Below are 72,089 nucleotides of genomic sequence, written 5' to 3'. Positions count from 1 at the left end.
AATTAGAAATCCTATTCCGAATTGGATTGCTATTAAGTAACCTAATCCTATCTAACTAGGGTTTAGAGACAAGATAATATATATACCCCTTACCTAGTGAATTTTGACACACACTCTAGCCCCACCGCTTGTGATTTTCGAAATCTACTAGCTAGAGAGAGAAAGTGAATTCCATCCCCAAGTTCGTGGACAAGAATTCATTCGGCATTCCATCGATTGATTAATCTAATTCATCCATCTTTCTCCTTGATCTTGTGTTGGTTAATTAGAGGTAATCTATTTTGGTTACATCTCATAAGGGTTGATTCTAATTTAACCTCACCGTGTTCACGAAAGAAGAAAAACAATCAAAAGGGAGAAATTCGTTTTTTCTTCGCCTACATCAGGTCAGTTCACTATTTCGAGGATTCCCGGAGATTGAACCGTCGGATCGTCGCGATTTTTGGACAGTAGCTTCTAGACATATTCTTCTACGTTTCCACCGAAGGGATTGTTGTTCGGAGGTCTGAAAGGTCTGTTTCGAATAGGGGCAGATTGGTAAACAGTTTACATCTCCTTTGAAGTTGTGGGCACTTCGTTTGCAACGGTAGATTGATCATCGAAAGGTATATCTTCTTATCCCTCTTTATATGAAATAACGATTAACGGATCCTATGGTTAAAAGGAAGTAGGCTAAAAATTTTATATTTCCGCTGCTATACCTTAGCCCTATTTCCAACATGATTGGCCAGAAATTCTGCTACGGCTCTCCCCTTAATAACCTTCTTTGTTACATATTCGATGTCAAATTCGGACAAGAGCAACAACCATCGGGCTAGCTTCCCTGTTAGAGACGGAGTTCGGTACAGATACTTCACGGGATCCATTCGGGAAATAATGATCACCTTGTAGGATTGAAAATAGTGCCGTAGTTTCTTTGTTAGCCATACTACTGCCACGCACGTCTTTTTGATCATGTTATACTTAAGCTCGTATTCCAGGAACTTCTTACTCAGATAATACACCGCATGCTCCACATCGGTGTCCCCTTCCTGGGTCAGCATTACCCCAATAGATCGCTCCTCGATCGCTACATAGAGGAGAAGCGGTTTTCCCAGTTTAGGCGGTCTCAGAACCGGTGGATTAGACAAATAGTTCCGGACAGTCTCCAATGCTTGCTGGCACTTATCATTCCAAATCGTGAGTTGATCTTTTCGTAGCAGCTTACAGATCGGCTCGCAGATTGCAGTGAGTCGTGCTATGAACCGACTGATATACTGAACCTGCCCCAAGAATCCTCTCACTTCTTTCTCATTCTTTGGCGCCGGCATTTCCTGTATGGCCTTTACCTTGTCGGGATCCACCTCAATCCCCTTGTTACTGATCACATAGCCTAAGATCTTCCCTAATGAAACGCCAAAGAAGCACTTCTTCGGGTTCAACCTTAGCTTGAATTCTGCAATTCGGGCCAAAAACTTCTCAAGTGCAGCGAAATGCCCCTCTCTCGTCTCCGACTTGACCATCATGTCGTCCACATAAACTTCTACCTCTTTGTGTATCATATCATGGAACAGTGCCGTAGCCATTCGTTGATAAGTTGCCCCGACATTCTTTAAACCAAACGACATTACCCTATAGCAGTATGTTCCCCACTCAGTTGTGAACGAGGTCTTTGCCTTGTGCTTTTCTGCCATCTGAACTTGCATGTAGCCCATGAAGCCGTCCATATTTGTGTGCAAGACGCTCGATGCTGCACTGTCGATTAATACGTCGATGTGAGACAATGCGAATTCATCTTTGGGGCACGCCTTGTTAAGATCTCTATAATCGACGCACATTCTCACTTTGTCATCCTTCTTCGCGATTGGCACTACATTTGCGACCTAAGGGGGATAGTCTATTACTTCGATGAACCCTGCTTCTAACTGTTTCTTCACTTCTTTTCTGATCTTATCTGCCCATTCCGGCCTCATGCATCGGAGTTTCTGTTTCACGGGCTTAGCATCGGGGTATGTTGGAATACGGTGAGTTACGATTGATTGATCGATTCCTGGCATGTCTTCGTATGTCCAAGCAAACACTATTTCGTATTTTTTAATTATTCTCTCAAATTCTTTCCTCTCTTCAGTAGTTAATTTTTGAGCAATTTGTATAAGTTTAGGATTTTCATCCGTGCCAAGATTGAAAGTTGACATTTCTATTGTATTGATTTCAAATGTAGGCATGTTATATGAATGAGAATGCATGGAATGATCAGAATCAACATCAAGCAAGTAAGCAAAATCAGAATTCATTTCATTGATAGTGTTGGCGAGTACATCATCGGATTCAAATAAAGCAGTAATACAATTGTCATCAACGGGGTTCTCGGGTTTCTCATAAGGCTCGGGGGTGTTGGGCTCATCCACCGCTCCCACAGTTGCTTCCATTGTGATCACCTGCTCCTCGGAATTTAGATCTAACATCATGATCTCCTCGATGAAATAGCTTGCCTTTCCTTTGCCCCAGTCGGTAACATCATTGAAGATCTCAAAACCTGGCAGAATCTTTCCTTCGGTGCTAGTCCATGACTCATGAGCCCCCGAATAAACCTTCCCGTGGCCTTCATTCACAAAATACTTTTTTAGGCCCACCTGTCCCTCACCACCTGTGTTGGACGGACCTCCCAACTCATATCCCAAACCCCTCCGGGTTTTCTGACTCTTGAAGTCCGGAAATTCTGGCAACCCTTGATGGTGTGCTCCTAAGCCCATACCGGGGATGAAACCCCCTTTCATCATCTTCACCACATCGGCAGTCATGCTAGACTCGTAGATCCTAGAAACTTGGAATCCGGAGAAAAGCTGAGGCTCAATTCCCAACGCCGCCACTAAACTCAATTTCTCATCTCTGATCGTCAATATCTCCTCCCCGAAGGGGAATTTGATGATTTGGTGGAGCGTGGAGGGCACACCTCCTAGCTTATGGAACCATGGGCGTCCCAACAACACAGCAAAGGTCACTGGTATATCCAGCATAGTGAACTCAGTTTCTTCCTCATGCGGCCCTACCTTCAGCTTGGCTTTAAAAACTCCTTCGATGTGCCTACGACTATCATCATAAGCCCTGATCATGGTTTCCGAGGCCGTCAGATCTCCTCTTTCTACTCCCAATTTGGACAAGAGTTTCAGCGGGCAAACATTAATGGCCGATCCATCATCAACCATTACACAGCTGGTTTTCTTCCCATTAATTTCAGCTCGGATGTATAAAGGCTTGTTGTGCGCCTTCCCTTCTTCTGGGAGATCCTCATCGGTGAAGGTGATTTCAGTTCTCTTTCGGGCCATGATTGCCCCTACTAGTGCCGTCGGCTCAGTATCGATAGAGATGACCAAATTCTGCAACTCTTTTATCAAATTCTCGCGGTGGTACTTAGAATGGCACAAGACCTCCCACACAGTAGACTTAGCTTGTGTTTTCTTCAACTGCTCGAGGACTTGATCATCGGGCTTGGGAGCCGATCCTTCTTCCGCCTCAGTTTCCACCATTGGTGCCTTCCCCTCGGCCACTCGACCTGATCTTGTCATAACGGCAATCTCCGGCTCGTCATCAGATTCATCCCAGATATTGATAGGAATTCTCCAATCGGCATCCTCCTCCTCCGAGGAACTCTCCCAAATGTCCACAACCATCAGATCCATTACATGAGGGACGTTTGAGTTCAAATAAAAAGGATCCGCCGATCCATACATGGCCCAGCCTATCAACTCCTCATAATTCCTGAGGGACACTCTGCTCATCCTTCTTGCCGTCATCGAAATAGCGCCTCTCTGTATGCACATGAGCTGCACCTTATCACTCATCATTTCATGACACTGCTCGTAGCGATACCTCCACCTCCTAGCATAATCCACAAATGGTTCCTCTGGGAATTGCCTGATCCTATCCAGATCTTCCATGGATCCCGTCCATGGAACATACATCTCATACCTCGACACAAAAGCATCCAATGACCCATTTCTTCCTCTGATAGGCCTTGGTGCCACAACAAGGCTTCTCCCATGAGAGTTTCCGGGAAATGTTCATGTAATTCACATTGAGGGAACCCAGTGTCATACATATGGTTGCGGAACAGCCTTGCATGCTCAATGAGATCCCGATATCCGCCATACTTGGGCATTGCTAACATCACTTCAGGTGTTTCATAAGAGGGTGAGTCCGGGGTTTGCTCTGCAAGCATCCATACTGTATATTCCTTAATGAACCTCTTGGTCATCGCGGCCCAATCGCACTTGATATGCATCGGGAGAGACATATACCACATCAGCGGCTCCCCCATCAGTGAATTGCAAAACAGACTGGTGATCTCTTCTTCTTTAAAACCCAACGTCCCCATGGCTGATAAGTAGAAGTGAAGGTGCTCCATTGGATCTTTGTTGCCGTTGTATTTACTGACAGCTGGCAACAGACGCTTAATAGGCCCAATTTGGAGCGCAAAACACTCTGCAGTCTTATCTTTAGCTTTCTTGTACTTCTCTAGGAATAAATCGGACTGTTCCCAATCATGCTTGCAGGAGTCAGGCAACGAGTGGAACCATCCCAAAGGCTCGCCAATTAACGAATGGTGGAACTACTGAGCGATCTCGTCCACCCCAAAGGATTCAACAAACATATCATGCATATACTCATGCAAGTGCACATCGAGATTCTCTCCTCCACTGAATAGACTCAATTCTGGCACAATAGTTCGAGACGACCCTTCCCCGGTCTCTTCAGCACTATCTTCATCATACGGTGCTCCACCGTCTAACCCTTCATCCATCGGTTCACCCTCTTGCTCCTTGCCAAGGAAGGACACATATAAACCATTTCCAACATTACTCTTCTCATCGGAGTCCAACAACTCCTCTTCATTTTCCTCGAAGGATTCCATGACTAATCTTGCTCCGAGCCCAGACCCGATCATGCTTACCCTATGGTTAGGCAATGGATTACGCCTAGTGGAAGGGTTCGCTGACGAAGGATCAGCTATTTTCTTTTCCTCAATCAAATCCTGAATCTCGTGCTTCAACCTCTCACAGTTCTCAATAGTGTGCCCATAATTACTGTGGAACTCGCAGTATCCCCTAGCTTGTATCTACGGAGCAGGCGGTGCCTTATTATAATGAGTGAGGGCTTTCAACAACCCTTTTTTCTGCAATCGTTCGAAAACTTTTGCGTAGGTCTGTTCGAACTTGGCAAACTGCCTCTTCTCGATAGCGTTAAGATCAAACACTTTCACTGCGGCAGATTCTGCACTCGCACTTGGCCCTCCGGCACTATATCCAGACTTCATCCACTTGGTATAAGCTTTCTTCGGCTCTCCGTCCCCCTCAACTATCAAGGCGCAGCTATACATCTGATTGAAATCAGTAAAAGGCATATACCACAGCTCACTCTTAATATACGGTAATGTGTTGCTAATTACCATTCGGATCTGATCCTGCTCAAGCGGCTTCTGTTTCATAACTGCGGCCTTGGCCCTCCATCTCCTCACAAAATCGGAAAAAGATTCCCCAGTCTGTTGCTTAGTGCTCTCTAGCTCCTTCAGAGTAACCTCAAGCATGGTGTTGAAGCTATATTGGGCGATGAATGACTTTGCCAACTCCTTCCAATCTCTCTTCGTCACTAGTGGCAACGCATGAAACCATATGAGGGCAGCTCCCTCCAGATAGGTATTGAATAGTCCCAGGACTTGATCCTCAGTTAGGATCGTGTGCTTCATTACTGCGACATACTGATTCATGTGAGCCGTGGGATCCCCGGTTCCATCGAACTTCTTCATGTCCGGGAGCCGGAATTTCAATGGCAAAGCCATTGCCGACAAGCAGTTCTTCAAATTATAAAAGTCTTGACTCCCGGAACTTCCCCCACGCAGATCCTGCACTTCCTGAGTGATGTGCTGCTTCCACTCCTCTTCCTTAGCCTTCTCTTTCTCAAGCTGTTTCTGGATATAATCCTGATAGTCATCCTCGTTCCCAAAGCGGGGGCCAGTGTTTACTTCATTCTCAGCGCGCTTACTACCACTCTTGTTATCCTTCAATGCCAGCTCAGCTAGCTGGGCCAGAATTGCGGCCAACTGATCATTAATGTTGTTCATAGAATTTTCTAATTCGGCCACTTTTTCATCGGTCGCAGACATACTGGCAGAAGACTGAGTATACTCGGACGAAGATGATTCAGAAGCCACAACTGCCGATTCGGAATTGTCAATCTGTAGCTGATCAAACTGCCTGACTAGCCGGTTACTCTCGCGAAACCACAACCGCTTAATGATGAAGTCTGCACGAACGGCATCCATTAGTATGTATGCATGATTTTATATGCATGATTCGTGGTGTGTGCGTTTATTTATTTACGGATATATAAGATAAGAAGAACAAACGTCAGTCTAATTACACGTATCACATCATCTCTCTTCCACCCTTATTCATCCACACACTCGATGGTCCAAGTCTCTTTTCTAGGATTTTGGTTTGGGGCTCACATTGCGGTCCAGGGGACGCGTGATGCCATCGATTATTGCGGAAAAGTAAATCATCAATCAGGCAATACAGTTCGTTTTGACGCATCAAAGTTCAGTGACTAAGATATCGACCAAATTGGATTGTCCTTTCGGAGTAACTCGTGCCTCATTATTTTACGAGATGCATCAGTTCTGGTTTTGACACCCTTTAAAGGCATCTCGGTTTTTAGACGTGGTACGAGTTATTCTTCTGGTTCCATCATTCGTTATTGACAATGACTCGTTCCCTTTTATTCGCTTGGGTTCGTGTCTCGATTTTAGATTACGACGGGATCTTTTGGATCTATCGAGAGACGTAACCGCGTGTTTGTTTAGTGATGATATCACTTTATTTTAGGGAACGGACTCATCGCGTAACGTGTTTGTCTTTTAGCGTCAGGAATCCGTTTGCTCATTTTTGCTATGTGAAAAGACGGCGAGTCTTTATTTGAGCGCACGGTAATCTTTCGGCTAGCAACAAGTTTTCATTTCTTCCAATTTACGGGATATATCATCCTAGCGTGGTTATAGAAAATCAAAGTCTCGTTAAATTGCATGCTTATTCGAAGCAAGGATATTACCGTTCTTTTTCAGTTAGGCACGAGTCAAGCAAACACGCAGATCGGGCCATACTTCTTGTAGTTTTGGTAACAGTCGAAATGATCGAGCCATTAATCAAACCCACAGTCTCGTCCATATGGCGCAATTATGTGGTTTTAGCTTAATTCGGCTTTATGATTTTAAACGGCGTATATACCGGCTCGAGGCACGTATTTAACGGCATTGGTTCATTTTCTTTAACTACCCTCGGGATGGATATACATCGTAGATACAGAATGACTTTGGTCGTTTGTTTATTTTTGCTTTTCTTTTATTTTCTTAGTCACTTTTTGTGGATACGTCCATTTCTCTTTAGAACAACGCAAGGCATTACGTAAGAGCTCGTCTTTTATTCGGAAGGGACGGGCCATGTTTGCAAAACTCTTTACTTTACAACGGGGTCGTTCAAAACAGAAATGTTCTTCGTTTTCATTTCGTCATAATTTCACTTTATCCCAATGTATTTAAAGAATGTGAATAACGGCTATCGTTAATATAGTCGTTTGAATCGAGCTATAACTATCCTTAATATCAAACCGACTTGAACTAATACGTTCTTACGTCACAACGTATTTCCTGAACATGTGCCTTCTTCGGGATACGGAAAGGGACCAGGCGGGTCGCACAAGTTCATTAATACGAGATAACTAAGTCGTCTTTAGTTCGAAACGTTTCGATGTTTTAGGGTAGTTTGTATATCGGTTTAAGAGTATATATTAACGTATCGTTTCATTTTCTTTACACATTTTAGGATTAGACACGTATCATGGCAATTTGAAAACACGAACTGATTCATTTATCACATCAAAAATAGTAACGGGTAATCCTATGGAAACTTCTAAGGCTACTATATGCTGACACGGCTGATCGCGGGACCTCAAGTTGGGCGTCGCCCAAAGTGGGTTGGGCGAACGCCCAACTTGAGTTGGGCGAACGCCCAACTTCTGTTGGGCGAACGCCTAACTTCTGTTGGGCGAACGCCCAACTCATGTTGGGTGAACGCCCAACTCCCGTTGGGCGATCGCCCAACTTACGTTGGGCATTCGCCAACGTTCGTTGGGCGTTCGCCTAACCCTTTTTTGGGGTGTCCGCCCAACGAGCTTTGTCGGGCGTTCGCCCGACGTTGTTGGGTGCCCGCCCAACGTGAGTTAGGCGTGCGCGCCCAGCTGCCGCGGGGCGTGCACCCTGCGCTGCCGGGCGCGCGTCCAACTGCCGTTGGGCGCGCGTCGGCTGCCGCTAGGCGCTCGCACAATGCCGCTGAGCACTCGCGGGTCATCCACCTAACGATACGCAATCCTTACGGACCCTTTCGTGATTTTTGTTTTAAATTATCGGAATCAACCGTTTCAACTGTCTTGTTTTAGGTTTTCATCACAGGTCCTCCGACTCGGTGTCTATAATTGCCCCTACTTTTTTATTTTGACAGTGATGTGTGTATTTTGAAAACGTTTTTTTTTCCGCTAACGCAGCACATGCAATGGAAATATATCAAAGTAAAAGACACATATAGAGTAGGAGGAAGAATACCTGATCTCTACACCGCACGCTCCGGCCTTGTCTTCAGTCTTCATCTTTGGCCATCCCGTCCTTGCCTTTAAATCGGCTGCCGGTGGATGCTCTTCTTAGGGACCCTAGTCTAAACCGACCGTGGGTAAACGGCTCTTTCTAGCGACCCTAGTCATCGACCGCGGGTAAAAATGGCTCTCAATAGCAACCTCGATCATCGACCGTAGGTAAGATGGCTCAATAGCAACCTCGGTCATCGACCGTAGGTAAGATGGCTCAAAAACAACCCGGTCATCGACCGTAGGCAAGATGGCTCAAAAGCAACGTCGGTCATCGACCTTAGGTAAGATGGCTCAAAAGCAACCTCGGTCATCGACCGTAGGTAAGATGGCTCAAAAGCAACCCCGGTCATCGACCGTGGGCAAGATGGCTCAAAAGCAACCCAGGTCATCGACCGTAGGCAAGATGGCTCAAAAGCAACCCAGGTCATCGATCGTAGGCAAGATGGCTCAAAGCAACCCAGGTCATCGACCGTAGGCAAGATGGCTCAAAAGCAACCCCGGTCATCGACCGTAGGCAAGATGGCTCAAAAGCAAAAAGGCTCTCTTTAGCAATTTTGGACTTTAAACACCGTTGTCTGTATTTTAACTGGAGCTATTGTCTTGGGTATTTGAGTTGTTGATAGGAACGTCCTTATCCCTTCGTCGGGAACACTTTAGACTAAAAATTATTTTTCCGTTGACTGTTGTCTATATTTTGACTGGCGCCACTGTTCTGTAAAATTTCGGCTGTCATCTGGAGTCATATCCTTAGGGTATTGGTCACTGTCTGGCAGAAACGCAGGCTGAAACGGACTGCAAATCGGAGGTCTGTGCACCTGGTAATTAATTATTTACTTTTTACCTTTATGTCACGTCGTACATTTTTCGCTATTTACGGGAATGCCATTCCCTTCTTCTATATAAGGTGGTGGGGTTTCATTTCAACCCCACACCTTCTCTCTCTTCTCTCTCTCTAGCACTAAACTTAGAGCATTCTCGTGATGGGTTCGGATAGATACGATGGCACGAAGGGTATGGTGGCGGGTTTCGATGACTTGACTAGAGTGGCTCCCTTTCAGCATCCTGATTCTCATCTGAGCCGGACCAACATCAATCTGGTAAGTACCCCCTTACTCTTTATCCTTTGACAAGACTTCTAGGCTTTAGCAGCCCCATTTTGAACGTCATTTGTATGCTAACCTTTAAGCTGCTTAGAAGACTTTTAGTTAGAAAACGCGAATTTTTATGCACGTGAGCAATGCTTTATGTTTTTTTTTTTGTTGAAGGAATATGAACTATATACATGTGAATAGTAAAAATATGAACAATGCATGCCAACGGTAAAAACGTGAATAGTGCATGTGAATAGTAAAAACGTGAATAGTGCACGTGAATAGTTAAACAAACATAAACAACTAAATTAAACGCTTTTAACCCAAATTAGAATTGGATTAAGCTCCTCGCAAGCACACAGGAGAGTGGAACACCAAAGAATAATGAATTAATCAAATCCTATACAAATGATCCTACGAATGAAATCTCAAAGAGTAACGATCCTAATCGAAAGGAACTTCTATGTTAGATTTAAACATAACCGAAAGAATAACTAGGTTAACAAAATTCTTATTAGACATACGCATAGAAGTGAGGCTCTCGAGGAGTAATGACTTTAGTTTGGCCTCTTGCCTTACCCGTACTATTCCTTCCAGGTTATTGGCATTACCGGGACTACCGTAGACATTCATATTTGGCCTGCCATGCTTAGCCCAGCGGCTAAAGCCCGAGTACGAGAGTTGGGCTTCGAGCCCTTCATCCTGGCGTTGCCTCGCGCCAACGGAGTGTGCGACCGGTTCGGCTTGCGCGCCTTATGCGAGAGATGGGTAGACTCGAACCACACCTTCCACTTCTCGTTTGGGGAGATGACGATCTCACCCCGCGACTTCTCACTGCTGATCAGATTGCGGGGTAGCGGCACCCTGGTCCTGCTTTGCTTTGACATGGTGCATCCTCGGGTTGACCGTGCCGAGATATCTGATTTGATCGGACCCGGAGTCTACACGGGTGTCAAGGCCACCCCGGCGAAGTTTGTTACTACCTTCGGGCTATTGAGCCGCAGGGATTTCTGTGACCGAGATGACACAGATCGGGCACTTCGCAGCTTCCTTCTGTATGCTTTAGGCGAGACGATCTTCCACACCAAGAGCGGAACCATACATGCAGGTCTCATCCAGGCTTTCCGTGATTTGGATGCAGTGTCGTCCTATGATTGGGTCGGAGCTGGCTTGGCCTTTCTATACAAGTTCCTGGACTTGACTTGCCGGAAGCGCAAGGATTTCGGCGGTTACACCTTTGCCCTCCTGGTACGCCCTCTATCATTGGCTTGTCTCTTTATTCTTTTCACGATTTCTGCTTCTGACATCAGTTTCTATGAGCAGGTTTGGGCCTATGAGAGGCGGATTCTTCCGAGCGCCCGCAGGAGTAGGCCGGGCGCGGTTAGGCTTCCATTTATGGCGAGGTGGAGTGACTTTGATTTGCGCACTGAGAAGAGCCGGACGGTGGCACGACTCCTATTATGGATCGACATGGGGAGCTTGGGACAGGTGAACATCTCCTAACTATGCTGGATTTTCGTTTGATCTTGTCTGACTTTTCTTTTGTTTTTCAGATTTCATTCAGATGGGACGACCTCGACTTTGGTCCCGATTATGCTTATGTCACCCATATTCAGGGGCAGCAGTGTGTGCTTATTGGCCCGTGCGTGCGAGCATGGTATTTGGGCGACCGGAGCTTTACCGGGGTTAGCGCCACATATTGGACACCAGGCGAGATTCCTGTGTCCATGTTTGTGGTGAGGGTCATGTCCCTGCAGGAGATACGCAGTGAGCTGACTCGTCGATTTGTGGCTCGAGACGTGTGGGACCATACGGGGGGTCACACCCATTATTTATCGACATTGTTGACTCCGTTGGACCCTCCCGAGGTTGCGATGGATGTGGACCCTGCGGATGACGTGTTCTCGGCGGCGGCCGCTGCTGGGGTCTTTGGATTAGAGGAGGTTCCGGTGAGTGCCTGACTTATTTATTCTTTGTTTATGAGATAGTTAGGTGTATTCATTTTGCCTTTATTTGCAAGAGGGTTCCTTGAGGAGTGCTCGGACGTCGGACTTTTTCGATGGCACCCGAGTCCAGACATCCGTGAGCGAGACTTCTTATCATGCAGGCGAGTCCTCCGGCGCTGCCCGACCAGAGCAGCTCCACCTTGGCACACCCTTCCCGATCCCAGGGAGAGATTTCTCGATGGTTCATTATGGCGAGGCAGGCGTAGCTTACTCCGGTGTTGAGACAGCCCCTTCAGTTTTTACCTCGAGGATGCCGTTCGACCCTCTTGATGCCCTCCATACTTCAAGGGAGACGTGTACCGATTATATGAGATTGTCTGGTTATTTCAGAGAGCAGCTCAACCTGCGTTGTGCCGGCCACCTGGTGAGTATTCTTATTCTATTTTAGTGTAGTGAAATGTATGCGTGTGATGCACATATGTATGTATGACTTCTGTTGTTGTCTGTTTTGATGTTTTTTTTCTTCTTCTTCTATTTTTTTGTAGAGCGATCTTCGTGCGATGAGCAGCGGTTCAGTGAGTCGCAGCGGGATGCCGATGCTAGGGTTGGGCATGTCTATCGAGAGAGAGATGCTCATTGGTCGGAGATGATTCGAGTGGAGACCGAGGGGCGCCTTGCCGCAGAGGAGATGACGCGAGTGGAGACCAAGGGGCGCCTTGCCGCCGAGGAGGGTCGTCGGGTTGCCAAGGAGGCCTTATCTGCGGAGCGCGCTTCTCGTCTGAGGGACTTTGAGGACTTCTGGGGTTTTCTGAAGGAAATTAAGGCTAAGGTATAGCCGTGGAAATATAAAAATTTTAGCCTACTTCCATTTAACCATAGGATCCGTTAATCGTTATTTCATATAAAGAGGGATAAGAAGGAATACCTTTCGATGAACAATCTACCGTTGTTAAAGAAGCGCCCACAAATCTTCTCCGAGATTCCAACCACAAAGTATAACACGGTGAGGTTAAGATGGAATCAACCCTTATGAGATTCAACCAAATTAGATTGCCTCTAATTAACCAACACAAGATCAAAGAGAAAAAGAGATGGATGAGATTAATCAATTGACGGAAGCCGTATGAATTCTTGTCCACGAACTAGGGGATGCGAATTCACTCTCTCACACTTAATGTAGGTTTCGAAAATCACAATAAGGGGAGGGGATTAGCTTGGTCGAAATTCTCATAGGGAGGGGGTATATATAGTCGCTTGTATCTAAACCCTAGTTAGATAGGAATAGGTTACTTAATAGGAATTCCATTCGGAATAGGATTCCTAATTATTATCTTATAATATATCAAATACATTTAGGATAATAATAAATAACCTAATTGGATAATAATAGGAGTATATTAATCTAATTAAAACTCCTAAGTTAATTATCTCTTAATTAATTTAATTCACAAACCTAATCAAATTAGGATTAATGGAATTAAAATAATTCCTTATTTACTATATATAAATTTCGGCCCCCTCTATATAAATGGGCCTTACTGGGCTCAATTGGGCTTCCATCTATTAATCATATCCATCTCTCTTTTGGTTCCAAGTCTTATGTGTGATCCATTAGGTTCTTACTACTTCTGGCCGTATGCAACTATTAAATTAATTTCTTCAAGAATTATATTTAATCCTTGCATAACGGAATGATGTACTGAGTATGTTATAGGCAAGTCTGTAATCAATCCCCCAGAGTCCGTTAAGAAGACAGGTTGATTCTGTCGTTAACCCTTCCGTATTAGTTACAGTATAATTCGATCCTTTATCAACTATATCCTTGAACTGAATCTTATGACTATGGGTGATGTCAAGTCACATATAGCGAGACGTTCGTTTTACTTGTACAGGCCGAGTCAACTCAAATAGATAGGTTAAGTGAAATCTGTATTTCTACTCTTAAGCTATCACCTTGCAAGGATTTAGAGTCGAGTCTTCCACAAGCGATCCTTGGATATATCTCCCATTAATCGGGAGTGATAAATGCTCAATCCAATGTATAACTACCCTGACATTACTTCCTGTGACACCCAACCTTTGCAGTTCACACCCCAGAGTCATCTCTGTTAAGGATCGTGGGACCACAGGATCAAAGTCTCACATTCAGTAATTCAGGATGACCAATTAACATTCCTTTGAGTCTGAGGATTACTTATACCTATTAATACCAATGAGATGAACAGGTAACAATGATGAATCTACCCATCCTGTTATCTCAAATTGGATCCCCAATCCTAATGAACGACGTTTTATCGGATCTATGTAACTGGCCAGATATCTATATATATGAAGCTTGTGAGATCAGCTTTCTGTCGGACAGAAGACATTGTTACATACAAGTCTCAATAGTGATATATCAATCCTAAACATATCACTTGACTTGGGGTGGTTTTAAGTTTATTAGTTTATTATAAAGTTTTGTCTCACTTCATGCTTGTATGAACACTTTATAATCACTTTAAATAAACTTACGGATTTCCTTTTATTAGACTTTATATAGTGCTTAAAAGGGATTGCCTTTATATAGTTATAAAACATATATCTCATTAAAACAAATGATATAAAGAACAATTCATTTACATTAAGTTTGTATCCTGCAACAATTGACTATAGGACACCAAAACCCCAACATTTTCCCCCTTATTAGGCTCATTATTTGTAGTTTTCTCACTAGTATTATCCCGATGTATAGCTTGTATATAGGGAGAGGGGTGGATAGGACGTAGTCTTTTTATGTGAAAGAGGTAGGAAATGTATAACTCATGATTCATAATACAATGCATTCAGTAGATTATAATGATTCTAATCATCCTCGTCAAATATATTCACGCCTTTATTTATTTACAACCAACAGAAATACTTAGCCGCTTATACATTATTTTCATAATTGCTCAAGATATAACCACTGTTACCAGGACCCGCCTTTTTTCGGTTTTCAGATCCCAGCGATTTTTCAACTCTCCTTTTATTATCCCGGAATTTTCAAATGAGTGCCCTTTCGGGTTTTCACCCATTGGGATGTCCATTATTGTTGCATAGGTCGCCCTTTGCGGGTTTTCTACCTATCGGGAATTTTCATTTCTTTCTCTTTTTTTCTTTACGAAAAGTATTTCTTAAGCCTATCCAGATTGGTAGGTTCGGAGAACTCCATGCCGTCCATAGTAGTTAGCTTCACCGCCCCTTTGCTTAGGATCTTCTTCACGAGGAATGGTCCTTCCCAGTTTGGCCTGAACTTGCCCCTAGGGTTGGTGTGCGTCATTCGGATCTGTTTCAGCACCATGTCCCCTTCTTTGATAGGGCTGGCCTTGACCTTTTTGTTGAAGGCTCGGGCCATCCTTCTCTGATATAACTGCACATGGTAAAGAGCCTCCATCCTTTCCTCGTCCACCAATGCTAACTACTTATATCGCTTCTTCACCCATTCCGTCTCGGGAATCTCTGCTTCTACTGCGATTCTCAGCGATCGCTTTTCAATCTCAATCGGGAGAACGACTTCGGCCCCATATACCAAGCAGAACGGCGTTGCCCCAGTTGACGTTCTAACCGTCGTGCGATAGGCCCATAAAGCGAGCGAAAGCTGCTCGTGCCAATTCCGATGCGATTCCACCGTCCTTACGAGAATCCTCTTAAGGTTCTTATTTGCGGCCTCTACTGCACCGTTAGCTTGCGGGCGATATGGAGAAGATCTATGATGCTCAATATCATACTCTTGGAAGAGACTTTTCACTTCCCCTTGAAACTGGAACCCATTATCCGTGATCATGTGATGAGGCACTCCGAACCTGGTGATTAGGTGCTTTTCAATGAACTTCCTCATCTGCTTAGATCCCAACTTGCTAAACGATTCTGCCTCTACCCATTTGGTGAAGTAATCAATGGCGACTGCAATGAATTTGTGTCCGTTCGACGCATTAGGCCTCACCTCCCCGATGATATCAATGCCCCAAGCCGCAAACGGCCAAATGGGTGCTAACACGTGCAGTTCCATAGCTGGCAAGTGATTATAATCTCCGTGGATTTGACAATCATGGCATTTCTTCGCATATTCGTTACAATCTCTTTCCATGGTGAGCCAATAGAAGCCTTGCCTTATGATTTTCTTTGCCAATACTGCTCCTCCCATATGGGCTCCATAAATTCCCGAGTGTACTGACTCCATTGCCTCACGGGCTTTTCCCTCATCCAAGCACCTCAATTGTAAACCATCGGCGTGTCTTTTGTAAAGCAAGTCATTGTGGATGACAAATTGCTGAGCTAACCTTCTGATCACAGCCTGATCCCTAAGTTCTGATTCTGTCGGGTACGTTCCACTTTTCATGAAATTTACGATATCGAAATACCAAGACTTTTCATCTGCTCCCAACAGCATTACGTCTTCATAGCACGGTTTGTGGGACCTCCTCAGCACTAAAGGCTTCGAGGCAAGGTTCCGAGGGTTATCCCATACTGACACCAAAGTGGCCAAAGCATCTGCTGCTTGGTTCTGTGCTCGAGGAATGTGATAAAAACGACACTCGCTGAATCTCTGCGCCAATCCCTCCAACTGGTCTAGGTATGGACGCAACCTTTCTTCCCTTACTTCCCATTTTCCTTGTGCTTGTTCGATAATCAGTTTTGAGTTGCCCCAAATTTCAACATATGATGCTCCCAGCACTGCTAATGACTCCAACCCGTAGATACACGCTTCATACTCGGCCATATTATTAGTGAGAGGGAAGGATAGCTTCTTTACCATTGGGACCCTTTCTCCTTCTAGTGAGATAAGTAGCACTCCTACCCCGGCTCCATTTGAGTTAACCGCTCCATCGAAGAACATTTTCCACGGTATAACTTCTATTGCGTTCAAGTGCTCATCGGGGAAATCATAGTTTATCTCTTCCTCTTCCGCATTTAGAGGCTGATTGGCCAGAAATTCCGCAACGGCTCTCCCCTTAATAACCTTTTTCGTTACGTATTCGATGTCAAATTCGGACAAGAGCAACAACCATCGGGCTAGCTTCCCTGTTAGAGATGGAGTTCGGTACAGATACTTCACGGGATCCATCCGGGAAATAATGATCACTTTGTAAGATTGAAAATAGTGCCGCAGTTTCTTTGTTAGCCATACTACTGCCACGCACGTCTTTTCGATCATGTTATACTTAAACTCGTATTCCAGGAACTTCTTACTCAGATAATACACCGCGTGCTCCACACCAGTGTCCCCTTCTTGGGCCAGCATTGCCCCAATAGACCGCTCCTCGATTGCTACATAGAGGAGAAGCGGTTTTCCAAGTTTAGGCGGTCTTAAAACCGGTGGATTAGACAAATAGTTCCGGACACTCTCCAATGCTTGCTGGCACTTATCATTCCAAACCGTGGGTTGATCTTTCCGTAGCAGCTTAAAGATCGGCTCGCAGATTGCAGTGAGTTGTGCTATGAACCGACTGATATACTGAACCTGCCCTAGAAATCCTCTCACTTCTTTCTCATTTTTGGGTGCTGGCATTTCCTGTATGGCCTTTACCTTGTCTGGATCCACCTCAATCCCCTTGTTACTGATCATATAGCCCAAGATCTTCCCCGATGAAACGCCAAAGAAGCACTTCTTCGGGTTCAACCTTAGCTTGAATTCTGCGATTCGGGCCAAAAACTTCTCAAGTGCAGGGAAATGCCCCTCTCTCGTCTCCGACTTGACCATCATGTCGTCCACATAAACTTCCACCTCTTTGTGTATTATATCATGGAACAGTGTCGTAGCCATCCGTTGATAAGTTGCCCCGGCATTTTTCAAACCAAACGGCATTACTCTATAGCAGTACGTTCCCCACTCAGTTGTGAACGAGGTCTTTGCCTTGTGCTTTTCTGCCATCTGAACTTGCATGTAGCCCATGAAGCCGTCAACATTCGTGTGCAAGACGCTCGATGCTGCACTGTTGATTAGTACGTCGATGTGAGGCAATGCGAATTCATCTTTGGGGCAAGCCTTGTTCAGATCTCTATAATCGACGCACATTCTCACCTTACCGTCCTTCTTCGCGATTGGCACTACGTTTGCGACCCAGGGGGATAGTCGATTACTTCGATGAACCCTACTTCTAACTGTTTCTTCACTTCCTCTCTGATCTTATCTGCCCATTCCGGCCTCATGCGTCGGAGTTTCTGTTTCACGGGCTTAGCATCGGGGTATGTTGGAATACGGTGAGTTACGATTGATTGATCGATTCCTGGCATGTCTTCGTAGGTCCAAGCAAACACTATTTCGTATTTTTTAATTATTCTCTCAAATTTTTTCCTCTCTTCAGTAGTTAATTCTTGAGCAATTTGTATAAGTTTAGGATTTTCATCCGTGCCAAGATTGAAAGTTGACATTTCTATTGCATTGATTTCAAATGTAGGCATGTTATATGAATGAGAATGCATGGAATGATCAGAATCAACATCAAGCAAGTAAGCAAAATCAGAATTTATTTCATTGATAGTATTGGCGAGTACATCATTGGATTCAAATAAAGCAGTAATACAATTTTCATCATCGGGGTTCTCGGGTTTCTCATAGGCTTTGGAGGTACCGGGCTCGTCCACCGCTCCCATAGTGGCTTCCATTGTGATGACCTGCTCCTCAGCATTCAGATCTAACATCATGATCTCCTCGACGAAGCAGCTTGCCTCTCCTTTGCCCCAGCTGGTGACATCGTTGAAGATCTCAAAGCTTGGCAGAATCTTTCCTTCGGTGCTAGTCCACGACTCGGGAGTCCCAGAATAAACTTTCTCGTGACCCTCATTCACAAAATACTTCTTTAGGCCCACCTTTCCTTCACTGCATGTGTTGGACGGACCTCCTAGCTCATATCCCAAACCCCTCCGGGTTTTCTGACTCTTGAAGTCCGGAGATTCTGGTAACCCTTGATGGTGTGCTCCCAAGCCCATACCGGGGATGAAACCCCCTTTCATCATCTTCACCACACCGGTTGTCATGCTAGACTCGTAGATCCCAGAAACCTGGAATCCGGAGAAAAGCTGAGGCTCAATTCCCAATGCAGCCACTGAACTCAACTTCTCAGCTCTAATCGTCACTATCTCCTCCCCGAAGGGGAATTTGATCATTTGGTGGAGCGTGGAGCGTGGAGGGCACACCTCCTAGCTTATGGAACCATGGGCGTCCCAACAACACAGCAAAGGTCACTGGTATATCCAGCACAGTGAACTCAGTTTCTTCCTCGTGCGGCCCTACTTTCAGCTTGGCCTTAAAGACTCCTTCAATGTGGCTATGGCTATCATCATAGGCCCTGATCATGGTTTCCGAGGCAGTCAAATCTCCTCTTTCTATTCCCAATTTGGACAAGAGTTTCAGCGGGCAAACATTAATGGCCGATCCATCATCAACCATTACACAGCTGGTTTTCTTTCCATTAATTTCAGCTCGGTTGTATAAAGGCTTGTTGTGAGCCTTCCCCTCTTCCGGGAGATCTTCATCGGTGAAGGTGATTTCAGTTCTCTTTCGGGCCATGATTGCCCCTACTAGTGCCGTCGGCTCAGTATCGGTAGAGATGACCAAATTCTGCAACTCTTTCATCAAATTCTCACGGTGGTACTTAGAATGGCACAAGACCTCCCACACAGTAGACTTGGCTTATGTTTTCTTCAACTGCTCGAGGACTTGATCATCGGGCTTGGGAGCCGATCCTTCTCCCGCCTTAGTTTCCACCATTGGTGCCTTTTGATGCGCCCTCACCTAACTCGAGATGAGAACTCACTAACGGATAAGTGTACCCCGTCGTTATCAAGTAATAAATTTCTGGTTATCGTCCACAGGATTTATTTCTGCAAGTACCGAGCTACTCGATCTCGGATGTTATCTAGGCTTAGGGGGTTTTGAGTTGGTTTGTTTAAACTAATCTACTCCTAGGTTGAATTATACTAATCCTAGCTAAGTTATCTAATTCTAACTAAGTTATCTAATTCTAACTAAGTTATTTCTACGCCTAACTAAGTTACCCTACTTACCCTCCTGAGGTTCCTAGCGCGTGATTCCCTAAGGCCGAAACTAGGTCTAAGGCTCAGTAAATTGGCGCTTAATCAACTAAGAGGTCGTCAATCTCCTAGGCTCTGACTAGGTCAGATTCAGCTCGCAATATGTGCCTACTAGATTTTGGGGTTTTTGAATGAGTTAAACCAATTGAATAAAGCGTAAGACAGAGATTAGACAAATAATCATAGAACAAAACAAGAGCTAAATTATTATTAAAGGCGAAGATAATTGTCACAAGATACAATAAGTCAAGTTCGGCAACTGTATCAAAGAGTACAAACATGGAAAGATAAAAGGAGATACAAAATCCCTTTCAGGGAACCTGTTTACTGTGCAGCCGGCGACTTGATCTTAAGGACGGACCTTGATAATTCCTCGAGAAAAAGCTTTGAAGGAGCTTCAATGGAGGTTGAGGAAGATGGAGAAGATGGAGAGGAATTACAAGGGGAAAGCTAAAATAATTTACAAAAACGAAAGATATCTAATTTACAATGGAAAAATCCTATTTATAGACGCGTCTCAGGCCTCGTTTTGACCTATTTTCGTGTCCTTGTTGGTGTAGGAAGACGTGGGGCCGAACGTGGCTTCGTGGGGGGCGGAATTGGTCTTTTTGACCAATTCGCACAGGGCTGCTCGCCGAGCAGGGAAGGCTGCTCGGCGAGCAGGCATCCAGGGGCCTGCTCGGCGAGCAGAAATGGCCCGTGGGGCCCTGTTCGCCGAGCGTTTTCGCCCGAAGCGTGCTCGATTCATGCCGAGTGACTTCTATGCCCTTTTTCGTCCGAACTTACACCTGCACACACATAAAAACTCCAGAAAACATTAGTCCAAAAGCCAAATTGATCCGTCAATCGCCTATTTTGAGCAAACGCTTCGTTTGGTGCGACTTTTGACGGACCAATTAGCTTCAAAAGATAACGGAATTCTACTATGCATGCTATTTCGGCCGTATTTGCCTAAATTGATCACAAAACGAGCCTAAACGACGAAAAGTAAATAGAACGTTTCCAATTCCTAACTAACTCACACAAAAGCATTTACATGCGAGAATTGCTCGCTTATTAAACAAATAACTCTAAAACCCGTCCTAAAACCGTACCCAAAGATAGGGTTTTTGACCCCTATCAAACCTCCTCGCACTTAAAACTTTACTTGTCCCCAAGTAAACTAAAAACTAAACCCGCCATCACAAGCAAGCTAGAAAACCTCCCGGTTTGACTAGGTGCTTGACACAATTTCGAGCATCTGTAATTACATGCATTCGAAAATACAAAGTAGAGACACGATATCCAAAAGCCGCATTTCAATTATCATGGGTCATAGTTTTAAGCAAATGGACACATGTTCAATTAAACGAGTTTAAGGGGATCGCTAAGTAAAACACCTCACCATAGGTAGTTCACTCATTTCACACAATTTTGGTGGCTAAAGTGTTTACTCTCGGCTTATGTTCTTGCTTAGGATTACGTTGATTTTGCACGTTCATCCGCGTTCCTCTACTATGCTATATGATTCCGATGATATCAAAAACAGCCTCTAATCGGGGTTGTAATGTGGTTAGAGGGTTAAAGGTACAACAAGGGTTATTAGTTCTAGCGCTACAAAAACAAAGTTTAAATGGCTTTAGCAAATATAAAGTGACTGAGCTTTTTATTCATCCCTTATTATTTTCTTTTTGGGATGTTTTCTTCGAGACGTTTTTTTGATTTTTTTCTAAGAACTGGGGAATGGAGTTCTTCCCTTTTGTTCGTCTCTTTTCTTTTCTTTTTCTTTTTCTGTTTTTCTCTTTCTTTTTCCCCTTTTTTTTCTTTTTGGGGTAGTGATGCTCATTCACTTTTTAGCCTTTTGTCTTGCTACTGAAATGCCATAAACAAAGATAAAGCGCTAGAAGAAAACGAAGGCTCTAACTGAGCTTTGTAAAAGAAATTGGGTTAAATAGCAAACCAAGTTGTGGTTTGCAAAAGCAGGTTAGAACGAAAGAAAAATCTATAAACTACAAAAATGTAGGCTCAAAGGGGCTTCCTAGAGTGGATGAAAAAGAAAAAAAAATAAGGTAAAGAAAAGGGTTAATTCTAATGAGGCTGATTCATCGTTTATCATCTCAAACCATTGCATGTAGGTTCAACACAGTATTAGGTGCAAAATCTGTAATCTTCCACAAGTCAAAGCATTCACACAAAAATGTCAAGAAAAAGAGCTTTTTGATGTTCGCTCTTAGGCTCAAATTCAACTCACAATTCTTTGGGTTTCAATTTTGTGTTTACTAGTTTTCCCCAAACTCAAGTTCAACATCACATGCCTTCAATTCTTAAGTTATCTACCTAAGTAATGATTTTAGCATTTCTTCAAAAGTAGGGTCTAAATGCAAACTTTAGCTCATGCTCTTACAAATACAAGGATTGTGTCCTACACCTAAACTAGTTGTCATGCAATATTAGATTCGGTTCTCAGTCCTCAAGGATGAATAACGAAGTTTAGATTCGAAGGAGGTTCACGGTTTTAGGTCCTAAACATGCAAAAACATAAATAAAACCCGAAAACGCTACACTAAACTAGACACGACGCCACAAAAATTTAAAAATTATACAAATTTTTGTAAGTTTGTCTACCCCTCCTCCTCACACTTAAAATATGCAATAAGTTCCAACATTGCATCTAAAACCATCAAGCGCATGTGAAAAAAGTTAGGGTGGAGAAGACAACTTACTAACCAAAGTTAAAAACAGAAATCTATAATTGAATTAAAAAGAAAAACAAACCTAGAAAAAGTTTAATCCAAACTTGGGTTGCCTCCCAAGAAGCGCTACTTTATAGTCGGTTAGCTCGACATGGAGTTCCTTCCTAGGTGTAAGCTTCTACTCGCGTTAGGAACTCGAACTCCTTGAGAAATAACTCGTACCTACAAAACGGATTAAGAGCCTCTAATAAGTTTAATGAAAGCAGGAGGTCGAATTTAAACATATTATGAAAAAGTTTGGTTTGCTCCCTTTTGGATTCTCTTGGTAGGTCGAAGAGAATGAAAACTTCTGAACAAGGAGTAAATCCAAACTTTTTGAACTTTTGAGGAAAAGGTAGTTGATACACACAAGCTTCGATTTGATCATTTGTTTCTATCACATGATTTAGAATTTCAGATTTTGAACCGGGGTTGCTTACCGCTTCTGGTTCTTCACTTACCTTGAGTGATGCATGTGACAGTGGACTTGGTTCTACCTTTTTGTCATTCCTCAAAGAGATGGCTTGAGCTGATTCCCTTTGTGGGATTTCTATGTTTTCCTTTATGCTTGGGAGGGCATCTCGGGAGTGCTCTTGCATCTCATGGTTTATTTGAGCCAATTGGTTGCTCAAGTCCTTGCAAACCTCCTCATTGATTGTAAGTCGGGCTGATATTCCTTTCAAAAGGGACAGCACCTCATCTCGTGAGCTAGAGGGTTGTGGAGGAACTTGGCTTGCTTGTTCATAAGGGAACATTCCCAATTCGTTTTCCCTGTGCTCATTAACAAACCTATTTGGAGGCCTCAACATGTTAGGGTTCCCGTAGGACAGATTTGAGTGTTGAGGTCTCCTCCAATCACTACCATAAAAGCTGTAAGAATTGGGGTTAGAATTATACCTTTGGTGATTACCCACAAAACTTACACTTTCATTGGTGTTGAGGCTCAGTTTCGCCATCAAGATATCCATTTTCTTATTTAACTCGGCTATGGAGGGATTGGGAGCCTCATTTTCTAGGGCATGAACGTATTGTCTTGATGGGATAGTAAACTTTTGAGCTTGCCACTCGACTCTTTCTTGCCAATTCATTGATCAGAGAATGCTGAGAAAAAGTGAAGTTCTAGCACAAAAGTTGATAAGTAAAAGTATATAGTTATGAACAAATACAAAAGATATGAACAAGTATAGAAGCTATAAAGATTATATATCAACAAGTATAGAGAATAAGTATAAAGAATTATGTATAAACAAGTATAAACGATATAAACAAGGATATTCACAAAAAGAATCGTATATAAACAAGTGTATGTATAAACAGGTATATGTATAAACAAGTATAAACGATATAAACAAGGATATTCACAAAAATAATCGTATATAAACAAGTGTATGTATAAGCAAGTATATGTATAAACAAGTATAAATATGAACAAGTATAAATATAAACAAGTATTAACGGTTATAAACAAATATAGATAAACAAGTATAAATGATATTCACAGAGATATTCACAAAGGAATGCCTAAACTAACAAATCGACCTTTGGTTCGATATTGCAGAAGAAATAAATCCCCGGCAACGGCGCCAAAAACTTGATGATTGGCGGTTGTCGGGTATTTATAGAATTAATCTACTATCCCCAACAACAGCGCCAAAAACTTGATGATTGGCGGTTGTCGGGTATTTATAGAATTAATCTACTATCCCCGGCAACGGCGCCAAAAACTTGATGTGTCCCCACCTAGGTTAGAGATGGGAACTCACTAAGGGATAAGTGTACCCTGTCGTTATCAAGTAATAAATTTCTGGTTTAAGTCCAGGTTATCGTCCACAGGATTTATTTCTGCAAGTACCGAGCTACTCGATCTCGGATGTTATCTAGGCTTAGGGGGTTTTGAGTTGGTTTGTTTAAACTAATCTACTCCTAGGTTGAATTATACTAATCCTAGCTAAGTTATCTAATTCTAAGTAAGTTATCTAATTCTAACTAAGTTATTCTACGCCTAACTAAGTTACTCTACCCCTAATTGATCTTTCATTATTGAAACTATTCGAAGGAACATGGTATGAACGATAATAATAAAGATAGATTATCAAGTCTATTGAATAAAAACCTAATCTGAGTCACTTGTATTCAAGGCGATTAACCCTACTTACCCTCCTGAGGTTCCTAGCGTGTGATTCCCTAAGGCCGAAACTAGGTCTAAGGCTCAGTAAATTGGCGCTTAATCAACTAAGAGGTCGTCAATCTCCTAGGCTCTGACTAGGTCAGATTCAGGTCGCAATATGTGCCTACTAGATTTTGGGGTTTTTGAATGAGTTAAACCAATTGAATAAAGCGTAAGACAGAGATTAGACAAATAATCATAGAACAAAACAAGAGCTAAATTACTATTAAAGGCGAAGATAATTGTCACAATATACAATAAGTCAAGTTCGGCAACTGTATCAAAGAGTACAAACATGGAAAGATAAAAGGAGATACAAAAATCCCTTTCAGGGAACCTGTTTACTCTGCAGCCGGCGACTTGATCTTAAGGACGGACCTTGATAATTCCTCGAGAAAAAGCTTTGAAGGAGCTTCAATGGAGGTTGAGGAAGATGGAGAAGATGGAGAGGAATTACAAGGGGAAAGCTAAAATAATTTACAAAAACGAAAGATATCTAATTTACAATGGAAAAATCCTATTTATAGACGTGTCTCGGGCATCGTTTTGACCTCTTGTCGTGTCCTTGTTGGTGTAGGAAGACGTGGGGCTGAATGTGGCTTCGTGGGGGCGGAATTGGTCTTTTTGACCAATTCCCGCAGGGCTGCTCACGCCGAGCAGCCCCCTGCTCGGTGAGCAGGAGCCTGCTCGCCTGGCGCCCTGCTCGGCGAGCAGGCCTCCAGGGGCCTGCTCGGCGAGCAGAAATGGCCCGTGGGGCCCTGTTCGCCGAGCGTTTTCGCCCGAAGCGTGCTCGATTCATGCCGAGTGACTTCTATGCCCTTTTTCGTCCGAACTTACACCTGCACACGCATAAAAACTCCAGAAAACATTAGTCCAAAAGCCAAATTGATCTGTCAATCGCCTATTTTGAGCAAACGCTTCGTTTGGTGCGACTTTTGACGGACCAATTAGCTTCAAAAGATAACGGAATTCTACTATGCATGCTATTTCGGCCGTATTTGCCTAAATTGATCACAAAATGAGCCTAAACGACGAAAAGTAAATAGAACGTTTCCAATTCCTAACTAACTCACACAAAAGCATTTAAATGCGAGAATTGCTCGCTTATTAAACAAATAACTCTAAAACCCGTCCTAAAACCGTACCCAAAGATAGGGGTTTTTGACCCCTATCACCTTTCCCTCGGCCACTCGACCTGATCTTGTCATAACGGCAATCTCCGGCTCATCATCAGATTCATCCCAAATATTGATAGGAATTCTCTGATCGGCATCCTCCTCCTCCGAGGAACTTTCCCAAATGTCCACAACCATCAGATCCATCACGTGAGGGACGTTTGAATTCAAATACAAGGGATCCGCCGATCCATACACGGCCCAGCCTATCAACTCATCATAATCTCTGAGGGACACTCTGTTCATCCTTCTTGCTGCCATCGGAATAGCGCCTCTCTGTATGCACATGAGCTGCACCTTATCACTCATCGTTTCTTGACACTGCTCGTAATGGTACCTCCACCTCCTAGCGTAATCCACAAATGGTTCCTCGGGGAATTGCCTGATCCTATCCAGATCTTCCAAGGATTCCGTCCATGGAACATACATCTCATATCTTGACACAAACGCATCCCGAAGAGGTATCCAATGACCCATTTCTTCTTCTGATAGCCCTTGGTGCCACAACAAGGCTTCTCCCATGAGAGTTTCCGGGAAGTGTTCATGTAACTCACATTGAGGGAATCCAGCGTCGTACATTTGGTTGCGGAATAACTTTGCGTGTTCAGCGGGATCCCGATATCCACCATACTTGGGCATTGCTAATACTACTTCAGGCATCTCGTAAGAGGGCGAGTCGGGTGTTTTCTCCGCAAGCATCCACACCGTATATTCCTTAATGAACCTCTTGGTCATTGCGGTCCAATCGCACTTGATACGCATCGGGAGAGACATATACCACATTAGCGGCTCCCCCATCAGTGAATTGCAAAACAGACTGGTGATCTCTTCTTCGTTAAAACCCAAAGGCCCCATGGCCGACAAGTAGAAGTGAAGGTGTTCCATCGGATCCTTGTTGCCATTATACTTACTGACAGCTGGCAACAGACGCTTAATAGGCCCAATTTGGAGTGCAAAACACTCCGCAGTCCTATCCTTAGCTTTCTTGTACTTCTCTAGGAATAGATCGGACAACTTTTCCCAATCATGCTTGCAGGAGTCGGGCAATGAGTGGAACCACCTCAAAGGCTCGCCTATTAATGAATGGTAACCACTGAGCCACCTCGTCCACCCCAAAGGATTCAACAAACATATCATGCATGTACTTGCGCAAGTGCACATCGGGATTCTCCACTCCACTGAATAAACTCAACTCTGGCACAATGGTTCGAGACGACCCTTCCCCGGTCTCTTTGGCACTATATTCATCATACGGTGCTCCGCCGTCTATTCCTTTATCCATCGGTTCATCCTCCTGCTCCTCGCCCAGAAAGGATACATATAAACCATTTCCCACATTACTCTGCTCCTCGGAGTCCAACAACTCCTCTTTGCTTGCCCCGAAGGGTTCCATCACCAAACTCTCTTCGAGCCTAGACCCGATCATGCTCACCCTATGATTAGGCAATGGATTACGCCTAGTGGAAGGGTTCACCGACGAAGGATCAGCTATCTTCTTCTCCTCAATCAAATCTTGGATCTCATGCTTCAACCTCTCACAGTTCTCAATATTGTGCCCATAATTACTGTGGAACTCGCAGTACCCCCTAGCCTGTATCTGCAGAGTGGGCGGTGCTTTGTTATAAGGAGTGAGGGCTTTCAACAATCCCTTCTTCTGCAACCGTTCGAAAACTTTTGCGTAGGTTTGATCAAATTTGGCGAACTGCCTCTTCTCGATAGTATTCAGTTCAAGCACTTTCACCGCAGCAGATTCTGTACTCGCGCTTGGCCCTCCGGCACTATATCCCGACTTCGTCCACTTGGTATAAGCTTTCTTCGGCTCACCATCCCCTTCAACTGTCAAGGTGCAACTATACATCTGGTTGAAATCGATAAAGGGCATATACCGCAGCTCATTCTTAATATACGGCAAGGTGTTGCCAATTACCATTCAGATCTGATCCTGCTCAAGCGGCTTCTGCTTCATAACTTCCGCCTTGGCTCTCCACCTCCTTACAAAATCGGACAAAGACTCACCAGTTTGGTGCTTAGTGCTCTCCAGCTCTTTCAGCGTAACCTCAAGCATAGTGTTGAAACTATATTGAGCGATGAATGACTTCGCCAACTCTTTCCAATCTCTCTTCATCACCAACGGCAACAGATGAAACCACACGAGGGCAGCCCCCTCCAGGTAAGTATTGAACAGTCCAAGAACTTGTTCCTTAGTTAAGATCGTGTGTTTCATCACAGCAACATACTGATTCATGTGGGCAGTAGGATCCCCAGTTCCATCGAACTTCTTCATGTCGGGGAGTCGGAATTTCAAAGGCAAAGCAGTTGTCGATAAACAGTTCTTCAAGTTATAAAAGTCCTGACTCCCGGAGTTTCCCCCACGCAGATCCTGCACTTCCTGAGTGATGTGTTGCTTCCATTCCTCTTCCTTAGCTTTCTCCTTCTCAAGCTGTTTTTGGATGTAATCCTGATAGTCATCCTCATTCCCGAAGCGGGGACCAGTGTTCACCTCATTCTCAACGCGTTTACTGCCACTCTTGTTATCCTTCAACGCCAGCTCAGCTAGCTGGGCCAAAATTGTGGCTAACTGATCATTAATGTTGTTCACAGAGTTCTCCAATTCGGCCACCTTTTCGTCGGTCGCAGACATACTGGGTGAAGACTGAGTATACTCGGACGAAGATGATTCAGAAGCCACAACTGCCGATTCGGAACTGTCAATCTGTAGCTGATCAAACTGCCTGACTAGCCGGTTACTCTCGCAAAACCACAACCGCTTAATGATGAAGTCTGCGCGAACGGTATCCATTAGTATGTATGCATGATTTTATATGCATGATTCGTGGTGTGTGCGTTTATTTATTTACGGATATATAAGATAAGAAGAACAAACGTTAGTCTAAATACACGTATCACAACATCTCTCTTCCACCCTTATTCCTCCACACACTCGATGGTCCAAGTCTCTTTCCTAGGATTTTGGTTTGGGGCTCACATTGCGGTCCAGGGGACGCGTGATGCCGACGATTATTGCGGAAAAGTAAATCATCCATCAGACAATACAGTTCGTTTTGACGTATCAACGTTCAGTGACTAAGATATCGACCAAATGGATTGTCCTTTCGAATAACTCATCTTTTGTTTATTTCGCGAGACGCATTAGTTCGGGTTTTGACACCCTTTGAGCGTATCTCGGATTTAGACGTGGTATGAGTTATTCTTCTGGTTCAATCATTCGTTATTGATAATGACTCGTTCCCTTTTATTCGCGTGGGTTCGTGTCTCGATTTTTGGATTATGACAGGATCTTTTGGATCTATCGAGAGACGTAACCATGCGTTCGTTTAGTGATGAAATCACTTTTTTTTTGGATTTTATTTTAGGGAACGGACTCATCGCGTAACGGGTTTGTTTTTAGCGTCAAGAATCCGTTTGCTCATTTTGGCTGCGTGAGAAGACGGTGAGTCTTATTTGAGCGCACAGTAATCTTTCGGCTAGCAACAAGTTTTTATTTCTTCCAATTTACGGGATATATCATCCTAGCGTGGTTATAGAAAATCAACGTTTCGTTGAATCACATGCTTATTCGAAGCAGGGATATTACCGTTCTTTTTCATTTAGGCACGAGTTAACCAAACCGCATGTCGGGCCATATTTCTTGTAGTTTTGGTAACGGTCGAAATGATCGAGCCATTAGTCAAACCCACAGTCTCGTCCATATGGTGCAATCACGCGTTTTCTTAGCTTAATTCGGCTTCGTGATTTTAAACGGCGTATATACCAGTTCGAGGCACGTATTTAATGGCATTGGTTCATTTTCTTTAACTACTCTCGGGATTGACATATATCGTAGATACGGAATGATTATGGTCGTTTGTTTATTTTTATTTTTCTTAGTCACTTTTGCGGATACCTCCATTTCTCTTAAGAACAACACAAGGCATAACGTAAGAGCTCATCTTTTATTCGGAAGGGACGGGCCATGTTTGCAAAACTCTTTACGTTACAACGGGGTCGTTCAAAACAGAAATGTTCTTCATTTTTGTTTCGTCATAATCTCGCTTTATCCCAACGTATTTAAAGAATGTGAATAACGACTATCGTTTAATATAGTCTTTTGAATCGAGATATAACTATCCTTAATACCAAACTGATTCACACTAATACGTGCTTACGTCATAACGCATTTCTTGAACATGTGCCTTCTTCGGGACACGAAAATGGACCAGGCGGGTCGCACAAGTTCATTCATACGAGATGACTAAGTCATCTTTAGTTCGAATCGTTTCGATGTTTTAGGGTAGTTTATATATTGGTTCAAGAGTATATATTAACGTATCGTTTCATTTTCCTTACATAGTTTAGGATTAGACACGTATCATGGCAATTTGAAAACACGAACTGATTCATTTATCACATCAAAAATGGTAACAGGTAATCCTATGGCAACTTCTAAGGCTACTATATGCTGACACGGCTGATCGCGGGACCTCACAAGACCGCACAAATTCGCCCCTAACGAATGGATGGGGACCCTTTGGGGCCTTATTGTAAGGGGGAACTTACACTAGCCTCTTTCGAGCGACGAATGGACTCTCACTAGAGGTTTCGCGGAAATTACCCAAAAGGTTTGCAATAATGCTTATGAATGCATACGAAAAGAAATAATACGATCCGTCCCCGTTAAGGGCTTAATACACGCCTTCCGGAATCAAATTTCTCACTTCCCCAGCAGAGTCGCCACTTGTAGGTGCCGCGGCCTCGCCCGGGTGGACAGGGGGGTGGACACCGTTGATGATAGATGCTGTGATTGGCACCGAAAGCAACCAATCACGGAATCAAGCTGCTCGGCAGGACCGGAGCCTGGAGTATGGAAGAGTCGCCACCCACGAATGGAAAAATGAACACCGATCCCTTGCGGGAGACCGGTGAGGGTTCGGGAAACTTAGGTACGAGCCGAGAAGGCTAGCTCCTTTCTGGAGAAAGGCTACTAGGCACCCCGACATCGCCCGGTTATGAACCACCGGCCTCCTACTTAGCGTGTTAGGCGATAACGGACTAATCGCATATTTCTTTAAGTTTAAAATTCATTTGAAACCTTTTCTTTCTCGCTTTGAAAATCGTTTTGAGCATGTTATTAAAAGCCATTTTAGTGAAGAATCACCCATTTTGCATAAATTTAAAATACATAGGAGAGAGATGGGGAGAAGAAAGAATTGATTTATTCACAGTGAGATTTATGCTTTACACAAACTTTAAACTAAGCTCATTTCCCCAAAACGAGTTTATTTACATGGTTCGTACCTTAATCGTCGTTGGAACGACTTAGGTACGTTTCAAAACCCCGTTAATTTACATGATATCGACTCGAATCGCCGTTGGAACGATTCGTGCGTTTGAAAGTGTGAGATAAAAAGCTTTAACCAGAAAACGTGATTAAACATACAAGTTCATTTATTTTTGTACAAAACCATTTGAATAGGAAAACGATTCAAAACTCTATTATTTACAATTTAAGAAACGATTTAAATTACAAGGTTCGCCTAATCCGTCGTTGGAACGAATTAAGGTTTTAAAACATGATATTTTGGAAATCAATTGAAAGTGGTAGAGGATCAAAAACCTTTTATTTACATTTGGAACCTCTAAAAAACCTTTTAGTTTAAATAAACAAATTAAATTCTCTTTTTTTGTAGCTTATTTCCCCTTTTTCACCCAATTAGCCTCCATTTGGACATAATCACAACAATTAACAATCTAATCTCAAATTCACCCAACTAAATACATTTGAAAGAATATATATATAAGTGTGAAAATAGAGTAAATATACATAGATATACATATATACAAAAAGGGTAGTAATAATACTCATTAAAACAAAATTGAGAAAATAATACATATTAATAAGTAGAAGGAGTAATGAAAATAATATTGGATATAATACACTTTCATTCCAATTAAAACATATAAAATGATGAACATAGTTCATAAATATAGAAAACAACTTTTAGTTCAAAAATAATATTTACATAATAACCCAAAAATCAATTAATCATCCCAAAAGTCAAAAGAACTATACATATATACCTATATATAATTTACAAAACCAAATCAATATGAATTAAGTTTTTAACATAAAATAAGTGGATATATAATATGTAGCTAATAGTTATATAAACCAAAAATACATTTACCAAATATTTTACATAGTTATATATATACACATTTAAGAACAAATGTCAAAAAGGTAAGAAAAAGGTTCAAAAATGGGTTTTTTAAAGTTCCAGCAGATTTACCGACGGAAAATCCGTCGGTAAACTGCTTTTAGTAACAGAAAAGGGAGAATTACAGAAACAGTCCACAACTTTTAGATTTATTCAAACACTTTAGATTAAATCTATTCTATCCTTTTGGATCTCCGAACTACCCAAATTGGATCATAGTCTATAACGGAGATTCCTAAAACGATGTTTTATTTTAAAACGTTATTTAGAAATATTTTCAAAACTTATAATTACAACGTTTCTAATCCCGAACTACCTTTGAATCGGATCACGGCTCGTATTGGGATGTTAAAACGAGGTTTTTTATTTCAAAACAAAACCAAACGTCTATTTAATACGAGACAAAAATTAAAGGGTTAAGGTGCAAAAATACCCCTAACGTTTTGCATCAGGAGCAATTTTACCCCTAACGTCTAAAATGGTGTAATTTTACCCCTAACGTTAATAAATTGGGTCAATTTGAGAAATAATTCATCAAGCTGTCTTCTCGGTCATGAATCTTGTTATGTACACTTCATACGTGTGTCATTTTATCAGTAACAAATCATAAACATACGTTGGGATGTGAAAAAAATAAAAAAATATACTATCTTTTTGTACAAATTAGACAAAATAAATTCAAAAAATTCTCTAAATTTATAAATATTAATCTCAAATTCTATTATTAAATTATAAAAAACATGAAATCCCAACGAATTGTTATGCAATTGGCACTGAATAAAGAACAAAAATACATGTGTTTTATAATAGTGTCTGAAATTGATCCAATTTATTAACATTATGGGTAAAATTGCTCTTGACTTCCAACGTTAGGGGCAAAATTGCACCATTTTAGACATTAGGGGTAAAATTGCTCCTGACCCAAAACGTTAGGGGTATTTTTGTACCTTAACCCAAAATTAAATAAATACGGAAAGTTAAATAAAACGTGATAAATAAATGACTAACTAAATAAATAAAACTATCACCTAAATAAATAAATGAAATAAATAAATAAATAAACGAAATAAATAAAACGAGTCTAGTCCTCGGATAATACCTCAAGATCGGTATTGACAGCTGAAGTCGGTTGATTCCACGAATTTATCTTTTTCGGTGTTTTCGCCTTTTTTGTAAAATATTTAACTTTTGGAAAATTTGGATTTTTTTGGGAAAAAAAATATTTTCTCCAAAAAATAGACTTTCTCTCTCTAAAAATGTCCAGAGTGAGAAAGCTCCAAAAAATTTCCCCTCCCTCAAATGCATGGGGATCCGTGCCTTTTATAGGCACGGATCCCGAAACTTTGGGCGACGCCCGGCTAAAGTTGGGCGTCGCCCAAAGTGGGTTGGGCGAACGCCCAAAATAGTTGGGTGGACGCCCAATTTATGTTGGGCGAACGCCCAACTTCTGTTGGGCGAACGCCCAACTCATGTTGGGCGAATGCCCAACTCGCGTTGGGCGATCGCCCAACGAAAGTTGGGCGTTCGCCCAACGTTCATTGGGCGTCCGCCCAACGTCGTTGGGCGTTCGCCCAACCCTTGTTGGGGTGTCCGCCCAACGAGCTTTGTCGGGCATTCGCCCGACGTCGTTGGGCGCCCGCCCAACGTGAGTTGGGCGTGCGCGCCCAGCTGCCGCGGGGCGTGCACCCTGCGCTGCCGGGCGCGCGTCCAACTGCCGTTGGGTGCGCGCCGGCTGCCGCTAGGCGCTCGCCCAACGCCGCTGAGCACTCGCGGGCCGTCCACCTGACGATACGCAATCCTTACGGACCCTTTCGTGATTTTTGAATATAGACCTAGGCGTGAAAATCTGATAGTTCATTCTGGGTAATTTTGAATATATTATGAGCAATATGTGCCACTTAATAATGAGGAAAAGCCTTGATTAATTGTATTTTAAAAGGCTACTGGTTTAATTTAAAAGGCAATAAATAACATTGATGCATATATATGTATGATATGAGTTGAAGCAGTGGTTGTTGCTGCTGAGCAAAATCTCTATGCAAATTGATTGAAGAAAGTGGTCCTTAGTTTGTTTGTAGGATGCTTTAAATCATGTTGGATATTTGTTTAATTTTTAGATGGATTTTTATGAAATGTATGATTTTGTTAAATTTTATAATATTGTATTAATTTTTTTTATTCCTTAACGGGTAAGGGTACATACGGGTACCCGTGAAATAACTGGGAAGGGTATGGGATGCAGAAATGATACCCATTAGGGTAATGGGATGGGTACGGGTAATTCCAAGATAAACGGGTAAGGGTATGGGAAGGGCACTACCCGCGGGTACCCTACCCTTTGCCATCCCTAATATTAATGCATGATTGTGAGAGTATTGGAGATAACTTTGAATTTTTTTTAAAGCGTAGAACTAATCAAGAGGTTAGCAACAATTTATGCTCTTGATGATCTCGACATATACCTCTAATTAACAATTTATGCTCTTGATGATTTTGATGTGTCTGCTTGTTTAATTCTATTTCTTGTTGTTTTATGTAGATGCCTTACATATGGACAGACGAGAGGTTGCAACTCCTAGTAACCAAGTTCTATGATTATGTGCAGAATCCAACCTCAGGAGTGTATATTGTTGGCTCATCTCGTAGGCACTTGCACGTATTGGATACACTGAAAAAGGAGCTTCTCATATTTGTTAATGATGAAGCTCCCGATTCTCCAACTGAAAATGACATTACAAACAAACTGAATGAAATTGCTAGATGGTATAAACATAAAGACACCGAGTATTATGACTTGAAATAATGTCTTGGTCAAACTATATGTAAAAAATTTAGGGTGCTCATCAGACATGAAAGGTTTGACGAATATGTTCCACTCGATGCTATATCCCGCCGTGTCACCACGGCACAAGCTGTAGAGGTTAATAACTTCCAATTAACAATTAGCGCTCCTAGTGATTTTGATTTATTTGTTCGTTTTACCCTCTAATTTTTATTGTGCTCCTAACATATTTGTTGGTTTTTCTCTAGTTGAGCATGTCTCCCGATAGTGATCACTTTTATTGGACAGACAGACGGCTGCAAGTCCTAGTAAGTAGTTATTACATGTATCTGCAAGATTTAAAAAGTGCTTCACATGAACAAAATACTAGTAGTTCTAGTAAAAAGAATAGTGAGAAGTGCTTGGCGAATCTGAAAAGAAACTTAGGTGGGAAAGTCTCGACTCCAAAGTTGAGAAGTAAGCTCGATAAATTTTTTAAAGATTATGAAAAGAATGTAATTGTTTTCTTTGTTTCCTAGTTGTTTTCTTTGTCAAATATAGGGTTGCTCATCAAATTTTTAATGGTATTGATACAATTACAGTCCTCCGCTTATCAAGAATTCAGGAACAGAATTGGCAATGAAATTTGCACCTTATTAGACAGCCTGGTAAAGCTTGACTAAGATTTGTACAAAAAGAAAGATATTTCTTTGAGGAGTTGTAGTACAAGTTATAGTCGTAAGATATCTAGGATTTCTGTGACAGAATAAAGAAATGCAGAATCGAGGAGAGTGAACATGGAGTTGGTGAACTTAGGGTTAGAGTTGACCCACGAACAGCTTGCAGTTGCCATGTTCAAGCTCACTGATCCTGATACGCGGAGTTTTTTTGGACATGTCAAGGTGAAGTAAGAAAACTTTTCGTGATGCAATTCTTCAAGTAGGAATTTATATTCTACATTGACTTTGTAATTTGTGGCTGTATTGAATAAATAAGATTTAGAATTTATTTAAATTAGCTACAGTTTGTATTTGGTGTAGAAATAGAATTCATTTTTTTAATATTTCTGGAATAGCATTCTTGTTTGTGTACGCCTTTTGGGAAGCGAGAACGTGGATTTCTCGGTAAATTCCACATGGTTGAAAAACGAAATGAGATAAATATGCTAAGTTCTATCGTACTTGAAATTTAACTAACTGGGCAACTTGTAAAGGGAAAATTTTGGATTATATCAAACTAATAAAATAGTACTGATTTTAGAAAACGCAAAAGGAGTTTCTATGGGTAATTGCCAAATTGAAAAGAAATTATCCTTCCATTGACATAATTAAAATAAATGTTTGACATAAGTGTAGATAATTTGAAAAACTTGAATTTTTGTGTCAAGCATATTTGAAGTTTCACTCATTGGAACTCTTGCCATTTGAATTTCTATAGGTAAGTGCAGCAGATCCTTCTCTAGCGAAGTATGATCTTCTCCATCGAAGTATGATCTTCTCCAGCAAAGTACTATCGTACTTGAATTTTAACTAACTAGGCAAGTTGTAAACGGAAAATTACACAGAAATTCATATTCTAAAAACTATTTACAACTATGTCAAGCCATAATTTTGGATTATATCAAACTAATAAAATCAGTAGTGATTTTAGAAAACGCAAAAGGAGTTTCTATAGGTAACTGCCAAATTGAAAAGAAATTATCCTTCCATTGACATAATTAAAATAAATGTTTGACATAAGTGTAGATAATTTGAAAAACTTGAATTTTTGTGTCAAGCATATTTGAAGTTTCACTCATTGGAACTCTTGCCATTTGAATTTCTATTGGCAGCACATCCTTCGCCAGCGAAGTACTATCTTCTCCAGCGAAGGAATGTCGTACTTGAAATGACAATTATAATGTTGAAATATTAGAAATAAGATTCAGATTCTTCTCTCTTTAGATACGCACACCACTCCACTCCCCTCCATCGCCGCCACCACTCCATCCTTGGCTTCTCCTACTCGCTATCCACTCTAACGCCGCCTCCACCTCTCGATATCCATCTCCTCCACTACCGCCTCCACCTCTTCGCTTCTCCTACTCGGGTATTTAATTTGAAATTTATTGGAAATTTAATTTGAGATTCGTGTTTGTTTATTAATTTAATTTGAGATTCATGTTTGTAATTTGACAGTCTGAATTTAATTAGTTTGTAATATCCTTATATGTTTGATTTAGATCCACTTATCTATCAATATAATCAGTATTTCTCCCTTCTTTTTTGTATCTGGATTTGAATTTCTAGCAGTGAGAATTAGCAGTTCGAAGAAAAGAACAAAAAAACATTATGTTGTTTTGGTTGGCTAAAACCCTGAAATTTATAAAAACTGGCTAACATGCGAAAAGGAGATTCGTGGTTACAGAAATGATGTTCATGCATCATTTGACACGCTTGATAAGACTCAAACAGTTTTTAGTAATTTCCTCAGTGAAGAGAGGATATGCAAGAAGGTATAATTTAAGTCATTGAAACATTCATTGTTACTTTTTCCATGTATTTTTCAGAGGTTACGACATTGAATGGCATACATGATTATGATGTCCATGTATGTTTGAAATGCTCTATTTGAATTTTTATTTCCATTTCAGCATGATCTGACATGCATTATTCATTTTTTTCTGTTAGGACTATGCATGCCCTAATTATGGAGCATTGACAAGATTATGAGTTGCAGTAATTTGTTTTGCAATGCATCATATAACTCATTTGTTTCTTGGGCTAATATATAGTTTTCCTTTTACGTTTTTCAGAATTGTAACTTCATGATGCGGGCAAGGGATATGAAGTGTGGATGTGGTAATGGAATTTGTGAAACTATAACAATAACTTCATGAAAGCATGTTGGGCATAAAATCTACAAATGCCCATCTGATGTAAGTTTGTATCCAAGGATTATTTATTTATTTATTTGTGGATATAACAAAATAATATTCTATTTTAGAATTTATCTCTAAACTGACATTGAATTTATTATCTTTCTTGTTAGGACCCATGAAATTATCTTCGTTGGGTGGGTGGTCCAACAACAAGTATTGGTGATCTTGTAGCTAGAATTGGGCATATAAATATTTGATTGTATTGTAATGTTAATCACTCTTTTAGATGGTTTATATAAACATCAATTATATGTTATATGTACATATTAACCATTGCTGGTCCAACAACCTGGTCCTGCTTACTCAATGCACACATACCTAACCATTTAGCTATAAGCATTTTCTGTTGCTCTTATCAATCGAAAAAACTATTAACTACGTAACGAAACTCTCAATTCCACACATAAAGTGCAGATTGCTCTACATCATATAGTAGTTTTCATTTTATACGATGTATGTCGTTCAATTGTTATTTAAAAAATTCAGACCTATTTCGCTCAAAATATCCAATGTATTTATTCGAGAATAAATTACAATACGATTTGGAAAAAAAATTGAATTTCAAATATGAAGACATTTATTCTTCAATATTGAATGCAAAATCGAAAAATAAAACATTTTCATGGAGCAACCAAGGTTCGAACCTGATCCTGCTTACTCAATGCACACATACCTAACCATTTAACTACAAGCTTCTTCTGTTGTTCTTCTCAATCGAAAACACTATTAACTATGTAACGAAACCCTCCCTTCCACACATAAAGTGCGGATTGCTCTACCTCAAATAGTAGTTTTCATTTTATACGATGTATGTGGTTCAATTGTTATTTAAAAAATTCAGACCTATTTTGCTCAAAATGTCCAATGTATTTATTCGAGAATAATTTACAATACGATTTGGAAAAAAAATCAAATAGTAGTTTTCATTTTATGCGATGTATGTAGTTTTCATTTTATGTGATATATGTGGTTCAATTGTTATTTAAATTATGAATTGGAGTCTAGAATTTTTAAATTATGATGTAAAATCATAAAATATAAAAAATAATGACATATTAAGAATTAAGTTTGGTGATATGAATTAATTGTAATTTTGTACTTAATTATGATATTCATGTATTTGACCTATATATTATATTAAAAAAAATATTTTGGGGCCCCTTAAATATATAGGCCCTGGCCTGCGCCCCAAAATTCAAGGCCCGGGGCCGGCCCTGCCTAAATCCGCCCCTGATTACACATGTCTTAAAATGTTATTACATATTTCACAAAATAGATGAAAACGTGTTAAAAAATAATTTCTTACTTATTCAACTATAAAATATTTTCTTCTCTAATATTATAATCGCATACCCTGATCTTAGTCGTTTTACTTTTTTAAGATGCGTGCAATATATTTTCCGCATTTAACTTACGTTTTTACAACCAGTTGATTAATTGATTACATTTTACGCAAGTTCAGGGGGCTAACTGAACATTTTATGCAAGTTCATGGGGCTATCGAGACACTTTAAAAGTTCAGGGAGCCAATCAACCATTTTGGACAAGTTCAGAGGGCAAATGATGTATTAAGCCTATTAATTATATAAAACAACATTTATTAATTAATTAATTATATATATATATATATATATATATATATATAAATCAATTCAAAATAATAAAATTAATACCTAACAATATAATACAAAAAATATAGAACAATTAAGTTATATGCTAACAAAACCGAACACCTAAATTAAAAAAGGCACAACATCCTTCGCTAGCGAAGTACTATATTCGCCAGCGAAAGATCATCCTTCGCCAGCGAAGAACTATTCTAAAAACTATTTACAACTATGTCAAGCCATAATTTTGAATTATATCAAACTAATAAAATCAGTACTGATTTTAGTAAACGCAAAAGAAATTTCTATAGGTAACTGCCAAATTGAAAAGAAATTATCCTTCCATTGACATAATTAAAATAAAAGTTTGACATAAGTGTATGTAATTTGCAAAACTTGAATTTCTGTGTCAAGTATGGAGTAAAAAAGGCACAACATCCTTCGCTAGGAAGTACTATATTCGCCAGCGAAAGATGGTCCTTTGCTAGCGAAGGACTATTCTAAAAACTATTTACAACTATGTCAAGCCATAATTTTTTATTATATCAAACTAATAAAATCAGTACTGATTTTAGAAAACGCAAAAGGAGTTTCTATAGGTAACTGCCAAATTGAAAAGAAATTATCCTTCCATTGACATAATTAAAATAAAAGTTTGACATAAGTGTATGTAATTTGCAAAACTTGAATTTCTGTGTCAAGTATGGAGTAAAAAAGGCACAACATCCTTCGCTAGGAAGTACTATATTCGCCAGCGAAAGATGGTCCTTTGCTAGCGAAGGACTATTCTAAAAACTATTTACAACTATGTCAAGCCATAATTTTTTATTATATCAAACTAATAAAATCAGTACTGATTTTAGAAAACGCAAAAGGAGTTTCTATAGGTAACTGCCAAATTGAAAAGAAATTATCCTTCCATTGACATAATTAAAATAAAAGTTTGACATAAGTGTATGTAATTTGCAAAACTTGAATTTCTGTGTCAAGTATGGAGTAAAAAAGGCACAACATCCTTCGCTAGCGAAGTACTATCTTCTCCAGCAAAGTATGATCTTCTCCAGCGAAGTATTATCTTCTCCAGCGAAGTAACGTCGTACTTGAATTTTAACTAACTGGGCAAGTTGTAAAGGGAAAATTACACAGAAATTCATATTCTAAAAACTATTTACAACTATATCAAGTCATAATTTTGGATTATATCAAACTAATAAAATCAGTACTGATTTTAGAAAACGCAAAAAGAGTTTCTATAGGTAACTGCCAAATTGAAAAGAAATTATCCTTCCATTGACATAATTAAAATAAAAGTTTGACATAAGTGTTGGATTATCCTTGCAATTTTAACTAACTGGTTACCACTGGTGGGTTGCAATTTTAACTTGAATATTCACTCAAGTGTTGTAGTTTGTAAGTCTATTTCATTGCTGACATCTTCAAGTTAATTAGATAGGTAAACTAGTGGATATAGTAAGTCGATTAGAAGTTTATAGCATATAGTAAGTCGATTCGAAGTTTTTAGCATATTTATCTCATTTCGTTTTTCAACCATGTGGAATTTACCGACAAATCCACGTTCTCGCTTCCCAAAAGGCGTACACAAATAAGAATGCTATTCTAGAAATATTAAAAAAAATGAATTCTATTTCTACACAAAATACAAACTGTAGTTAATTTAAATAAATTCCAAATCTTATTTATTCAATACAGCCACAAATTACAAAAGGTAGAATATAAATTCCTACTTGAAGAATTGCATCACGAAAAGTTTTCTTACTTCACCTTGACATGTCAAAAAAAAACTCCGCGTATCAGGATCACTGAGCTTGAACATGGCAACTGCAAGCTGTTCTGGGTTCAACTCTAACCCTAAGTTCACCAACTCCATGCCCACTCTCCTCGCTTCTGCATTTCTTTGTACTGTCACAGAAATCCTAGATATGCTCATGCTAGAAGTCTGACGACCGTAACTTGTACTACAAGTCCTCAAATAAGTATCTTTCTTTTTGTACAAATCTCAGTCAAGCTTTACCAGACTGTCAAATAAGGTGCACATTTCCTTGCCAATTCTGATCCTAAATTCTTGATGAGCGGATGACTGTAATTGTATCAATACCATTAAAAATTTGATGAGCAACCCTATATTTGACAAAGAAAACAACTAGGAAACAAAGAAAACAACTTACCTTGTTTTCATAATCTCTAAAAAATTTATCGAGCTTATTTCTCAACTTTGGAGTCGAGACTTTCCCACCTAAGCTTTTTTTTCAGTTTCGCCAAGCACTTTTCACTACTCTTTTTACTAGAACTACTAGTATTTTGTTCATGTGAAGCACTTTTTAAATCCTGCAGATACATGTGATAACTACTCACTAGGACTTGCAGTTGTCTGTCTGTCCAATAAAAGTGATCACTATCGGGAGACATGCTCAACTAGAGAAAAACCAACAAATATGTTAGGAGCACAATAAAAATTAGAGGGTAAAATGAACAAATAAATCAAAATCATTAGGAGCGCTAATTGTTAATTGGAAGTTACTAACCTCTACAGCTTGTGCAATGGTGACACGGCGGGATGTACCATCCAATGGAATATATTCGTCAAATCTTTCATGCCTAACCAGCACCCTAAATTTTTTACATATATTTTGACCAAGAATTTCTTTCAAGTCATAATAACTGGTGTCTTTATATTTATACCATTTAGCAATTTCATCCAGTTTGTTTGTAACGTCATTTCCATGGAGTATCGGAGCTTGATCATTAGCAAATATGAGAAGCTCATCTTTCAGTGTCTCCAATAATTGCAAGTGCCAACCAGTTGAGTAAGTATACACTCTTGAGAATGGTTTATGAACATAATCATAGAACTTGGTTACTAGGAGTTGCAACCTCTCGTCTGTCCATATGTAAGGCATCTACATAAAACAACAAGAAATACAATTAAACAAGCAGACACATCAAAATCATCAAGAGCATAAATTGTTAATTAGAGGTATATGTCGAGATCATCAAGAGCATAAATTGTTGCTAACCTCTTGATTAGTTCTATGCTTTAAAAAAATTTCAAAGTTATCTCCAATACTCTCACAATCACTTTCGAATTGCCCGCGCATTCGGTTTTGATGACCTACAAGTGATGGCTATGTATTAGTAATAGACATATAACTTGAAAGAAACAGTAATCGAACTAGGAAGAAACCAGTGCACCCACTTGCAAGAAATAAAAACAAAATCAAGAAGGAAGGCATAGCATTGAGTTAATCATGAATTAAAGAAACAGTAATCGAACTATAAAGAAACCATGGCACCCACTTGCAAGAAATAGGAAGTACCTTCAGAATGAGGAAAGGAAGAAATTGGAATCGGAGAAGAATTCTGATAAATGCTCTGCTCCATAATAGAAATTGGTTTAGATGAGAAATCCGGGAAATTAGAAGGTGAGAAATTGGTTTAGAGGCTAGATGCTAGAGTCTACTAAATTTAACACTGCATTTATGTTCAAACGGCACAAATCTTCCGGCACTACAAGGATGGATCCATACCAAATAATATATATTAATTAGGCTTAATACATCATTTTCCCCTGAACTTGTCCAAAATGGTTGATTGGCCCCCTGAATTTTCAAAGGAATAAAAAAAATTAATACAATATTATAAAATTTAACAAAATCATACATTTCATAAAAATCCATCTAAAAATTAAACAAATATCCAACATGAATTTAATAAATCCATCTATATATACATAATGTAGCTTCTTTAAAGCATCCTACAAACAAACTAAGGACCACTTTCTTCACTCAATTTGCATAGAGATTTTGCTCAGCAGCAACAACCACTGCTTCAACTCATATCATACATATATATGCATCAATGCTATTTATTGCCTTTTAAATTAAACCAGTAGCCTTCACTATGCTAAAACCCTCTTTAGATGACGGTTAAAAACCATCGTCCCGCACGATATAAATCTGTCACAGGGCTCGCTGCCGCCTGTTAAGGCATCAGACGATGGTCACGTTCTGTCATCCGTAATAGCCTCACATGACAGTGACCAAATAGTGACCTGTCATCTGACCACTAATTATATGACGGTTTATCTAATAACAATTGTCACCGAATATATGTTCTCATGACACCATTTTTTAAATAATTTGTCAAAATATTAAGTTAAAATGGAGGTGTTATGTTAATGTTATGACAGTTTTTGTTTTCTCGACTGTCATCATAACGTAATTCACATGATATAATTTGTATTAAATTATGTCGTTGGAACGTAATTAGTATGGCAGTTTGTTATCAGTTCTGTATCGTTAGATAAAAAGTAAGATGCCATTTTCTTATAAGAATTTTGTCATTTTTTTTTTGGTTTTTACCTCTTCCATGAACCTGTGTATATAACCAAAGTAGATTGCAAATAATGTGCAAATAACCTTTATATATAACAATAAACTTGTACATATGTGAATATCACAATCCTAACCAAAGGTTTCTCATTACAAAACTAACATTTAACTATATAAGAAGCCTAAACAGCTAAGCCTTGAATCTCCTGACTTGTTATGCCCATTCTTTGCATGTTTCCTTCCATCCTTTGCTCCCTGCAACATAAAATACACAAGTTAAATGAGTGATGAACTTAATGTCAAGTGCCTCTATTGTGCCACACACTTTAATAGCATAATTAGAGCCATTATATGTAATTCATATTGACATAAACTGAGGGTAAAAGAAACGGCTCACTAGAGATGCATGAAATTCTGATAGCACATAATCCATAGTTTATTGAAAATAGTCCAATCCGTTCTCAATGCCTAAATTGATACTCTTTTTTAAACGTGAAGCCTATATCGGTGTTATTTTGTACGTGGAGCCTAAATTGATACTTCCCCAAAAACCATAAGCCTATTTTGGTACAAATTGGGAAAAGCATGCAGCAATTGCAATGTAAACTCAGCTGAGTAAAGCATAGAATTTTGAAACTACACTAACTGACAAGACAATATTAGCTCGATCTAATTTTTTCTTAGACTACAAAAGTACCTTTCAGATTCATTGATCGGCCAAATATTAACCTAATGACGTATCATGTATGGTATTAATTGTGTAATGCAAAACTATCATCATAATAGACTTGAATCAGATCATCTGCAAACAAAAGAGAATAAGCACTACTTTATACTATGATCAACTGTATGGTGTATGGAAAATATTACAGTATTTAGGAGTTGCAAAAGGTACTATAGGGATAAAATGGAAACTAAAGGAAATAGTAGTAGTGCAAGATAATTTAAGCAAATGAGCAAAAGTAGGAATTGGAATAATGCTTGAGATTCGAGAACCTTGAGGCATGATTCTAAATTCTAGAAGGTAAAGGATAGTTATAATTACCTCAACGGTTTGGAATTCTCTAATATCCAGCTTTGTCCTATACCACAACCCCAATTAAGATTTCACAAATACATATTTGTTTAGTCAACTACATTTCACAAATAAACATGACTCAACATATAAGAAATAAACTAACAGGTCAGGTTCAAAAATTCTGTACTTTAAAGAAACAGAACATTCCCAGAAAAATGAAATCAACTTGAATTGTAGTGGTTGTTTGATGCATTAACTCTTGAAAGCTACCTTTGCTTCATTAACTCTTGAATTTCAGAACATTCCCATAGAACATATTCTTGTTCTATGATGCCAAAGATATATAAAGGAAACCAACAGGTTCATGTAGTGAACAATTTGACAATAAAGCTTGATCAGTCAACCTATTACCAGAATTTCATTTACATAAGGCATGTTTGGTTGACCAATTTGCGGGTACAAGTTAGTTGAATTTCTTCCGAAATAGCTACAAGAAGATGTTTCTTAATACTAACCAAACACTTTTATTCTGTGGTTTTGACTCAAAATGTAAAAAGGAGCTACAAAAAGAAGAACCGAACAGACACATAGATCAATCATACAAACCCAAAACAACTGAATCAAGCTCTCACAGTTCAATTTTCACACCATTAAACAACACAAAACTAACCGAAACATTGAGATTAGAGAATTAAATACCAGCAACTGAATGCTAATAACACGATAGAGAATCTAATAACATTGAGACCTAAATTGGTACCTTTTTTAAACGTTAAGCCTATATTGGTGCTATTTTGTACGTTGAGCCTAAATTGATACTTCCCTAAAAAGCATATGCCTATTTTGGCACCTTATCCCTTTAAACAAAGGAGCTCTTTGATTCAGCCCCTGATTCGTTGATGTCTCCAACTACAATACACCATCCAAAAGTAGCAAAAATTTCAAAATCTCACCCAAATTCATAGCAAATCCATTAATAGAAACTAGACCCAAATTCATTTGGGGAACAAGAACAAAGGTAGAATTTATTTGGGGAACATGACATCTACCAACAAGAAATAAACTCATATGGACAAAAACATGACAAACACAATTTAGGATAAAATGGATCTTATGTTATTTTAAGTTTAAAAAATTATTCTGATCATTGTGCATATAAATATAAAGAAGCAAAAGGGTTGCTTCTCTTACACCATTTTTCATTTCTTGTAAAGAAACATTTCATATCATCAAACCCTCTATTAACATAGCCAAATGTGAAAGAACATTGACACAAACTGAAATCATTTATCAGGATGAAACTGAAGCAATCAGCAAGCACAAATATTATGATGAACATATCTGCACCCTGTACTAGGAAACTTCAATATATGTTATGCATCTTGCTACATCAAGTTCAATGACTGATCAAACAGAGATCGAAAAATATGGTTTGAGATCAAACATGGATTGAAAAATAAAATTATCTGGACTAACAAACAACAAATCCACATAATTAGTGCATTAAATACCTGGCCAGGTCTTAATTACTCTCCATAATAGTATACCTTGACAATCCTATCAATATAATCCGCAAAAAGCTTTCCTTCCCAATACACCAAACAGCTCACAACAGAACTACTTGTTATTGATCTGATCGGTCTTATATCTACTTCAAAATCTGATTGCATATATAGTGAGAACAAACTCTAATTTCACAACTTTAATTGTAAAATTGGGAAATAATTAGATTGGTGTGATTAAGGGGCAAAAAAGCAAAGAAGGATATTTATACATGTACTAGTATTTATATATGTTACCCATATGATTATCATCTCCACTTTTTTCTATATATAAGACAAATATCTTCTTACAAACCAAAAAACAAACTTCTTTTGAATTTGAACTTACAACAAAATATATATAATTCCAAACTATCCTAATTAAAGAGAGGATAATCATTTTGTCTTTGTATAGATTATAAATGGGTGAAGTGAATTATGAAAGTTACAGAGGAAACATATTGATAGGTAGTCTTTGCTAGTTGTGTCTCCTTTCGACTGCATGCTTCTCTAAATAACATAACATGCTTTCATCAAAACATGTATATTTGCTTAATTACATAGCCAAAATCTGAATTTACTGATCTTCATCAGCATTTGATAGTAACCACATAAAACAAACATCTTTGAGCTATGGCAACACATGCCATTAGTTCTGCAAATTAGAAGGATTCACCAAAAGCACATGCTAGCAAGGTCAAATTAGCAAATCCTAGAAATAGGGGAATATATCATAACGGAACATCAAAAAGGATCGTTTATAAGAGATGAAGATAAAGGTCACAATAACCAATTATACACAAACATACACGCATACATAAACATGTTTTGTTGGCCAGTCTGTTGTAGAAAAGTTCAGTTAGTCATAAAAACAAACACTTGGTGTGCATTTCAGAGTGCGAAAAGTTACCTGAAGCAATTATGTAAAATCATCTCTGTGAAACAATTTGAAGGAATTGACAAATCACAAGACCCAAACTGCCTAGTTCAACAATAATCCAAAAACTCCTTCACAAGATCAATCACCAATTTATGCACAAAAACGCATAATAGATGACATAAATTTATTATAGCCCAAAAATTCAGATCGAACTTACCAGAACTTGAATTCAAGAAGGCTATGAACAAATGGACAGAACTTGTTAGATCCACAAGTAAGGAGACTAATGCCATCTTGGATCTGCAGATCAGCCTGGAGAGAGAGAAAAAGACAACAAAAAGATTAAACATGTAGATATTGTAGATTATGTATAAACCCTATAGGAAATATACATAAATTAGGGCCACAACAAGACAGGTAAACCATCGATTCAAAATATGGGGAACCATCTAAGAGCTGAAGAAAATGGAGGAACAAAGACAACTGATAACTTGCCGGATCCGATTTGATATTCCCTGCGGGAGTTACCTGGAAAACAGAACCGGAGACAGGATCTCCGGGAAAACTCTCCGGCGATCAAGTCAGTTTTTGTAAAAGGGTTGGTAATTTGACAATAATATTGTAGGGCAAAAAATGTAAACGTACCTTTTTCTCTCGTTCTTAAGGCCTTTTATAGGTGTTTTTTAGGTAACCGCCGAGGGCGGTTACTCCTTAGTGGGCCACGTTCTGAGGGCGGTTCCCCCTTTTTAGGCCATGTCCCTTTCGTGGCTTTCATGGCAACGAACGTGGTTCTGAGTGGGAGTCTTGATGCTCCGTTTAGGAATTCGGGGCGGTTACTCGCTTCACCCGTTTCCGCTTATTCGGGTCCCATTCGGGGCGGTTACTCGCTGCGCCCGCTTCCTTTATTCGGGTCCCATCCGATCTTAGACCATAGGTCTAAATATGGGCTGGGCCTGCGAAATGAATATGACACGGTTTAGCCTCGCGGGTCATCACATGCCTCCCCTTTAGTTTGATACAAGAGCCCTTTAGGGTGTGTTCATAGGGGACGCTTCGTTTTTGCTTGTATATTCAAAATTCAAAAACTTGTGAATTTTTCCTCTTTCGTTATTTCTTTTCCGGCGTCATCTTTTCCGGCGTTGACCTCTTATTTCCGTCATTTCTCTGTGTTGTCTTTCCCATGTAAGTTTTCCTCTTCATAATTTGTACCTCGTTCGGCTTTTTACTTCTGTTTATTTCTTTTCCTCAACATGTCCAACCCCGACCTTGACTTCGCACCGTTCGATGAGAGCTACGTCCGTGAGGTTTCTCATGAAGTTGATGAGATGGTTGATGAAGTTTCAACCAGTTCTCATGGGTCTGATTCCCACCCCGCTGACTTCTTCCACCTGGCGAATACAACCGACGAGGGTCTAGGTTTTGACCCTAAGAAGTTGATTCCGCCACCTGTCCCAACCCCCCGTTTGTTACCAAAGAGGGACAGGTCGGGAAGCCTAGTTTGTCGCGAGACCATTGAGGATTTGCGGGTGCAATATCCTTGGCTCCAAGGTCTCGAGACCATCATTCCCGGGGAGGATAGAGGACCGGGCGATTACCCAAAGGGGTATTTCACCATTTTCGTCGCCCAGATTATCTGCGGCTTCACTTATCCGCTGGCGGATGAGATTGCTTCCATCCTCGGCGGTTACGGAATCGCACTCGGGCAGTTACATCCAAATGGATGGGCCGACTTGACCCTGGATAAATTTCTGGCGGATTGTTTGGAGGTTCCTTTCTCGCTTAAAATTTTCTCCAAGCTTCATTATTTCAAGAGTTCGGCGGGGTATTTCACTTTCATCCGCCAGAGCGGATACTATGGTTTTGACGAGAAACTGAACAAGATCCGCGAGTGGGATCGCTCTTACTTTTTTATCAATTTTAATGAGGGAAATCCGAACTTCCTTCGCCATTGGGGCCGGCCCAATGTGAAGAGTTTGAACTTCGGTTATCCCAGCGAGGAAGAATCCGCCGTCATCAAGTTCCTGAAGAGTACCCCTCCTTTTGTATGGACATATGATCAGGCCTTCCATATGCTAAGGAGCCGTGTAGCGATTGCCTACCGCGAGGGGGATCGCGTGGTTTATATCCCTTATCGCGTTTTTGTACAAGGTACTTTTTATTTCCAAGTTGATGATTTCTTTTAACCCTTTGCAGGGGTGATCCTTTATCTCAAATCGCTGCAGATCGGGAGGCTAAAGCCCTAGCGAGAAGGAAGAAGCGGATGGCGGGAACCACCTCCGTTGTAGGGGCGGATTCTTCTGGAGGAACGATTCCTTCCATTGAGGCGGATTCTCCTGTAAGGGCCTCCGTTTCACAAGGTCCCGCTTCTGCCTCTGAGGATCTTCCTTTGACGAGGAAGCGGAAGATAAGTGCGGATACAGAGTCTTCTCATCCCAAGAAGAAGAACACCTCCATGTCCCTTACTGTTGGCGGTACACCCGTATCCACCTCATCCAAAGGAAAGAGCAGTACCCCAATTCATGAGGTATCCTGATCTATTCCCTCTTTCTATATTGCTACTTTTTTCCTCATGAGCTATCTGCTGTTCTCTTGATATTTTTCTTTACGCCTTTGCAGCCAATTCCCGACATCAGCGGATGGTGGACTAGGACCTTTGGCATGGCCGTGAGTTTTTCTTGCAAGGACATTGTCTCTTCCATATGCAATGTCCTCGGGCGGCTTCCCTCTGCTTCCCGTGTGCGCGAACAAGTACCGCTCCCTACCGCTGTGAAGGGGATCGAGAAGCGTTCTGTAGAGGTATATTGTTGCTCGTCATTCTCTTTCAAGGATCTTACGTCCATTGTAACCGCCTATTTCTATTCGCCCTTTTTTATTCGTGAGCCGTCCTATATGCAGATTATCAATTTCGCTGAGGGCATTCTCCGAAGGGATGCCGAGCGAGCCAAGGAGTTGGAAGGTCTTGGCACTGAATTGGCGACTCAGAAGTCGCTTTATGATGATGTCCAAAGGAAGGTGAAGGTCCTAGAAGGCGCCCTTCAGAAGGCTGTGAGCGAGAAGGAGGAGGCTCTTAAATCTCTTCAGGCTAAGTCCGATGAGCTGCGAAAGGCCCTCGATGATCTAGCTGATTCCAAGGAGACACAAAAGAAGAGAGCTGAGGAAATTCTGGCTGAAGACGGTGCCCGCATCTACTGGTATGGGGAGCGGATTCATGCCGCTTATGAGCATGGACATCAGGGTCTCGTACTTAACCGCCCCAAGGTTCCCATCCCTGAAAAGGATTTAACTGAGAAGTGGGAAAAGCTGGAAGCCGAGGATGCTGATATGGATGAGGTACTCCTCTTAGATTGGAAGAGTTTTCAGGAATCTCCAATTATCGGTGAGATCCCTACCCAGAAAGCGGAAGACGGGGCACCGCAGGACATCTCTCAGCCTGAGCAAGAGGTACCGCCCTTTGAAGCAGTTATTGATTCGAGGGTTGAGGATTCGCTTGAAGTAGATCCGCCCACTGGAGGAGATGAGGGAGTCGCTGGAGGCGAGGAAAGCAATAGGGGTGAAGGAGAGGAAGCTGTAGCATAGTTTAATTTATATTTGGACTTTTTGTATGTAACAAACTGCCCGTATATATTAATTTTCTTTCACTTGCCGCTTTGCCTATACGTGCGATTATTGTCACTTTATTTTCATGTATGATCCTTGCCTTTTGCCGACTTCATACTTGTAATTCTTCATAGTAATTTTTTCTTTCGCTAGGGTGGCCAAACCCTTTTTGCAATTTTTGAGTACTCGTTTATTCGCTTAATTTTATGCCTTACTCTATTATTTTTCTTTCGAAAATAATATAATCATAAGGTTAATCATAAGGTTTTGCGAGTGATGCGTAATCATGCATCCACCTTTCTTTAATAGGCAACACATTTATGTGTTTTTTGAGTTTAACCCTAAGGGTTTTGCGAGTGATGCGTAATCATGCATCCGCGTTTCTTTAATAGGCAACACATTTATGTGTTTTTTGAGTTTAACCCTAAGGGTTTTGCGAGTGATGCGTAACCATGCATCCGCCTTTCTTTAATAGGCAACACATATATGTGTTTTTTGAGTTTAACCCTAAGGGTTTTGCGAGTGATGCGTAATCATGCATCCGCCTTTCTTTAATAGGCAACACATTTATGTGTTTTTTGAGTTTAACCCTAAGGGTTTTGCGAGTGATGCGTAACCATGCATCCGCCTTTCTTTAATAGGCAACACATTTATGTGTTTTTAAGAACAATCCGCATTCGGGCGTAACATATTGAATAAATGTAATAATTGAATACCTTTATTGATAAAGAGAAAAGGTTTATTACATAGGTACACCAACTGTGTGGGATCAAAGCCTCATTAAAACCTTTTATCAGAAAACCCAATGGGAAAAACTCATAAAAGGAAAAAGAGTACTCGTCATTTCCTCGAACTACTCGGCCTTTTTATATAGGCGTAGATTCTCTAGATTCCAGGTGCGCGGGAGCTTCTTTCCGCTTATTTCTTCTATTTCAAAAGTGGCTGGTCCCAGCTTCTTGGATACTTTGTATGGTCCGATCCAGTTGACGCCCAGCTTGCCTTTGCCATCTCTGGATTGTATTTTATCCGCTTTTTTCAAGACCAAGTCGTTCTCGTTGATTATTACTTTTCGCACTCTTCTGTCATGATATTTCTTGATTCTATTGCGGTATACTGCCATTCGCATGTAAGCTTTTTCTCTTCGTTCCTCCACAGAATCCAAAGCATCTCTAATGTTGATAGGATTTTGTGTGTCGCAATAATAAATTATCCGATCTGTGGGCGACTTGATTTCAACAGGTAGGACTGCTTCGGCTCCATAAACTAGCGAGAAAGGTGTTTCGCCTGTTGCTGCCTTTACAGAGGTTCTGTATGCCCACAACATATGGGGTATCTCATCCGCCCAACCTATTTTTTTTATGTCCTAGCCGCTTCTTGATGCCTTGAATCATGGCCCTGTTGGTATCCTCCGTCATACCATTCGATTGGGGATGGTTTACGGAAGAAAAATGATTTTTGATCCCCATGCTTTCGCAGTATGCTTTGAACTTGGCACAGTTGAACTGGGTGCCATTGTCGGTTATAAGCTTTTGCGGGATTCCAAATCGCATGATAATGTTCTCTCGTAAGAACTCGATCATTCGCTCAGGTGTTTGTGCGGTTACTGCCTCCGCTTCTACCCATTTGCTGAAGTGGTCAACTGCGACTATCAAGTACTTCCTTTTCTTTGTCGTTTCTGGGAATGGACCCACTATATCGATTCCCCATGTTGCGAATGGCCACGCCGTCATTATAGCGATTTGTTCGGCTCCGGGAACATGCTTTTCATTCGCATGTATTTGACAATTGTGACATTCCGCAACCATCTTCTGGGAATCTTCCACCACCTTGGGCCAGTAGTATCCCATCAGTTTGACCTTTCTTGCCAACGCCGCCGAAGCTTCGTGCACGCCACAAATTCCTTCATGTAATTCTCGCAGCACGTAGTCTCCTTCGTTGTGACTAATGCATTTCAACCATGGACATGTGTACGATTTCCGATACAAAGTTCCATCCCGAACTGAGTATCGAGCTGACTGCCCAATTAGCTTTCTGGCTAAGCTCTTATCAACCAGTAAATCTCCCTGCTCCAGATATTGGTGAATGGGCATCCGCCAATCTTCATCGTCTTCCAGTTCTTCGATGACCATAATCTGATCGACCTCGAATGCTGGTGCCGATTTTATTTCCAAATTGCATGCCTTTTGACTCCATGGTTCTCTACTTGCCGCTGCTTTTGCCAATTCATCAGCCTTTGCATTTTGGCCTTACAGAACATGCACCATCTCCCAAACGACTCCCTTGTGCGTTAACTCTTGTGTCAATCTGCCGACTACCTGATGGTATTTTACCAGCTCCTCCTGTTTCACCAGATAATTTTTTGTGATCTGGTTTATCATGAGTTTGGAATCGCTGTAGATTACCACTCTTTCTGGGGTGAGTTCATTGAGCAACTTCAATCCGCATATCATTGCTTCATACTCTGCGGCATTATTGGTAGTTTTGAAAGTTAATTTTGCTGCATAGCACAGGCGAATAACCTCCGGGCCCTTGATGACGACTCCCAGCCCAGCTCCATCTGTAGATAATGCCCCATCTGTGTACATGCTCCACTCTTCTTTTTGTGCCTTCGGACATTCATCGTCATCCCAGGTGAATTCGTTCACGAAATCGGCGAGTACTTGGCTCTTTAGCGCTGGTCTCCCTTCATAGCGAATATCGAATTCTCCCAGGCGAATTGACCATTCCATCAACCGGCCGGATGCGTCAGGTTTCTGTAATACCTTTCACATTGGGATGCCAATTCTCACAATGATAGTATGCGCCTGAAAGTATGGTTTCAATCTAGCCGCCGTGGTTATCACTGCGAGGGCCATTTTTCCAACTTCGAATACCGGAGTTCTGCATCCTTCAGGACTTTGCTCACGTAGTACACTGGATATTGTTGCCCTTCTTCTTCTCGCACCATCACAGTGCATATCGCCATATTGGTGACGGATACGTAGAGAAATAAATCTTCTCCATCCTCCGGCCTACTCATTAAGGGCGGATAACACAGTAATCGCTTTATCCCCTCGAATGCTTCTTGACAATCCGGCGTCCATTCAAAGGACTTGGATTTTTTGATGGCATTGTAGAAAGGTAGACATCTCCTAGCTGAGCATGATATGAATCGCCCTAATGCCACCAACCGCCCATTTAGTCTCTGTACTTCTCTTATGCTCCTCGGCGTTTTCATCTCCATTACTGCTTTAACCTTCTCGGGATTCGCCTCAACTCCCTTGCCGCTAACAATGAAACCCATGAACTTTCCCGCTCTTGCTCCGAATGTGCATTTCTCTGGGTTCAATTTGAGGCCATATTTGATTAGCACTTCCAGGATTTCTTTGATATCCTGCGGGTGGTCTTGCATTTTCTTGCTTTTGATGATCATGTCATCAACGTAGATCGAGAAGTTCTCGCCGGATTTGTCTGAAAATATCTTGTTCATCATCCTCTGGTATGTTGCTCCCGCGTTTTTCAATCCAAAGGGCATCACCTTGAAGCAATAAGTCGCCTGGTGAGTTATGAACGATGTTTTCATCTGCCTTCTCCATGGGTATTTGATGGTAACTGGATTTCACGTCGGTGAATGATAAAGCTTCATATCCTGCAGTTCCATCTACCAATATATCAATGTTAGGAAGCGGATACATATCCTTCGGACATGCCTTGTTCAGATCTTTGAAGTCGACGCACATTCTGTACGTTCTATTTGGCTTTTTGACTAGCACCACATTGGCTAACCACTCCGGATAGGTGACTTCTCGAATTGCATCTGACTTTAGCAAATCCGACACTGCTTTTTCAATCGCCTTTTGCCGCTCAGGAGCATGTCCTCTCTTTTTCTGTCGCACTGGGGTTGCACCTTTGTCTACATTCAAACGATGGGTTGCTACGTCTGGACTTATTCCTTTTAGTATTTCATTTGGGGCGGCAAATGCTGACTCACATTGGACCAGCACCTCGGCAATGGCTTTCTTCGTTTCTTCGGGGAGGCCCATCGCTATTCGCACATTTTTGTCGCTTGAGATGGCGAATAGTTCCGTTTCTCCCAATGCTTCCGCTGGCAACTTCTCTTCGACTTTATCCTCTTCGTCTGGCTTTGGTTCGAGTGACAATGTATAGGCCTGTTGAGATACAAGTTGATCACCTTCAACTATGACTCGCCCTTGGTGTGTTGGTAAATGTAATGTTAAATGCTTCATTGAGATGAGCGACTCCGTTTCTGACAGGAATGGGCGTCCCAGAATTATGTTGTAGGCCAATGGGAGATCAACAATTGCGAATTCTAAATCACCTCGCCATTTTAGGTTTTTATCGCCCATTTCTGCCTCCAACACCACCTGTCCACTTGTTTGAGAGGATTGACCCCCAAAACCAGTTACATCCATGAAGGTGTGTTCCACTCGCTCGTCATTAATTCCCAACTTGTTGAATGCAGTCCGAGTAATAACATTACAAGAACTGCCAGTATCAATAAGGACCCGCTTGACGTCCCATCCGCATGCGGCTCCGTGATTCGCGCGAATGAGTAATTGAGGGCATCCCCCCTATGAGTGTTGCTTTTTCGCTGTTCACGATGAGCTCTTTTTGTTGGAGGCTCATAGATCCCGCCGGCTATCACGTTTATCACTCCTTTTTTCTGCTTCTTTTCGGGCCTTGCCTCTTCTTCATGTGGTAACGTTGCTTTCTCGTCACTAGTCTCCTTTCGTACAAATTGATTCAGCTTGCCCCTTTCGATCAGCCTTTCAATCTCCTTCTTCAATTCATAGCAATCGTTCGTGTCGTGGCCGTTCAATCTATGGAACCTGCAATATTTGTTAGGATGTCGCCCCAAACTGGTTCGACCTTTTACCTCGGGGAACCGCACATCCTTCTTCAGGGGGCTCTTTTCGATCCAAAGTAACACCTCCTGGCGAGTCGTGTTTAATGGTGTCTGATATCCGCCACTTTGAAAGGGGCGATCGCCTCTTCGAACAAAATTACTTTTGGACTGGGTCTGGCGCCGATTGTCCGAAGTGGATCTAGCGGCATCTCTTTCTCGCCGGGTTTGAGCCCTATATTCCCTGTTGACATCATCCACTTCCATGAATTCCTTTGCTATTTTCATGAGTTCGGCCACTGTGCGCGGGTTGTTGCGGATGATTTCCTCCCGCATACTCCAATCTGTGGTTCCATCTGCCATGATGTTGCGGATGCTCACGATATCCGGGTTTTGCAATCAAACCAGAATATCGTTGAATACGACAACAAATTCCCTTAGGGAATTATAGTTCCTCTGTTTGATCTCCTTCAGCTGCCTATCCGTCACATCCGCTGCTTTATAGCCCACAAATTTCGCACAGAAATCCCGACTATATTGATGCCAATTGTGAATAGATTCTGCGGGTAAAGATCGAAACCAATCAGATGCGGCTCCGCCCAAAGTTGTCGAGAATAACCTGCAAATGATGCTTTCACTCACTCCTGCAACATCCATTAGTTCTCTATAGTTCCTGACATGAGCCTCAGGATCAGAATTTGGATACCCATAGTATTTAGGTATCGCGGGCGCTTTGATTCTGTGATCTGGAATGAATTCCCGCAACGAAGGGGCAAAAGGTGAATCGCTCTGGACCTCTGCTCTCGGCCTAGGCGAGTACCCCATTCGCTCCATCATGCTTCGTAATTGATCTTCTAAGTCAATATCAGATATTCGCCGGACTTCTTCCATCTGCTTCTGGTGAATTCTGGGTGGCATCCACCCGCCCATCGGTGTTGAGACGTGTGCCTATTGGGGGACTAACCGCTGTCCCATTATAGGATCAAAGTTCCATGTGTGCTCTCGCCCAGGAGTCATCAACTCCGAATGTCTGTGAGGAAAAGGTTCCACTTGCTGTAGCGGAAGAGTGCCTTGCACTCCTGGCAACGGTTGGGATGGCTGCCAGGTCGGATGTATCGTCGTAATGAGATCTGGGTGCGAGTAGTTTCTCGGGTGGCTGTGTGGGTTTGTGCGACTACTCTGGCCCACTTGATTTGGCGCCCGAGATGGCTGCGGGAGGGCCGATATGACAGGGATAGTCAGTGATTGTGTTGAGATAACCACAGGTTCTTGAGGAGCCACCACCACGGCGGTATTGTGTTCGGCCAGGGCAGTTAGTAAATTAATCATTCGATCTCCAGCCGCCTGGCTCATGTTCGAAGCCAAGACTTGTCCTGCCATCTGCACGAAATCACTATTGGACATTTCCATCTCAGTTTGCACTTGGACTTCCAATAAGGGACTCAATTGTCCCGAAGGACCCGATGAGCTAGGCACCACAGGCTGTGTACTTGCAGGTTGCGAATTCGCAATCCGTGGTCCCCTGGAGTTCATACTGGTTGATATAGTGGTAACGCCGGTCGTTCGTGATGGTTCTGACATGTTCTTCGCGTACCTTTAACCAAATGTTGGTAAAAAAGGTCCACGTTCACCGCACCAATGATAACTTGCCGGATCCGATTTGATATTCCCTGCCGGAGTTACCTGCAAAACAGAACCGGAGACAGGATCTCCGGGAAAACTCTCCAACGATCAAGTCAGTTTTTGTAAGAGGGTTGGTAATTTGACAATAATATTGTAGGGCAAAAAATGTGAACGTACCTTTTTCCCTCGTTCTTAAGGCCTTTTATAGGTGTTTTTTAGGTAACCGCCGAGGGCGGTTACTCCTTAGTGGGCCACGTTCTGAGGGCGGTTCCCCCTTTTTAGGCCATGTCCCTTTCGTGGCTTTCATGGCAACGAACGTGGTTCTGAGTGGGAGTCTTGATGCTCCGTTTAGGAATTCGGGGCGGTTACTCGCTTCACCCGTTTCCGCTTATTCGGGTCCCATTCGGGGTGGTTACTCGCTGCGCCCGCTTCCTTTATTCGGGTCCCATCCGATCTTAGACCATAGGTCTAAGTATGGGCTGGGCCTGCGAAATGAATATGACCCGGTTTAGCCTCGCGGGTCATCAACAACATATAAAGCAAAGTAGGAAAAGGGAAACCATGGCTGCTCTAAGGTATTGCCATCAACGCTTTGTTGAGAGGAGGAAAGAGAGAGAAACTATTTGGAGATCTTTAGTTTGAGGAAGAAAGATGTGGAGATAGAAAAAGAGGATATGAAATTAGAAATGAGAAGAGGGGGAATCGATTTTAGGTTTTGAGTTTTGAGTTTTGAGCGCGCATTAATTTTTTTGCTCTTTTTGTTCCCCCGCTTTTCTAAGTTCTGGTTGCCGCTTTTTTATTTTCGTACAACAATGACAGTCATTTATTCGAAGTGTCGTCTGATGCTTAAATGACTTTTCCATCAAAATCGCGTTCTTTTGGAATGACAGCATATTGTAACCGTAATGTCATCTGAGACGCTAGCGCATTTTTTATTTCGCCTTCCGATGATATAGAATTAAAATACTATCACGATACATATTCAGACGACACGAAAACAAATGTCTGTCATGTATCTTGTGTCATGTGAAAGGAAAAATGACATAGTGCTTTTAAAATACAATTAATCAAGGATTTTCCTCATTATTAAGTGGCGCATATACATAATGTAGCTTCTTTAAAGCATCCTACAAACAAACTAAGGACCACTTTCTTCACTCAATTTGCATAGAGATTTTGCTCAGCAGCAACAACCACTGCTTCAACTCATATCATACATATATATGCATCAATGCTATTTATTGCCTTTTAAATTAAACCAGTAGCCTTTTAAAATACAATTAATCAAGGTTTTTCCTCATTATTAAGTGGCACATATTGCTAATAATATATTCAAAATTACCCAGAATGAACTATCAGATTTTCACGCCTAGGTCTATATGTGCTATACTAGTCATACAATTTTACTTATTGGATAAACTGTTTTATCTAATGAACTTGAAAATATCCATATACCCATAATGTTTTTTGAATTGGCAATGTAAATCCATTAAAGTTTATGGTGCATACCTTTCACGATGAGTCGAAGAAGTAACAACCGAGGCCCCCGATGACGAGATGATGGCGGCACGGCGGTGATGGTTGACGGCGCTGGAATGAGAAAATCAATGGAGAAGTGGAGGAGAGGCTGTGAGGGAGAAGAGCAATGGAGAAGTGGAGGAGAGGTTCAGAGGAGGCTGAAGAAATTTGAGCGATTGAGGAGAGGAGAGAACAAACGATATGTGTGAGGTGGTGGCTGTAATTTTAGGGTTTTGTTTCATATAAATAATAACTAAATTAATATAATATAACAATTATGGTTTAAATATAAACAATAATAGTAGAGTGGCGAAGCGGTAATGCTCTTTTCTTATGATTAGAAGAGCATGGGTTTGAGACCCATGTATGTATATCTAATATATTTTTTTTATCTTAAAATGTTATTATATATTTCACAAAATAGATACAAACATGTTAAAAAAATATTTCCTTACTTATTCAACTATAAAATATTTTCTTCTAAAACATTTTCATGGAGCAACCAAGGTTCGAAATTGGTCCTGCTTACTCAATGCACTGTTGCAACCAAGGTTCAAATCTGGTCCTGCTTACTCAATGCATAAATACCTAACCATTTAGTTACAAGCATCTTATGTTGCTCTTCTCAATCGAAAATCTATTAACTATGTAACGAAACCCTCCATTCCACACATAAAGTGCGGATTGCTCTACCTCATTTAGTAGTCTCTGAAAATGTATATAAACTATATGAAGTTTACCCTTTGGGAGAGGCTTATCAGGACAGTCAATGATAGGGTTTCGGGTTTATTCTCGTTTCCAAATACAAGCATTATATGTGTATTTCAAGTACGAATATACCCACCGGTGGGGGAATATACCCACCGATGGGGTAAAGGCTTTTGTATTTGGTTAAGTTTTTAAAGTGATAACCCACCGGTGGGGTAAAGGCTTTTGTATTTGGTTAAGTTTTCAAAGTGATAACCCGCCGGTGGTTACAACTTGACCAGTTTGTGAAAATGGAGTGGCTACCGGTATTAAAAAGTTCAAAGCTTAGTGACGATGATGTAAAAATGGTATTTCAATGTTCTTTGCTAGCGAAGATAGTCATTCGCTGGCGAAGCTCGTCCTTCGCCGATGAAGAATATATGTATTTCAAATACTACTATACCCACCGGTCGTTTCCAAATGCAAGCATTATATATGTATTTCAAGTACGAATATACCCACCGGAAGGGGTAAAGGCTTTTGTATTTGGTTAAGTTTTCAAAGTGATAACCCACCGGTGGGGTAAAGGCTTTTGTATTTGGTTAAGTTTTCAAAGTGATAACCTGCCGGTGGTTACAACTTGACCAGTTTGTGAAAATGGAGTGGCTACCGGTATTAAAAAGCTCAAAGCTTAGTGACCATGATGTAAAAATGGTATTTCAATGTTCTTCGCTGACAAAGCTCGTCCTTCGCCGGCGAAGAATATATGTATTTCAAATACTACTATACCCACCAGTCGTTTCCAAATGCAAGCATTATATATGTATTTCAAGTACGAATATACCCACCGGAAGGGGTAAAGGCTTTTGTATTTGGTTAAGTTTTCAAAGTGATAACCCACCGGTGGTTACAACTTGACCAGTTTGTGAAAATGGAGTGGCTACCGGTATTAAAAAGTTCAAAGCTTAGTGACCATGATGTAAAAATGGTATTTCAATGTTCTTCGCCGGTGAAGAATATATGTATTTCAAATACTACTATACCCACCGGTCGTTTCCAAATGCAAGCATTATATATGTATTTCAAGTACGAATATACCCACCGGAAGGGGTAAAGGCTTTTGTATTTGGTTAAGTTTTCAAAGTGATAACCCACCGGTGGTTACAACTTGACCAGTTAGTTAAAATGGAGTGGCTACCGGTATTAAAAAGTGCAAAGTTTAGTGACCATGATGTAAAAATGGCAATGTATGTCAATGTTCTTCACTGGCGAAGATTGTCCTTCGTCGGCCACGAATATTCTGCTTTTCTATTTTGTGTTAAATAATCTATGAGTGAAATGCCAAGAGTTCCAACGAGTGAAACTTCAAATATGCTCGTGTTGGATAACCCACCGGAGACGGTAAACTTCATCAAACTAGCGGTCAAGATTTAATCTATTGACAGCCTGATGAATTAGAAGAACCCGACCTTAGCCAACCGACACTCAGCGTCAACGATTTAGAAACTAAATTACTTGTTCATTCGACTCAAATAAACCTAATTACTTTTGTATTAATGTCATATGAAAGACAATCTCAGGTTGTCAAATCTGAATCTATTCTTTCAAATACAAAACTAACTCAATTTATATTATCGATTGCTACTATGATTGGTTCATTTAGGTAAAACGCTAACTTTACCAATTCAGCCATATGACAGTCCAATTCAAAGAACGACCTGCAATTATCATTCGAAGATTGAATAATCAATTGAGAATAAATCCCTAAATACAATGAACAAATAAATGGTAGATTAATAAGAATAATTAAAGCACAACAGTCTCACGATAATGAAGAAAAACCTCCTTTGAATTAACCCTTAACCGAATATAGAAGTTTAGCTACGAATAGCCATGGAAAAACACATGTTTCTGTTTCAAAAAGAGAACAAAATGATACTGAAGAATAAAACCTAAAAAGAACTTCCTCCCTTCCAAAGCGTAAGTTCTGATATTTTTATAGAGAAAACCCCTTCCTAAAAGTTAGGTAACCAAATAATATTTATCTAAATCAATAATCTTTTCTATAATCTCAAATCCCTGATTTTCTGCCTTCTTTTTCGAGTTGGAAAAAGTCCTAGTCAATTTGAACATCAGCAGATTCGGAGGTCCTTAGTCTTGGGCAAGACTAACTCCATTTTTGTTTCAGCTCCTTTAATTCAGCACCAAATTCCTTTATGGTCCAAAGTTTCTTTAATTAAGTCCAATTCTGTTTCTTTTAATCATTTGAGTCCCGTGGAGGCAAATCAAACCAAAACAAGCAATAATACCCAAAATAACACCAAATTAATTAAATAACCTAGCACTAAAGTGGACATTTGAACGTTGAATTGAACACTTATCAAAGTGTCACGGCAAAATGACGTTGTTGCGATGCAACTAGATTTTGATTTTATCAATATGGGTTCAGACGGAATGAATGAAGAGAAGAAAAAAAGATATGATATTATGTGCTCTTACCTCATGAAGAAATACCCAAATTTATTCCCTTAATTGTTTGCATTGTATTTTTTTCAAATTGTATTTTTTTAACTGTATTTTTTTAATTGTTAGTGGACTAATTGTATTTTTAGTTTTTAATGGTAACATCTTTTTACATTGTATTATTAGTTTTGGTAAAGGCTATGCTTACTTAGTTTTTAATGGTAACATCTCTTTTAATTGTATTTTTATTAAATACAACAACACATAAACTAAAAAACTCATTATTTCAATACAACAACACATAAACTAAAAAACACATTATTTAATATAACAACACATAAACTAAAAAACACATTATTTCAATACAACAACACATAAACTAAAAAACACATTATTTAATACAACAACACATAAACTAAAAAACACATTATTTCAATACAACAACACATAAACTAAAAACTACATTAATCCCTCATATCAATCCCAACGGACTGCTCGGTCTCAAAAATCTCTACAGCTTCATGGATTGTGTCAATATAATCAGATGGAAGACTTGCCCCATGGTGTTTCAGCACGTCCCCATACTTCACTGTAATTGTTTTTCTGCGCACTTGTTCGTTGGAAAGAAATAGATGCACCACGAAGAGATTGCCAATTTGCACATAAAGAAGTTGGATAAGTATCATGAAGCTCATGAAATGCAGTAGACGGTGTCACTTTTAGAAAAAAATATTATAGAAATATTTTTTCTTTGTGTATAGTTTGCTCTAAAAACCCTCGTGGTTTCAAACAACAATCGTGAAAATACGCATTCCATGCATCAAGTGGCATAAACCATTTCATAAATGTTTGTACGTTTACAGGAATAGTACCCCCACATAGACCGTCACACCATTCAGATAAAGAAAATTCCATTGGTATGTAATGCATATAGCATAAGAACCAACACATGTGCATTGAGCTCCTGGGGAACTCTCACCTTATTGGAAGTTTGAAACAAGACATAAATGAGAAATCGGGATGAAACATTTCCGGTTGAATAAATGTTTGTCCGTAAGAGCGGACAACATCATATTGATATTCAATCATCTTTTGAGTACACTCAGACTGATTGAGGGTTGTGATGATGATATATTCCATGGGGAAGTTTGATGGATCCATTTTCACAAGTGGGTGATACTGGAGGCTGAGATGGGTGGGTCTTATAGAAAGCAAAAATCCCACTATCCCATGTGCTATCCTTGGGAATCATTACAGAACCCACTATCCCATGTGCTATCCTTGGGAATCATTACAGAACCCACTATCCCATATGCTATCCTTGTGAATCATTACAGAATCCACTATCCCATGTGCTATCCTTGTGAATCATTACAGAACCCACTAGCCCATGTGTTATCCTTGGGAATCATTACAAAACACCACTATCCCATGTGCTACCCTTGTGAATTATTACAGAACCCTTGGGAAATATTACATCTATAAATTGCAACAAGTCATATGAATTTTCTCAATACAAAATACTCATCTATTTCTTAACAAACACCTTATAAAATGTCCAATTTCAATTACGATGACTTCTATCAGAGACAACAAGCAACTTCTGCAAATTTGTGGGACGAAGGAGATGATCTTATTGAGCAAGATATCACACAAGAAATTGTCGAACCATTGGCACCAATTCGTCGTAGAAGACATATCAACCGTAATCATGAAGAAGGAGCCGAACGTTTATATAAAGATTACTTTGCTGATGCACCAGTATACAACGACCAAATGTTTCGAAGAAGGTTTCAGATGAGTAGACCATTGTTCATGCGTATAGTCCAATCATTGGAGAACCATACAGTCTATTTTACATAGAGGGTTGATGCATTAGGGAGGATGGGATTCACACCCATTAAAAAATGCACTGCAGCATTACATATGCTAACTTATGGAGAGGCCGCTGATCGTGGAGATGAGTACATCAGGATTGCTGAAACCACAACATTAGAATGTCTATCAAAATTCTGTCGGGCCATCATTATGGTTTTCGGACCAATATATATGTGTAGGCCAAATGCTGATGACGTTAAACGTTTATTCTCTATGCACGAGGATATCCATGGGTTTCCAGGTATGCTTGGGAGTCTTGATTGCATGCACTGGCCTTGGAAGAATTGTCCTATTGGGTGGAAAGGACAATACAACCGAGGGGATCAAGGCGTGCCTACAATTATGCTTGAAGCTGTTGCTTCACAGGATCTTTGGAAATGACATGCATTTTTTGGTGTTGCTGGGTCGAACAATGACCTTACTATCCTTAAAAGATCACCTTTGTTTCAGGACAAGCTAGAAGGTAAATCTCCACCAGAGGATTACATGGTTAATGGTAAGATGTACAACATGGGGTACTACCTCGTTGATGGCATATATCCAGAATGGGCTACATTTATGAAAAACTTTCCACATGCTATTAATCCGAAACAAATTCTATTCACGACAATGGATAACTCTGCAAGGAAGGATGTGGAACGGGCTTTTGGTGTACTTCAGGCCCGTTTTAACATTGTTCGTGGACCTACCAGGCTCTGGAAAGAAAGAAAACTTCATGATATAATGGAAGCTTGCATTATACTACATAATATGATTGTTGAAGATGAGCGAAACACGTATTGTAGGATTATCCTCCTGAAATTTTTGAAGCGGAAGTCATTGAGGGCGTTGCACGAGGAAACCCTCCGATTGTTTTCGAAAACTTAGTTAGACAGGAGTTGGCAATTTGCAATAGAGCGACACATACCGTGTTAACGGATGATCTAGTTAAGCATATATGGCGACATCTTGGAACGAGAGATCTCAACCAAAGACCTAGCGGTTCAGTTGCTTAATATGTTGCGTGTTCTAATGTCATTGTTTTTTTATCGTCCCTTTTTTCGTGCTTTTAATGTAATTTCCTCGTTTTTAAATCTTGTATTTTATTCCGTTTCGTATTCTCGTGTTTTATTTCAATAAAAAAATATCGTTTGTGATATTTTTTATTTTTGCAATTAATTATATTTTTAATTAACTATTTCGGTTCAAAATAATTATAGATATAATTGATATTTATTTTTTTAACCAATTTATAGATTAATGGAATTATTTAGATTGAATGATGAAATAATTAGATTAATTGTTTGGTGGAAAGAAACTGTCACACCCGACCCTAGACGACCTCAATCGACATCGGGCGTGAAATAGAAAGATCATAATCAACACTTAGAAGTCTCCAATTTATCTCAATATCATAATATCATATTATATTACAATTGAAATACCAAAGTTCTAACCATAATTCTAACAATAAGCAGCCAACTTCCAAACCTCGCCTAAACGGTCGGTAACCTTCTCTATATCCTGTACTTTCTCACTTAAAAACATTAAAACATTTAAAAACGTGAGACAAAAATCTCAGTAAGAAACTATCAGATATATAAACCAACTTTACTTAACATAGCTACATATATACCTTTGTAAAGGATTTAATCAAAATCTTATAAAATATATTCAAAACTTAAGTTCATATAACTTTATATACATAAAACATCTTATCAAAACGAATCAAAACAAATAAACGTTTCATCAAACCAATTCATAATCAAATAGATGCTTTATCAAACCAACTTGTAATCTAAGAAATATTTTATCAAACCAACTCGTAATCAATCAAACGTAAAATCTTATATCAAAATCAATCATAACCGAAAACATAATCCAAATGAACTTAAAACATTGTATCCATCCTCGAGTTTCTCCCCTTAAGTATCAATCCATAACCACATATATAATCGAGACGTCTCTTAACATTGCCTATCCCATATGGTCTTACCCAACACTTCGCTGCCATACCCAATAGGTCTTCAGACTGTGTACACAAGCCATGTCCCTCACTGAACATGGTCTTCAAATATAAAACCACCGATCCGGATAACTCTCGATGGATATAAAATCATAAAATCATAACGTGCTCAAATTTACTTTCACAATCAAATTCCAAACTATTTCATAACCAGTTATTCAAAATATTAATCCTTAATCAATAAAAATTCCAAAAATCAATCAAATTAAGCCTTAAATCAACATAATCAAGTAAAATCTAAGAATCACATAGAAGCATAGTCAATAGCTTCATTTGAACCATAATTTCACAATAAAAGCAAGATCATGAAAACCCTCAATTTTATAAAATTCATGCATAACCTTAAAATATCACTTTCTGAAAATTCTTTGATTATATATATATATATAAAACTCAAAATATAGTTGATGGTTACTTACCTTGGCTACTAAATGAGGAAAATACACCCGATCGATTCGCCTCTAAATTCTGTCTAAGACGTTTTCTCTCCAAACACTTCCGAAACTCAAAAACTCTTCGGTTAGAACTTAGATCTATGCATAAAGATGTTATGTTTTAAATTTTGAATGATTCGGACGGTCGAATCTCCGTAAATCAAAGAAACGGTGGAGAGACGGTTCAGAAAAAACTGATGATAAATATGAAAGAAAAAGAAAAAAAAAATGAAAGAAATAGATAATATGATGATCACCGTATATCATTTGAGAGATATATATCTCAAATTGATAAATATCGCGTTTAATCCTCAATCTTTATATAATCTTTTAAACTTTTAATTTACACATAAAACCATCAATTTAACTCCAAACTTTTTTCGTAGCACCAAATTAACTTCACACACCTAATAATTATAATATATATTAATACCAAAGTATAAATTCTAGAAATTTAGACACTGACGTGATAGAAATAATAATTTATTTGAAATATGTAAGAGTTTTATGACAAATGGGTCCTACGTAAAAAGTGATACAAATTGGTTTAATGGAGAGGTAGTTGAGTGTATTAGATTTTTTTTTTTTAAAATGGGGTTTTTTTTATATATATAATACAATGAAAGTGTATCACACATTGTGGGTGTTCTAATAGGAATGAAATGGAAAGATACTTTGAAAAAGAAAATTGAAATTCACTTTTACAGAATAAAACAAAAGTTAAATTTGACGCATCAATCTCAGCCACAATCAAAATTGTGATATGTGGCTGAGATTGAAATAGAATTAAATAAATATATAAACTTCTAAAGATTAGGGTTTTTTAATTCTTCAGCCACTGTCCAACATAGATCTCATTTATTCATATTTACTATCTTCCTCCTCCCATTTCTCTTATGTCTGGTTCCCTCTTCTCCATTCTTTCTTTTTTTAATCTCTTTATCAATTTTGTTTTCTTCTTTTCTTTTTATCTATTTGGATTTGGATTTCAAACACCAATTTCAACTACATGAAATTTTTGAGTTACTGTAAAATCAACAAAGGAACCTTCATCTTTTTCTTTTTCTTTTTCTATTTTCAAAAAATCGGAGTCAGACCGGTTCACCGGTTTCTACCGGTTTGCCGGTTAATTCCGACTCCGGCCGAGCTAACATCCTTGAATCTAAAAGCATATAACCGGACCAAATGTCTGGCCGGTTCCCGGTTCAATCGTCCGGTCCGATCCGATTTTTAAAATCATGCTTTTTATCAATTGTATGTTTGTGATTTTTTTGTCCAAATGATGATTGAGTTTTTTTTTTACAATAAGGAGATGACTAAAGTTTTCCGTTCTAAAAACAAGGATCTTTTGGATGACACTGTTAAAATGGCGGTTGACGATCTTAAAATTGTAAAATTCTAAGAATTGATGACACTCTAAGCAATTGTAATTCTTCTAGTTTTTAATTTTGAGGTTATTTAATGAGTAGAGAGAAAGTGAATGTTTAGTGATGATTTTGAAAAATATTTTTTTTTTGTTCCATAGTAAATATGGTAACAACTTTAATTCATTGGATTTTTAATTTTGAGGTCATTAATGGTCATTTTATAGTGTCAAAGACTGTTAATAAAACAAGACCGTCTGGACTGCCTAGACGATCAAGATCGAGAATCCGTCCCGATTTTCTTCGATTAGTCCCTTTAGACGTTGTTTTTCCATAAGCGATTTTTAACCGTGTAGGCTCGATCTAGGCAGCCTCAACGCTGCTTAGACAGCCTAGACGTCGCCTAAACGATGATGAACAATTTTTTTTATTGTGAGTTTATTTTTTGCTTTATTATAATTAACTTTTGAGTTGTTTCAATGATATTTTTTTCTGAAATGTTGATATTTGTATATTTTTTTAAAATATATGTTATACTTATACCTATTTTTCTATATTAAATAATTTTATATTATTATTTTTAAATAGTACAATAGACATTTTAATTGAATTTATATAATAATTTATTGAGTAACAAATACAAAGATAAAATACAAATCTGATTAATTTCTAACTAATTCCGACTAATCTTTGAGAGCCATGTCCAATTGACTAGCGGCTAACGTTTTTTACAATCTTAGGGGGTGAATGGTTGTCACTTTTCATGTTTCTGTTTGACTTTTCACTTCAAAAAGAAGAGTTTTAGATGTTTGGTTAGGGAGCTCATGTTTGTATTTTTCACGTGAAAATCAACCTTTTATAAAAGCAGGAGATCTCTGCTTTTTGGAAAAGCAGTCTTTTCCAACTGCAAACCGTAACAGCAAACAGCAACAACAAAAGTAGGTAAAACAAACGGACCCTAGGCTCCGTTTGTTTTACTTGTTGTTTGCTGTTTGTGTATGCTGTTACAGTTTGCTGTTTGAAAAGACCGTTTTTCCAAAACGCGGGGATTTCCTATTTTTATAAAAAGTTGCTTTTCAGTTACAACACAAATATGAGGTGTCTAACCAAATACCTAAAACTCTTATTTTCAAATTGAAAAGGCAAACATGAAGTCAAAAAGCAGCAACCAAACACTGGTTTTAGAAAGAAAGAGAAACAAACATAACATAAATAGTGGGGTAAAATATGTATTTTATGTTTTAGATGGAGGATAAAAAGAAAGAAAACCAGTATAAAAGAGTAGTTAAAGATAAAAAAACGATAGTCAACAATCACAGTGACCACCGATATTAAAAAATTTAAAATTTAGTGATAATAACATTAAGAATCCAAGTTGAATGGTTACAATATTAAAATAAAATAAAATTCAGCATGAATATAATTTACGTTTACCGAAATAAAAGAGAACTCAATTCACAATTAAACAAAACAAAATAAATTTAGTTACCATTGATATAATTTACCCTATAAAAGGACACCCAATCCTTTAATTTCAATTTTGTACAATTTATGGCTTGTGGCAGTATCATTGACCAGCTTTATGTTTTTTACTTTTTCGTGACACTAGAATACAAAAAAAAAGATCCATCTCCCATCATGTTCTAGCCCTGCTCATTTTTTACTTTCGGTGCATTGTACAAAGGATAAAGGGGTAAATTACATCCATGGCCATTGAACTTTACTCATTTTCACATTATGGCTTTTGAACTGTATTTTTTTTCCGATACGGCTACTGAACTTTACACTTTTTAATACCGGTAGCAACTCAATTCTAACTAACTTCTCAAAATGACCGTTAACGATATTTAACGATCTCAAAATGAAAAATATTCAAGAATTAAAGTTGTTTAGAATGACATTTACCATCAAACCACATTTTTTATTTTCGAAAATCACAATTTTTGGAGCTCTCTCTAAAAATTCACTTTTTCCCTCCTAAACAAACAACACCTAAATGACATCAAAACAAAAATTTGCAAAAATTAAAGTTCATTAGAATATCATTAATGCTTTGGATTTTTTATTTTTAACGGTCAACGGTCGTTTTGAGGCGTCAAGTGCCTACCGATATTAAAAAGTGTAAAATTCAGTAGCCATACCGAGAACAAATGAAGTTCAGTGGCCATAATATGATAACGGATAAAACTCAGTAGCCATGGATGTAATTTACACAAGGATAAAGCTTAAATTTAAGATAAAGTAGCAAAAGTTTAGTGTGAGATTGAGATTATGCTTATTCCAGCATTTCTGTCTAACTAAAAGAAGAGTTTTAGGTGTTTGGTTAGGGATCTATTGTTTGCATTTTTCACGTGAAAAGCAACCTTTTATAAAAGCAGGAATCCCTGCTTTTTGGAAAGAAAACTTTTCCAACAGCAAACAACAATAACAAACAGTAGGTAAAACAAATGGACCATAGGTGTTTGAAAACAAACAGAAAGTGTCTAATCAAATATCTGAAACTCTTATTTTCAAAGTGAAAAGATAAATAGGAGGTCAAAAAGCAGCAACCAAATATCCCCTAACAGTGGTTTTAGAAAGAGAAAGTAAGAGTTAGAGAGAGAAATAAACAGAACATAAATAGTGGGGTAAAATATGTATTTTATGTTTTAGATGGGAGGTAAAAAGAGAGAAAACTGATATAAAAGAGAAGTTAAAAATAAAAAAAACCACTGATCAATAATCACAATGATCACCAATGTTAAAAAAATTTAAAGAACAGTAGTTATAACATTAAGAATTGAAAGTTTTTACAATGTAAAAACCTTTACGAAAATAAATGAGAACGCTTTTTTTTTTTTATAAAACGAAAGAGAATGTAATTAAACAAATAATTTAGTGACCTTTGATATAATTTACCCTATAAAAGGACACTGAATCCTTTAATCATTATGGTACGGAGGAGAAAGAAAGAAAAAGATCACCAGCTTTAATTTCAATTTTGTACAATGGGTAAGTTACACCCACAGCCACTGGACTTTATGCATTTAATATTATGGCTACTGAAATTCAATTATTAACAGTATGACAACTGAACTTTACACTTTTTAATACCGGTAGCCACTCAACGTCTCAAAACGACCGCTGACGGTCTGAAAATAAAAAATCAAAGAGTTAATAATATTTTAAGGAACTTTAATTCTTGAAAATTTTCGTTTTGAAGTCATTTAGGTGTTGTTAAGTTAGGAAAGAAAGTGAATTTTTAAAGAGAGAAATCTTTAAAAAAGGTGATTTTTGGAAAATAAAAATGTGGTTTCATGATAAAAGTCGTTCTGAACAACTTTAATTCTTGAATATTTTCATTTTGAGACATTTTAAGGACTTGGTTAAAGTTGAGTGGTTATCGGTGTTAAAAAGTGTAAAATTTAGTGGATATACTGTTAAGAATTGAAGTTCAAAGACTACAATATTAAAATAGATAAAGTTCAATGGTCATGAGTGTAATTTACCCTTGGCTTAATACATCATTAGCCCCTAAACTTTCAAAGTGTCTCAATAGCCCTCTGAACTTGCATAAAATATTCAGTTAGCCTCCTGAACTTGTATAAAGTGTAATCAATTAACCACTCGGTTGTAAAAAAGTAAGTTAAAATGCCGAAGATATGTTGCACGCATCTTAAAAAAAGTAAAATGACTAATGTCGGGGTATGCGATTATAATATTAGAAAAAAAATGTTTTATAGTTGAATAAGTAAATAAATTCTTTTTCAACATGTTTTAATCTATTTTATGAAGTATGTAATAACATTCTAAGACACATGTAATATATCTTCCGCATTTGACTTACTTTTTTACAAGCGAATTATTAATTGATTATATTTTATACAAGTTCAGGAGGCTAACTGAATATTTTATTCAAATTCAGAGGGCTATCGAGACACTTTGAAAATTCAGGAGTCAATCAATCATTTTGGACAAGTTTAGGGGGCTAATGATGTATTAAGCCTTTACCCTTAGTATCATTGACCAGCTTTATGATTTTTTACTTTTTCGTGACACTATAATACAAAACAAAGGTCCATCATCTCCCATCATCTTCTAGCTATCCCTGCTCATTTTTTACTTTCGGTGCATTGTACAAAGGATAAAGCTTAAATTTAAGATAAAGTAGCAAATGAATCCTCTCTCTCAAAAAAATGTTTAGAGTGAAAAAGTTTTTTCAAAAAAATCCCTCTCAAAAAGCTTCCCTTTTCACCTTGGGATCCGTGCCTTATATAGGCCCATAGATCCCGGAACAATGGGCGACGCCCAAAAAAATTTGGGCGTCGCCCATTATGGTTGGGCGGCCGCTCAACCAAGCGTTCGGCTACCGCCCAACAATGTTGTCGTCAGGCGTTCGCCCGATGCGTTGGGCGTTCGCCCGACGTGATTGGGCGCCCGCCCGACGACCCTCGGGGCGTGCCCTGCGCCGTCGGACGCGTGCACTCCGTGGCTGCCGAGCGCGTGTTCCGCGCTGCCAGACGCTCGCACGTCGCGGCCGCCGAACCCGTGCCCCGCGTTGCCAAGCACGTGCGCCCAACGGCCCACGAGGG

Source organism: Euphorbia lathyris, chromosome 6, assembly GCF_963576675.1.
Source record: "Euphorbia lathyris chromosome 6, ddEupLath1.1, whole genome shotgun sequence".
In the NCBI taxonomy this organism is placed as follows: domain Eukaryota; kingdom Viridiplantae; phylum Streptophyta; class Magnoliopsida; order Malpighiales; family Euphorbiaceae; genus Euphorbia; species Euphorbia lathyris.
Note: the sequence above shows the minus strand (reverse complement) of the source record.